Source organism: Cheilinus undulatus, linkage group 20, assembly GCF_018320785.1.
Source record: "Cheilinus undulatus linkage group 20, ASM1832078v1, whole genome shotgun sequence".
Classification (NCBI taxonomy): domain Eukaryota; kingdom Metazoa; phylum Chordata; class Actinopteri; order Labriformes; family Labridae; genus Cheilinus; species Cheilinus undulatus.
This window is the reverse complement of record NC_054884.1, coordinates 33,740,616-33,807,138: the sequence shown is the minus strand read 5'-3', so window position 1 is coordinate 33,807,138 and position 66,523 is coordinate 33,740,616. Positions and strand designations below refer to the sequence as shown.

At 39.5% G+C, this 66,523-nt stretch overlaps 1 protein-coding gene and 2 long non-coding RNA genes across 4 annotated transcripts; all 3 read left to right on the top strand.

The window, feature by feature from the left end:
• The first annotated feature begins 31,873 nt into the window (after positions 1-31,873).
• Positions 31,874-45,607, top strand: dhx8 (DEAH (Asp-Glu-Ala-His) box polypeptide 8). The gene is made up of 23 exons (XM_041815112.1): positions 31,874-32,050; positions 32,345-32,430; positions 32,530-32,602; positions 33,055-33,146; positions 33,248-33,354; positions 33,557-33,937; positions 34,040-34,184; positions 34,378-34,584; positions 34,676-34,763; positions 34,869-34,966; positions 37,244-37,391; positions 37,933-38,114; positions 38,520-38,714; positions 39,004-39,189; positions 39,275-39,485; positions 39,577-39,758; positions 41,066-41,206; positions 41,306-41,461; positions 41,632-41,769; positions 41,931-42,059; positions 44,263-44,459; positions 44,549-44,728; positions 44,819-45,607. The coding sequence occupies exons 1-23, from the start codon at positions 31,942-31,944 to the stop codon at positions 45,036-45,038; spliced, it is 3,651 nt and encodes a 1,216-aa protein (XP_041671046.1). The 5' UTR covers positions 31,874-31,941; the 3' UTR covers positions 45,039-45,607.
• Positions 45,608-46,718: 1,111 nt separating this feature from the next.
• Positions 46,719-57,115, top strand: LOC121528016. Of its 2 annotated transcripts, none has more exons than XR_005993467.1 (13): positions 46,719-46,822; positions 46,978-47,063; positions 47,153-47,211; positions 47,311-47,402; positions 47,609-47,692; positions 50,336-50,646; positions 50,965-51,045; positions 51,241-51,390; positions 52,040-52,221; positions 54,797-54,991; positions 55,951-56,088; positions 56,594-56,719; positions 56,928-57,115. It is a non-coding gene; the product is annotated as an uncharacterized LOC121528016 (long non-coding RNA). The 2 variants fall into 2 exon arrangements; XR_005993466.1 differs by having other exon boundaries at positions 47,590-47,692.
• Positions 57,116-57,356: 241 nt separating this feature from the next.
• Positions 57,357-64,949, top strand: LOC121528017. The gene is made up of 5 exons (XR_005993468.1): positions 57,357-57,505; positions 61,463-61,580; positions 61,669-61,745; positions 61,825-61,934; positions 64,906-64,949. It is a non-coding gene; the product is annotated as an uncharacterized LOC121528017 (long non-coding RNA).
• The last annotated feature ends 1,574 nt before the right edge of the window (positions 64,950-66,523 follow it).

The following is a 66,523-nucleotide window of genomic DNA, read 5'->3' as shown; positions in this document are numbered from 1 at the left end:
TAAACTGCTCGGAAAGTGGCATGTGTGTACATGTGTTTGCGTTTTCTGGATGTCTGTGTGATGCGATATCCTCATCGTTTGGTGGGTTGATCGTCAAAGCCTTTTGAATTCCAATTCTGACCCCTTTGCAATACGTGTGTGAAGCTTTAATATTTTCTATTCTGCGACCAAGTAAATGTAAAGTCCACGAGGATTCTGGTTGGTTGATTCCCATCAGTGGGATGTACGTAGCAATAGCAGGTCTTTACCTCTCCTTTCAATGCATAGGGAGGTTGAAATATCCACATCCCCTTCTGATAAACCATCTACAACCTGCGGACTATCATAGTACTTAAGCACTTAACTAAAAAGCACTTTGAATGGCCCAAACAAACCGACGATTAGTTGGAGAATCTTGGTGAAAATAATTCTGACAAAACAAGAATTTAAATTGCACCCAAGCCAATTGCCTTTTCCACTATTTAGTGTTTTTCAAATGAGTTTAACCCGAAAAAAGGCGCTGCAGCCTTTAGGCAAAAGCACTTAATAACTAATTATAAAGTTTACAATTATTTTTAATGAAGTGCAATAAGTGAGCGAATGAACCCTTCTGGATATTTCTCGTCTCATCAGACTTTATTTATACATTTGTTGGGGAATAATAATAACAATCTCATGAATGCTTATCAAAACGCACCCACCCGTGAGAGCATCAGCCAGACCGGCTCCAGACACACAACACACGTACTCACACAAACACAGACCACTTTTTGTGACTGGGTAAAGGAAGCTATTGAAGGATTCTCTCAGGTAAAAGAACATTTTCTAATAAATGATGATGAACCTTAGATGAAAACCCATTGTTAGCTCATCTTTTTTTGTCCTCTCAATTTTACACCGTACCTTCTTTTGTTCTGTTTGTTGAAAATGTGTAGACATCCAGGGTTCAAAGGATTTGGATCCTGAGTCTACTTCACCCACAAAGAATCACACCCTCATTACATGTTAAAACCCTGAAACAACAACGTATTTCTGCATGTGTGGAGGTGGGAGAGTGTTGTGTCAGTCTGTCTGGGATTGTCTGTGTGTTATGTCTGTTTGGGATTTGTGCTGCACTGTGTGGAAGCTCACTGCCACCAGGAAAAGAAGTCAAAGCAAGCATGTCTCAATTTGTCCAGTATCAAATTTACCACAATCTGTACATACATTTCACTTTCTTCTAAGATCTTTCAATTTTGACTCAACATCTGTTTGAATTCTAGATAGATCTTAAACATTTGCAGAGAAAATTGATCACAAAGGCTGTCCAGCAACTTCCAGGTCCTGCCGCCCAGATTGTGATTTAGAAATACAACACAAAGCTCAAGCACATTTACTCCAAAAGCAATTAAGCTCTGCAGAAAGACAGATTTTAAGCCTCACCAAAATAACAGCAACATACAGTCATAAACGAATCATCTACAAAAAGTTAAAGCCATTGAAAAGAGTTTTTAGTTGGTTGTGAAGCCTGAAATTGATATTAATGTCTCATTTTGGGATATAGTGCAAACAAGCTGATCAGTTAAAAGAAAAAAAATACATTTTCATGCCTAAAATACCTCCTCCTGGATAGGTATCCAACAAAAGGATGCTGTAAAGCACCTTTTCGTACATTTTCTAATGCAGTGGTACCCAAAGTGGTGGTCAGGACCAAGCGGCAACCTCCGCTCCTCAAAACATGAAGCCAATGTAGAAGTGTAAAGAATTGCAATACCACAAGTGTCCATTTGAGGCTGGCTGCAGGAACACCGGAACTTTGGTAAACAACATGTTAAAAAGCCGTTTTTACACTAGAAATAACTGGTTTACAGCCTGGTTAAAAAAAAAAAAAACTTGTTTCATTAGCTAATGTCTTCATGTGCTCTCATTGTATGGTGGGTGAACTTTTTGTATCACAATCGTTTTGATTATATTTAGAAAAAACCTCACAGTGCACCCATTGGCGTGTCTCATTTGATTGACAGATAGCTCGACAGGCAGATACTACTTTTCTGTCAACCAGAATGCTAGGTAGCTAGCTGACAGGAAGTCGAGTTAGTGGGTGGGCCATTAGGTTGATCCAAAGTTCGGTTTAGACAGCACGGATTGGCTTCAGAAGCTGTTCAAGTCTGCCGATTGTAAGCAGACCGCTGACGTCACACAGGCTTTGTCCAGTTCTTTTTAATGTCAGGACCCAACAGGGGGTTGCAAGAAAAAACAGAAAAAATATTATTTTTTTAAATAGTCAATTTTAACAATTCTTGTACAAGTATGAACATAAAATGAATTCAATTTGAATTTATTAGGCTGGCATTCCTTTAAGCTGTTTTTACAAGTGTTGGAAAGGCCTAGTGTATGCGGCACAACATTTTTATACCTAAACCAGCTACAGAGACGTCGGAGGGTACTTAGCTTCTTGCGCTGATATTCTGGGGGTCGTGGGCTGAAAAGTTTGGGAACCTCTGATCAATGGCAAAAATACTCCATGAGTCCACTCCATTATCACACATGCACAGAGCGAAATCAACACAGAATAAAGAGCTTAATACTTTGCCCACCAGGGATAGCCAAAGTCAACACAAAGGATTCCTACAGGTGCTTTAAGAGAAAAAGTAATAACAAGGGCTGACCACTTAAATGCATAAATGGTGATGCATTCAAGGTAATTACATCAGTTAGGTGCTAATTTGTCATTTAGGTGCACTTTAGGTGCAGGGGAATAGTAAGGTACTACTCACCTTAGCAACCTATAATAATTGTAAATACCAGCTAAAGCAAAAGGGACAAGTCAAGTATTCATCTATTTTTATATCCGTAATAGTTCTCCTTTCCATGGTTTCCATTGTTACAATCTACCTAAGGTTCCTTATTTTCTTCTGATATAAAAGCAGGTTTTTATATACAAAGGAACTGAAGTACTCTTGGATTACAACCCCAAGAATTACAAAATAAAAACATAACAAAATACTTTGTCTTCAGAAAATCCCCTAGCTTAATTTTTAACCCTAACTTGGATACTTACAGAGAGGAAGCAACTCAAATGCTGTCATATAAACTGGGCTTTAGCGGGTCATTTTGTCCATGCACTCGTGTAAATTAGGAAAAGTTTCTGATTTTGATTCAAAATTAAAGCAGGTTTTATCCAAAAAGAAAGTACTCTTAGCTCAAGATGGAACAAATTCAAAAGCTAAAAGTTTCTAAAGTTTCTAGTAAATGCCTTGCTCAATTTTTATACTTAATAGGGTTACTAACACAGAGAGCAACTAGACATGAACTCCAAAAAACATGTAAATGCTGACACGTTAACCGGACGTCAGTGAGTCATTTTGTACATGCACTCCTAATGTATATTTCTTTCAATTTACCAAAAGTTTTGTATTTAATTCAAAATCAAAGCAGGTTTTTATGTGGACAGGAAGTACCCTGAGCTTAAGACGGAACAAATTACAAAGCTAACAGTTCTTAAGAAAATCTCGTACCTTGGTTTTTAATCTTAACTGGGTTACTAACACAGAGAAAACAACTCTGGACAAATGTTATGCTCTCATATTAAGTTTAATTCAGTGAGTCATTTTATACTTACACTCCTGCATATATCTTTATGTATGACAGTGTTAGACATTGTATTTGACAGAAAATGCACTCTGAATCTTATCATATAAATTGATTATTTGGCAGCCCTTGGTACAATTTAAGGATTTAAAGTCGTGACCAGGGCCTGGATTAAAGCAAGACCCTATAGTTAACTAGATTGATACCACTTTGGAGGATGAATTTGAAAATAGACATGTCAACAACTCCACCCTCAATCAACAACTCATTTAGTACAGGCTCAGTAAACTGTAGGTGTAAAGCTTCATTTAGTTGTTAAAAATCTTGGATGTTAGCCTCTCTAACTGCTTCATCCTGTCATTTTGTCCACACAGATCACAACACCGGTTAAGATACTGTTGTTGTGGGCTTGGGTTCCTCGATTATCCCTCCACGATTCAGATTAGCCGCTATGTGAGAAGCTCTGGTACCCCCCGCAGACACTAAACAAATGCTGGTGATGCTAATCTAACACTGCAGGAAATGGAGTCTTCTATTATTAGCATGCTGGAGGAGCCACGCAGTGCAGCAGGACTACCAGCATTGGCTAGAAAGGGTTAAAATTTCTGCTCAGTGAGAAGGTTCATGCGGACGATGCTTCTCAGAGAGATTCCCACGGTATCAAACGAGGGTAATGATCATCTGCAGCCATGCTATGCTGAAATGTGAGATAAAGCTAGAGAGGAGTTGGGAGACATTTCCCCAGTCTGCAAATGCAACCATCAACATGATTGGCTAAGCTACGAGGCTAAGAGAAGCACGAAGCTGAGGTGCCCACTTATGCTAAGTTCATTTAGGAAGTCTAATATAATTAGTGCAGAGAGTAAAGGAGTGGATAAGAAGAGGGGAGAGATTAGGATGGAAAATCAAAGAGGGAAGCACTGCAGACAGACGGTTGTTAATCACATGGAAAACAGCGTGCATCAAAGGAAACAGCATCACCTGTCTGCATTCAAAGAATTTTAAATATAGGATTATATAAAGATAATGAATTAAGACCTTTCCCATTTAATGTAAAATTAGGTTTGTAAAGAAGCCCAAGAGGATGTGCATCCATTCGCTTCATTTTACTCTGTTGTCTCATGATAGCAGGTTAAATTGTTTTCTTACAATCTATAGAAATTCATTGGTTATCACAGGAAACCGATGTTGACGTCCCAAGATCATGGGAAATGAAATAAAATAAAAATAATTAAGGCATTGGTTACGACCGTTTTATTCTAATGAAATACTGATAAATTGCTGTGAAAAAGCATCAGTTTTATTGTTTGATTGGCAAAACATCAAGGAAATAAGTCTACCTATTTTTAAAACCAGCGTAACTATGTATAAACTATTGAAAAACTGGTCTTATTTAATGATTTTTGTTCGCTCTTACTAATCTTATTTGACAACCTCATTGGAAACAAAGCCTTGCATTCTCCCTGAGATCTTTGGCATTTATTTGGGCTGAGGTTCTCAAGCTTTTCAGCCCATGACCCCCAAAATACCCCCCATCCTTAGAGGTTAAAGCATACAATTTTGCACAAAGCAACATGTAAAGATTAAAATCAAAGGACTTTTTGTACACATTACCTATATTTAGGCACAAATCACTGTGATTTTATTCTAGATTTAACTCATTTTAAGGATATTTTTGTACAATAATGGATAAAATATATCACTTTAAATCATTTTGAATTTCTACTTTTTTGGCAAGCATCCCCCAAAACTTCCTCTTAGTGTCTCACGACCCCTTCAAGAGTCCTGACCCCAACTTTGGGAACCACTGCCTTAGGGAGCACAGAGAAACCAATGGCTTAGGGCTTTAGTAATTTTTTCCTCAGCTTCTTGTACACAAAATTATTTTTAGGCCAAATTTGGGGGTTAATCTATTCAAAGTGCGCCACTGATTGCTATCAATTATTCGCCCTAAGCATTTGGTATCAGTGCAATTGTTTCATTACCCTGATCAAGTCTGTTATTTGTACTTTCTTGCCCATCAGCTTTTCTCCTGTCTCATTTCTTGATACCGGGAAACCAAAATGCTTTCACTTGTCAGATTTAAAAGTTGCTGGAGCCTCAGTATTCTCCAAACTTTATCACTCAGTTCTCCCTCTCCACTTGTAGCATGCACCATTTTTGTGTGGTTGGATCAAGCCAGCGAGTGGAGGGCAAAAAATGATGGGTATGCAAGGGCTGATGGGAACTGTTGTTCCCACTTCCCTTTGCTGTGCTCCCCTAAAAACCTTCACTTTTTGCCCTGAAGACCTTTTGTTTAAAGCTGTCACATATTCACAGCAGTGTTGGACGCTTCTGTCTCCACAATACCGCAATGTTAACGATTCGGTTCAAATGCAGCGGCACTACTGTAAACTTAAAGGCCTTCTGTAAACCTTTCAAGTACTGCTTAATATGAAATTATTGCAGCCTTTTCTGCAGGTATGGAATTGTACAGCCTGGCATTGCAATTGCAATTAGATTAACTGGCAGGACTAGTCAAGATTCAAAAACCACTTATAGTGTTGCCAGTCATAGTTGCTCACAAATTAAGTAAAGGACAATCATGAAACGGCAGATTTCTTTGATCGTAGTTTTTAATTGACGGTCATAGGACAACAATACGATATTTCATGTTTTACTGTTGAAAAGAACAACTTTTGTAACTCATATATGAGAGTAATAACCAGTTGAAACCATGAGCATTTTTGCTGATTTCATCCCCAACATTTGTGTCTTCTCCTGGTGGTATGGGCATCCATTGTATAGAATAAAAAACACACTTTATTTGTGACTTTTTACTTAGGCCAGCATGTTTTAATTTCAGAAAGTCCAGTTTGATCCTAAATAAATCACACTTTGACTTTAGAGCTGTGCCAAAGTGCACAAAAGCAAATTCAGCCCTTTCTCCTTGCAAAAGTCTCGTCTTTGCACTTTCTCCCTTTACGGTCAAAGTGCCAGCAGCAATATCCAGTTCTCCCTCTCCCAGTTGGCTAATAGTGTGCATATATACAGCAGCAGTACATGGCTCACATCCAAGCTGGGCTCCATCCACCCTTTTGGGGGGGGGCAGAGAAACTGGCTTTGTTCCTCCGTCCGCAGGCCTGTTCTATTTCAGTGCACTTACTGTTTAACTCTGTGATGTACTGAAAGGCTGGCATGGCTAAAAAAAACGAGGCTGTGCATGTATATAGTGGCGTGCATGTGAATGTCAGTGTCCACGTCCATGTGAGAGACCTGTTTGGTGTAAATGTGTGAGTCTGTCTGTGGTGCTGATATCTGACTGACCTGCTTCGCTATCCCTCCTGAATCCCTTCATAAAGCACCTTTTTAGGCCGAGGTGTGTGACAGAAGTCTGTCAAACAGAGTCCTGTCATAGACTTGTGTTTTTCTCTTTGAAGAATGTAACTAATATTGTGTTCAGCAGGCTAAGGCGGTGAGGAAGTAGAAAATGAAATTGCAAGAGTGGGTAATATTTCAAAAAGTGAAGCTGAAAGGATTCCCACAAACAAAAGCCAGACTGTTGCTCGCTGATTACTGCCGCCGCTGCAGTCCAAGGCTGTGCAATTGTGTTTCTCTTTCCAAATGATGGCCTTATTGATTGCTTTTGTATCCCTGCTCCTCTGTGGTATTGTTCCACAGCGTGTTTCATAGGGCACTAGAGGATTTATTATGAGGTTTGCACTCAGAGAATGCATGCTGTGGAGTTGAATCTCTGGTAAAGGGTGACATAGTGTGCTGGATGGTAGTAGTTTAGGACTCCCAAGGGCGATTTTTAAGTTATCCCAACACACATTTCAAATCTAAACCAGACCCCCTTTTATAGCCACATTAACACAATAAAAAATCAGCTGAGAAAATCAAAGCCCATGAGCATGACATTAAAATTAAAGTGCCATATCTGCTCATTGGGCACATCATCGACCTGCTTCTGCAAAAAAAATAAAAAATAAATAAGATGACGACTGTTTAATATTAAATTGTGACTGTTCACATGTGTGCCACCCATGAAAGACAAGGACTGTCTTCCACTTGACAAATTTACTCTTCAGGGGCTGAATTTGTATTATCTATGATTTTTTTCTCAAATAGCATCCAGTTCTAACAAAAATGGCAGACATAAATTCACTTGTACCACGAGCATGACTGTGTCCAAAACTATATCACTACTACCTGATACCTAAACACTATACGCTGCAAACTGAGCTTATTCAAAACAATAAACATATCTTCATCATTAATTATGAGCCAGTTTATTAATACTTCACCTGGTCTAAATCCTGGCAGTTGTGTTTCTCTAAGAGGTGTAATATTGCCATCCATCCTTGAGTCAGAGTGAAAATTTGTGCAAAGTTTGAAGAAAATCCTTCAAAGCATTTGCAAGATATTACGTTTACAAGCAAGGGATGAACATGAGGCCCATTGACCTTTATATTTACTCAAAATGTAATCCAATCATATTTAGATGTAGTGGACCCAAGTTATTTAAGTTAGAGAAATGAGCTCAAAGTGTTTTTCGTATATGGTGTTCACAAGAAAGGGATGAACATGAGGCCCAGTGGTCTTCACCATTTATCTCCAAAATCTGAACGGTTCATCCTTTTGCCAGAGTGAACATTTGTGCAAAGTTTTAAGAGAATCAGTCAAAGTGTCCCTGAGATATTGCACTCACAAGCAAAGGTTAAGCATTAAGCCCAATGACCTTGACTTTTAATCTCCAAATCGGGTCGGTCATCAATAAGTCAAAGTGTATAATTGTGTAAAGTTTGAAGAGATTCAGTTAAAGTGTTAGTGATATGTTACATTTACAAGCAAGGTATAATGACCATGACCTTTGACATTTAAAATGTAATCTGTTCATACTTAGGTCAGAGTGGAAATGTGTGCAAAGTTTGAAGAAAATCAGTCAAATGGATTTTGAGATATATATTGCTGCCATTCTTGGCCAGGTCTCCCTTGAAAAAGAGATGTTTGATCTCAGTGGGACTAACCTGGTTAAATAAAGGTTTAATAAAAAAAATAAATAAATGTAGAGTTCACAAGCAAGTGATGAACATGAGATCCACTGGTCTTGACCTCCAATCACCCAAAATCTACAGTTTATCATTTAGTCAGAGTGGACTTTTTTGCAAGTTAGAAGAAAATCAGCCAATCAAATTTTGCTATTTGAACATGAGTCCCAGTGACCCTCAATTCTCGTAAAATCTCATCTCGCGTAAATCCGCTGCAAGGAAGCTTGACGCTCAGAACCTGTTGCGTGTTGGTACAGTTTTGCTTACATCTACGGCGGTTTTCTTGATGATTTTGAACAAAAGACGAAGGCAATGGATGATAGTTCAGGGGCAAAGTCTGTATGTATACGTATAAGGGTATAAGTATGATGATAAGAAAAGTCTCGACTCCTCTTCTGTTCACACATACCGCGCCATGTTATCTCGAAGTGACTGGTCATGTGACACCGTACGTCACGTCCTGTGACTTGTAAATGCAGAAAAGTGTTTCCATTACACTTTTGTGATTTATTTCTTTATCAAAACGTCTGAAAAACGTCCTCATGAGAGCAGAAAAACAGTTTTGCGATATTTGAGAGGTTTTTCGAAATTCAGGTGTTTCCATAACCAGTTTATTTATTGTGCTTTTTAGATTTTGCGCATTTCTAAGGGTAATGGAAATGCAGCTAGTGAAATTTGTGCATATTTTGACGACAGGCTCTCAAAGCTTTGTTGAGATGTCATACTCAAATCTAAGGATGAACATAAGGCCTCATGATTTTCAGTTTCCACCTCCGAAATCTTGTCAGCTAATTCTTCTGTCAGAGTGGATATCTGTGTTAAGTTTAATAAAAATCCTCAAAAGTTTTGTTGAGTTATCAGCTTCACCATCACAGGAGGAGCATTTAGCCCATTGACATTGATTATTGGACCTCCAAAATCTAGGGTTCTAGGAGCAAGGAATAAAAACAAGGCTAAACGACCTTTTGACCAAGTAAGTCAAAGCGTTCTTGAGGTATCATCCCCACCAAAGTGGCACCGATTCAACACACAGATGGACATTTGGACATATGCTGTTGCAGGTTTTTTGTTGAATCTAGTGCACATCCTGGGATCTTGGATGCACAGTTTACCATATGAATTTGGAACGCACTTCATACTCAGTGTGTCATAACATTTAGTATGATTAGTGTGCAAGTATGAGGTTTTGGACACAGCCCATGACTGAGTACGTCACCTCCCCATGCAGGCTGATGACAACTTATGATAAACCAATAAAAAAGTCATACTTTTAAAAAACTCGAAACAATAGAAGGACAATGACAAAATGTCTGAATTTACAACTGAGGAATATCAGCATGATTTGATATGTTTCCCTAGACTAAAATAGTCCTCAGTCATACATACTGTGACAGAGACATTTCTATAAATAGATAGACGTATTGATAATGAGTCAACACTAAACCCATTCCCTTAATCCCTAGTGTGATGGCACATGGGTGCCCATTCACTGCTCTGCACTACCAACTGGCCACTAGATGTTCTGAATAGCTTTGAGTGGACACTGTCTGTTGTGAGTCCATTGCCTAGTACACCAAATCCCAAGCCAAAACTAAGAGCACTTAAAGGCAGTATTTGTGGTGTGAACTTGTAAGGTTTTGTGCTGCTCGGACTATCTACAAGGAGATTTATAGTCATGGGGATATTTTTGTAACCGGGTGGGATATCGCATGCCTAGACAGCGAAGAATGTACGCAAAAGAATTCATCTATTAAAGTCTATCAATCAGAGATATACATCAGAGATTACGTAAATTATGTGAATCGTATTGCAGTTTGAGGAGATGTGTGCTTTTGAGAAAAATATGCAATGTTTGTCAGGTTGAAAATAAAGGTTTTGAATTGGGTTCGGAGCTGCTCAGGTTTGATAATAATAAAAAAACGGCCTCAAAGGGTGCTTTCTTCACATCCTCACTTGTCCCCTGTGCTCTTGATCCACACGTTCTCCCTTGTCCTCCGTCCTGTCCGACACCCTCAGAGAACATACACTTACAGTATATACACAATCCCACTGTTGTATGCAAAACCAGAGGAAAAGCTCACTTCTCAGCTAACCTTAAAGAAAGGGATCAATTTATTGCTCTGTAGCAGGTCCAAGACTCTTTACAACACCAGCAAAAATCACCAACAACCACCTTTAAGGCCACATGTCCAATGGGAACATCTTCTTTACTGTACCACCTTTTTTCTACACAGTGGGAAGTGTCGCATGTACAGAAAAGCTTAGCATGTTTATAGGATGTTTTTAAAAAAGATGTTAGCAAAAACACTCTATGCTTCAAAGTGGTATCTTTAACAGCAGTATCGATGTCTCGCTATAAAAAAGTCGATACCTGGTGGACAACAAGTTCTTCAATACGTCTTGTACGCAGCAGTTGGTGGTGGTTGATGTTTCCATGTAAGACTTTATTTGAAGATGGGGTTTTATGTTGTACAAATGTCTATGAACTGTCTGTGTCTGTATTCTACAATCCACTGTCCTGTTAGAGAAAATATGACTCTTACGGCGCCTGTTTTGGAGAAAAACCGGCGCATCATCAACATATGCGAAATCAAGAAAAGTAAACCATGAATGTCAAGAAATCTTTCCATCAATCTGAATGAATGGACCTGTGCATTGACAGCGTGCAGGAGTTTACTTTGTCTTGATTTAACATAAAGATGCCAGTTTCCTGTCTGGACGGTGCATTCAAAAAAAACACCTCTTTGCGAACCTTTTTGTGCGTTTTTGTTTTCAGCAAATTCCACCCACGCTGACTTCAGAATCAGCAGAGGTGGATTTGTTTTGATTTCTTTTTGTTTTTCTTGGATTTCTCAAGGAACCTGTTCAGCCTGCTCAGTATATTTCTAACTATGGAAACACTATATATAACGTTATGACTTCTAACCAGCAGATGTTTTACAAATCAGCAGAAATAAAGTTACCATGCAAATGAGCTATAAAAACACCTTCCCAACAACAGCTAATACAACTACTTTTCTTACTTTTGTACCGCTCCTTATGAAGTTCCTTGCTTCACTGTGACTGCAGAGGCTGCTGGGAAATCTATGACGTGTTCTGCAGACACTCAGGGGTCACTACCTGTCCGGTCAGGATCAGGGTTAGATGGAAGGTGCCAAAGACGGTATGTGAGGTGTTTTCTTAGTTATGTTAAAAGCGTGTCAGCCTGTTATCACAGCTCTCCATGAAAACTATCGCCCAGGCAAGTCTTATCGTTATCACTACAGAAAGCAGGGAACAACACAGCAGAAGAGATTGAAGCAAGATTGTAAAGTCCTGATCCAGGACTGTCTCTGTATGTATCATCTCCCAAAACCTGGACATCTCAGGAGTCAGCGGCTAGCAAAGGAAGGAGTGAAATGCTTACTTATGTAATCAAAGACAGTGGTCTGAAACCCACTGGAGTTTTCATGTTCTTCCTGTGTATGTTCTTCCTGACCAGTACTTAAAGTAAGGCTTATTGATCATGTGGTGTATTGGGGCTGCAAGGTGGTCCAGTGGGTAGTGTTGTCCCCTCACTGCAAGAAGGCTCCTGGTTTGAATCCCTATTAGAGTTTGCATGTTCTGCCCATGCATGCTTTGACACCCTCTTTCAGCCTCATCCCGCAGTACAAAACCATGCTTTTTAGGTTCATTGGTGATTCTAAATTGCCCTTAGGAATGAGTGTGACTGCTTGTTTGGCTCTATATGTCAGCCCTATGAATGACTGGGTATCTTGGTAAGTGTATAACATGCCTCTTGCCCTTTGACATCTGGGTTAAGCTGCAGCCCCAAACGGGACACGTGGTATAGACAATTGGATCAAAGCAATATTTTGACCCTGGATGCATTTGGCAACATCTGAGGCTATTTGATGATTGCAAAAGTCATAGTCACAATTATTGCTTGGTATCAACATTGCAGATATTGCATAGGTTGTTTGCATGTTTGCAGATGACGTCAAGTCACATTTAGAACTCCAGATGGGGAGCAAGAGGTTATTTATGCATAGAGACTAAAAAAGTGCCAATCTTGAGCTACTTTCAAGTCCCAAAAGTAGTGACACAGGAAACATTTTGAAAAGCTTACAAATACAGTGGCACACATAGATTTAAAGCCTCCATCTAAATCTCAAATGGTCTGGCTTGGTTCACTCCAGTTTGTCTTGGACTGGCATGATAAACCCAGATCTCGCCTGTTTCCTTGGGCTCACCAAAACCAATGGTTCTTTGTGACTCGGGTCATTTCAACTTTTTGCTAACAACTGCCTTTCTGCCATCTTCTTCAACTAACCAGAGTATGTGCTGTAACTCCCTCTGCTCTTCACTTAAATTAAAAAGAGAGCTGTTTGGTGGGAGGGGCAGAGTACACACTGTTCTATTAAAGAAGGGAAAGTGTGTGCTCTGTTTACCACATATGACAAAACCTATGGACAAAGGAGTGCAACTTGTCAGGTCGCACAGTAATCATCAATTTGGTCTGTCTTGTTTATGGGAGGCCAAATTTGTTAATAAAATCAAAATCTGATGAATTGGCCAAGACTACCAGCTTCCACAGATGCCAACATGGACTGTAAAAAGAGCTCCGAATCATGGTTCTGGAATTAAATTTCCCATTCATTTTCTCCATAGCAGATTTTATTATTGGCCATAATGTCAGAAATCCAAGTTAGACTTATTAAGAGCTACCTAAGTGTAAGCTTTTGTTCTGTAGAGGGCAAAAGTTAGTAAGATATCAACTTTGTTTTTAAAAATAATTTTATCCCAATCTCAAACAAAAAAGTAGAACACTACCCACAATCCTAAAGTGTCACAGTGGTACCTCTAATTGGTGGAAGCCATAGAAATGTCTGATTACTACTGTTGTAGCCCTAGTATGAGGCAATATATACCCAAACCACAATATATGACATTATCATTTAAATGTAGAAACTAAAAAAAAGATAAATGTAGAAAGAGGGTACATACATGGTTTTATAGTTTGAAAACTATTATTAATATTGGATAAAATGAATTGCAATGGATTATGGGATTTGTTGTTCCCTCAACCTCTTAAAAATATATATGCATGCTCTTAAAATCTGTTTGGCACCAAATTAGATGTTTTTTAGTCACAAGTCTTCAGACCTGGTTGGCTTGGTTCCTGGATTAATAAAGGGATATAAGGATTCTGAGAAATGCTAATGGAGAATTTAAAAGGTCAAATTTACTTCCAGGACCAGAGCTGTAAAAAAAAAAAGTTGGCTTGTATTGTTAAACCTTTTAATATTGCGACTGACTGGGAGGTCACCACTGTCTTTAAACAGACCTTGCTATTGTCTGTTTTTGTCTGAAAGTGACAATAATCCCAAAAGTTAACATATTGAATAGTTGAAGAAGACATGCTGTTTGCAGTTGAAACCTTAAACTTGTTGGAAATATGTTTATTTAAGTAGTAATTTGATTTTGAAGAAGGATTATTTTGCCATTGACCTCTATGGAGTACCAAATGAAATGCCATTTTCCTCAATTTAAGATAAAAAATAAAGCAAAATCAAGGCGTTTTCTGTATAGCTGCAATGTTGAACCCTTGTCTTGTGAATTAAGTGACTAAAAGATGCTGTTAAAATGTCCAAGTGGCTAATAGCAATTCAAAAAGTCCCCAAAAAACATTATATGTAAGACTTTCCAAAAGTCAAATGAGCCTAATATGTTGAGGCCCCTGCGAGTATCCACAGTCCAGAAACATCTGTACATAGTTTCTCTTGGTAGGATGTACTTTGCATGGTCCAACACTGTTTTCTCACCCCTATATAAGCCCCTTACATTTCAGCATACAACCCAAGAAGTTAGCACGTCTAGCATTCTTCCTCTGCTGTATTTTATGAGCTGCTGAATAACTGGAATGTCCAGGTTTTTCTACTGTTTCTTGGTCTTCGATCAGGATGCACTAGAGGGAGATTTCTCGAAAGCATAACAACCCAAAGGGAACACACATCCAAATGGTGAAGTGCAGTAACATAAATCAGTGCGCTTGCAGTGTGTGACAGAGTTTGCATGTACCTCCTTGGCCAGTCTACTGCCACAGTGAACAGAGGACGCAGTACGCAGGGAAACATATGGCCATTCACTGTACAAAGAATAGAGCTCTCTCCTTCTGTCTCTATCCAGATGTGCCACATATTCATATATTTTCAGGGTAGAACAAATACTAGTTTAAAGTATTTAAATGTTTATTGACTCTACGTGTCACAGCGTAGAGGATGCTATATAATACTACAACCCCCAGCCTCCTGGTATGTGGTGCAGGTTGAACCAGACAACAATAAGTATCTGAAAATATTATTTTTATTATATTATAATTATTATTATTTAACTCTCAGATGACTTTTACAGGTATACAAAGTAAAGGAACAATATTGAGGATTCATCTCCACGAAGCACAGGGGCAAACAAACATGCAAGGACAAACAGTGAAGCTTTAGGCGATGCTCTGGGCTAAATAAATAAACACTCTCTGACTTGTCTCTCAATAAACACACATGCAGGAAACCTCCGAATATCTACTGTGATCTCCTCTCACACCACCCACACCTTCATCACACTGAGCCCCCTCACACCTGGGCCTGTCCTCCCCTTTATTCCCTATAATCCCCTCCTCCTTCAACCTCCCCTTTCCCTCCTACTCCTTCTCCTTCGCTTCCTCCCAGAGTCTGGTGGGTGGTGTGATGTCAGGTTTTTGTGGTGGGCTGCTTATGACAGGTCCAGACAATCAGCGTGTTTGTAAATGTCAATGTGTGATTTTCAAATTCTTTGTTTTACGGTCAGGGTTTTAAAGGAAGATATTTTTATGGTAATTGTCGCTGGTCTATTTTACTATATATTTATGTAATAAATATGTGACTAAATTGACATCTCACTGGCTCTTTTGGCTCTCAGTTGTCCGGCCAGCTCCATCATGTGCTGGAGGGTTTTCATTAATGGACTAATAAATAAAACCCACAAAAACTGTTTCCTGTTATCCCCTCATTGTCTCTTTATTTGAAGTTGTATTGAAAGTTGTTGTTGACTGACTCTTAACATGCAAATGCTGCAGCTCGTGTGTGTTCCTAAGCTCCAAAATATGAAGATTTAGTGAAAAAGCTTCATTTTGGAACCAGAAAACAAAAATTCCCAATACCTGCCATCTAAAACAAAGCTTTGCTACTGTAAAGATTAATCACATTAATTGCATTAATTGATTGCCACAGTGATGTAAAATCACCTAAAAAAAAAAAAACACAGACAGCTCAGTGGACAAGTTAAATTCATATGCACTTTGTAAAATCAAAAATTTACCCTTTTTACTGTTTACTTATTTCCTTTTCAATCCATAACAAGTTCCTTTTTCCCTGGTAAAATTCACAATGTTATCTTCATTCTACATATTAAAGCCGGTCTGTATCCAAGCAGGGAGTCAACTTCCCTTACTGTAGTTTAAGACAGTAGAAAAATCCAAAATAGTGGAATTTTTAAATGCAATAAAATGATGCAATTAAATGCAATTAACCACATAAATTCTGAGATGAATTGTGACTCCAATTCTAACTTGTATGACAGCCCTATTGATAAATAATCAGCATTCTGTCATATGTTAACCTTGCAAAGCAAATGGATTCGCCCATTTCCGTGTTTCTCACTGGCGAGTCCATCTTGCAAAGCTCCCATCTGAACAGTTTGGGCCCGGTTAGAAAGTGACAGGACCATCAGCATCAAGGGGCAGTACTTTGGGGCGTGGCGGAGTCGTGACTTAAGCAAGCAGCAACAAGAGGCCAGTGCAATAATGGCGGAAGAGATAAGCGTGGATGCTGCTAAACCGCCCGTTTTATCAGAACTTCAAATTTCTTCGTTAAAAGAAGAACAAAAAAGACCATTGGGTTGTTTTCTTTCAAAAACGACAAAAGTTTTGTCCATGGTTCGCGCTATGCAGTTCTGAATGGAGTTTATTCCTCGGTTGCAGTGCACGTGCACCTCGGGAACGGCTACATCACATGTTTTGTTACGCTGATTGGCCGGTAAAGATGTGACAGACAGAACATTCATCCAATCACCCTGCAAGGGTTTTTTCAAAGGCTCTGCCCTTTCCCAAATGTCGATCTGGTGATAGATGTGCGTCTCACACATTCATCTGGCGTGTCAGGTTAGATATGGAGTGGGTCTCAAGAAAATCTTAAACCCCGTCCAAACGGAGATGAAAACAACATATTGCCGTTTCGTTTTAAAAAAGTTTTTTGTAAAGACGGTGTCATGTCAGGAAGCACTAAAACAACTGAAAATGCTGTAGTGCATATGTCAAGCCTCTATATGGCACTGTAACACTGCCACAGAAATGCACCAAAGGAGAAGAAGAAGATCACAGAAAACTGACACAAACTTTCTTCTAGTTGTCTTTCTGGTTGTTCTCCGCGTTGGATTTAAGAACATATGGTTTATACATTTTGTGGCGGTGGTAAAGGAGCATCAGATTTTGCTGTAAAAGTCATAACAATCTCAGTAGCTTCTGCAGCACAAACACAACCCTGTAGTCTGCCTTTGGTGTTTTGGTCCGACCCACGCAGGGAGATACGCTATGTGTGACGTAATCGTTTCAAGAGAGATGTGGATAGCCGTCCACATGGAGACGAAACGGTAGTCATTTACAGATTTATGCACTCTGGGACCCGTTTTCAAAAAGTGTCGTTTACAGTCACCCGAAACGCCATTTCCGTGTGGATGAAACACCAATCCAACATAAAACTTTTACGTATACACCTGGATTCGTTTCCGTGTGGATGGGGCCTTAGTTCAAAGGGCCTTGTAGCTCTAGCATCCTACCCCTCCATTCCAACAGGATTTGGGACACCCCAGCGCTACTCAAAATCACCCAAAATGTAGGGGTGGGGCTAAATGGTAGGGGCAAGGGTTGTATTCATGGCTTTACACATAAAATACTACTATTTCATGATTTCTTTGTTAAAAGGTGCACAGAAGAAGAGACAAAGCACGCTACTAAGGTGCTGAATTGGCCAGATTCCATTTCTGCCATCATGCAGATTTATCTCATAAAGCTTCACACTGAAGTACTAATTCCTAGTCAGAGAATGACTGGACCAAAAAAGCATTTGAGGAGAAAAAGGCAGTAGCTACAGGGGTGGTTTAGCTGAGTTGAAGTGACTGCAAGCCTGTAAACAAAGGCGACCAGTAAAGCGAGAAGCACGGATGAAGCTATAGCTGCAGTATTTTATCAGAACTGGGTAACATTTCTTTACTAAAAGAAGAGAAAAGAACCACACTGGAAGCTTTTCTAGGTGGAAAAGATGTGTTCGTTCTTCTCCCGAGTGGCTACAGCAAGAGTTTGATTCACCAACTGGTTCCTCTGATAGTGAACAATGATAATGGCTGCCTGTCTGACTTTGTTATATAGTTTAGTCCTACTAACCCATATGTGACCAACATGACTTTCATCCAACCACACTCTGGTTTTAATTTATTTATTTATTTATCTAGGTGGTCTGCCCTTCCTAATCGCCATCTATGACAGGGGTTTCCACTAAAGCCTGATTTATGCTTCTGCATCGCGTCTACGGCGTAGCTAGCGTAGCCCTCTGTGTCGATGCGGACCTCTATGCTGTAGCCTGACATGCATCTCCAAAAAAATCCTAAGTACGCATCGCGGCAACGCGGACCACAAGGGCTGTGATTGGTCAGCTCAAAACGTCATTTCTGGCAGTTGACTCATTTAGTGATCCGCCTCTGCAAACGTCTTCCCTGTCGGATGTGACCCCTCTGAAATCACAAACACACACAGCCACACCCCCCAGCGACATGGTGGTGAATTGCAGAGCGACGCGTTCCCTCGACGCAGAACTTCTAATGGTCAACGACGGCGTTGTGTTGACGGCGTGACACAGAAGCATAAATCAGACTTAAGGGCCTCACATATAAAAAAAAAAAGGGAAGACTTTGCCACTTTGATTTATCGTCAGTATTTAAAGCACAATGGTTAAAACTTGATCAAATTTGGTAAAAAAATTTAATTCTTATGACGTCGATTCATCGGGGTGTTATGAATCGAGATATCATTATTTTGGTTGTCAACATTCAGTCCTGAAAGACGCGACAAATTATTTTTATCAAAATGTTTGTTTACAGAATACACATTGTAGCACCACCTAGTGTCTAAACTCAGAAATACAAATACAGTCAGGCAGAAGATTTCTGTGCTAATCTGGGTTATATTTCAGGCCATTCATAAGTACACTACACAGGCCTCAGTTGGCCTGCCAGCCATAGTTTTGACACCCCTAGCGATAGCCAGTGTATTTGCTTTACATTTAAAGTGCATCATCTCTGCCTGACTTGTCTCAAACATGCTCCATGGTGCTGATGCAGGTTTCAGTAATAATAGATGAAAATGTAAATGTCCCGGTGTACCATAATCCAGCATGAGCGCTTAATCCTACTTAAATTGAGGACAGCTATGTTCTCCAGTATGTACTGGAGCACCTCCCTTTGGCAAAGAAATATTTGCATAATTGCAAAACAATGTTGCATGCGGCAGAAGGATGTAAAGTCGGTGGGCTGAAATAATGGCTAAATGAGGAGTAAACAAGGTTTGTCTGCTTAAATCAGTGTCGGGGGGGAGAGACAGGCACTGGCAGCACTGCTCAGTTCATCAGCACATGTGACAGCACATCCTGTCTGACTTATTGACAGATCAAATCAGATGTCTCTCAGAGCGCTGCAAGGTTTCCCAGAGAGAGACAGCTGGTCACAAGGCTATGACTGCTAATTCTTCCACCCAGAGCGATTCGGCGTCACAGATGGGAAGGCTGCTGGTTCGCACGCCTAATCCTAAAAAAATGCTGTATTTTGTGCATCTCATCTCATGGTGTGTTATCAACCCTCCATGAGCTCCAGTCTTCTCTGTTTTACTAAAAAAAAAAATGCTGCATATACCTTATAAATCCTCATGTCATGGGTTTATGATACATGCTTTGGCTGCAAGTTGGGGCAATTTGGATTAGGGGTTAGCAGCCCAGCAGCTCAGCAATATGTGGAAAGCCTGTCATCAGCTCCCTTTTGACACCTTAAACTCATACAGCACAAATATAGAGTAATATGTTGCTTCTAAAAAAAGTCTTGAGAGGCAAAAAAAAAAAAAAAAGTGCACCATATCGAATTGGATTTATGGTCCAGGAGGTTTCAGTGACTGGATTTTCGTAAAAGCAAGGATTTAGGGTGGGGTCTGGCCACTAACATGAGAGAAAAGACTGTAAATGATGATGTGGGGTAAAGGTCTCCAGTGCAGGGCCAGGTTAGAGGAGGTCACCTGAGGGTGATACAACCAGTCTGACGGTGTATCACCATCTGGTGGTCAAAAGATAAAGAGCACATTCAAGGCATCGTGGGAAAATCTTCAACATGGCAGCTGTTGTTAACTTTAAAGAAGTATATATGTCTTCAGACAGCGTGCAAGGGAGGACACGGTTAAACACCTGCAGGATAAGATAAATATACTGTGTATGAATATTAACACAAGGCAAACAAGAGATGTATTCTCTCTGTAACTATTCATGAGCTACAGTAGCTGGAACTAAAGGTGTGCTGTAACTCCTACATTAGATTCAGGCCTGAAATTCTAGATCATATAGATTTTCTTTCAATTATTAGGCTTTTTTGAATATTTGATAAATTTTCACCCAGGCACCAACTTCCAAACAGCTACTTTTGGTAATTACAGCACAACAAAACAACACGACCCAAGTTTAAAGCTGCAATATGTTGAAGTTTTGCACTGAAATGCCTTTATGTATTAAAATAACTACTCCTATGTTATATATATTGTTTTGGTTGAGATTTTTCAGTACCCCAAATATTTCCAACAGTTACAATCAGGACCATTTTGTCAAGAAACACAGATTTGTGGCTTTAAACATTTCTTTATTAGCGGTTATCAATTCGCACTTATTGCTGTTATTCATACATATATTTATATTACACGTTTCTACTCTATATGCAGATGAGGCAGGCATAATGCAGGGAGAAAAGCAGCAAAAAAACCCAGAGCAGAGCAGGCATCAATGACAATAGAATGTCATTGATAAAGTCAATAGTGGGATGAAGGAGGAGCTGGGGTGGAGGACGGTTGCAAGAGCAGCTTGCAGAGAGAGCAGCAGAGCATAGCCAGGCAAGAGCAGTATAAATATGGCAGAATGAAAGCGATTAGCCAATTGGATGCTTGCCGTCAGCTAATAAGGGCTTGTGTGAGATCAGCTGATCTCAACTGAACTAACTTTTTATGCTCAATTTGTGGAGATTAGTTTATAGTGATTAAAGGTCACATATTTAACCCCATAGAGACAAGTTTATATTGGTCTCAGAGGTCCCCAAAACATGCCTGTGATGCTTAGTGCTGAAAAATCATCCAGTATTGGATTTTTGCATGTCTAAAAAACACTCTGTTTCAGCCCTGCTCAGAACGATTCTCTGAGAGGAGAGCTGAACTTTCTTCCAAGCGGGGAGGGCCAAGCAAACCTGGGGGTGGGGCTAACTCCCAACATGACATCATGAGGGGAAAATCAGTATTTATTTTAGTCTATTTGATACAAATTTCAGACTGATGACTGATTCATTTTGTCACTTTTGATTCAATAATGACAATAATTACTGAGAAAAAATAGATACAAAAACACTTTTCATTGCAGACTCCTCAGGGGCCCCTCCCTGCTGTGGGCCCATGTAATCAGTACCCTTTTTTCCCCCGTGCTACACCCCTGGTCCTGATCCCCACTTTGGGAACCATGTATTAAGGGATAATTGAAAAAAAATCGAGCTGAAAGAGCTGTTTAGATTTTTGTCTTAACAGTGAAAGACAGAGAGGTACAAAGTGCACTTCCAAAGAGTTCAGGACATTCTCCTTTTAATATTTAAGATGATCCCCAGAAGCAGGACATCACTAAGTGAGTCAGTAACTTCACTCATGGTGCAAGAGTCTAATACCCACTGAAAGCACAGGATGATTGTCAGTTAATGTAAATACAGTTTTTAAAACTACTTAGAATGATTTAGTACTGTTTACTTAAAACTAACAATGAGTTCTATTCAGAAAAGAGTTCAGAAAAAAGACCTGTAACAGTTGTTTTGGATTTTTAAGTTGACACAACCCAACATTATTTATCAGCCTTTAACTTTTCCATCTTACAGTGAGAGACTGAAGGGTAACTTTGATCCAAAAAAGTGAACTACCATAGAGTCCAGTGTATCATCCTTGCTGTGTTGAAGTTGGTCATCACAGGCATGACTTCACTAACTGAGTGGGTAACTTCACTCATGGTGTTAAAGTGTGGAATTCTTGAAAAACTATGCAGATCAAGGGATGGTTGTCAAAAAATTACTTGGAATGATTGATGACTGTTTACTTAAAACTAAAATATGCTCCATTTACTCAGAAAAATCAAACTGAAATAGCTGTTTTGGATTTTTGAGTTAACCCAACTCAGTTTTTCTTAACAACCCTCAGCTGTTTAGATATGTTTTAAACATTATAACCTCTACAAACTGCTCCAGGATGGTGCCAAAATGATAAAGCTGAAGACAATTGAATGTAGGACTCTGTTAGGACATAATTTCCCATTTAAGTAGTCTTTTAGAATTAAATACTTTGAAATATTGATAAGTGCTGCTTACATATACCAGTAATTATTGACCTACACTTGAGTTATGGAGTTCTGATGTATTTTTGTGATAGAAAACTGTAAAAAGTTTCCACCTGTTTGATTCCACTCCAGCCCTGTAAGGCTTTTCTATTCACCTGCAAATCAGTGAAATTGTTCATTATCCTCTTTTCAGCTGTCTTCACAAAGAAGCTGTGATTCATGCTACACTTCATTGGAGCACATAAGGAAACGCTGCTGCTGTCCACATGACTCATCTGCAGAAGTGTGTAATTGAGTCCCTTGTTGTGCAGCAGGTGATGCGCATGACTTGGAGGTTGGACTTCCTGGGGAAACGCGGGGTTCTTTTGATGAATTTGGCGTAGGAAGGGTGGATCTCTTCACATGAAGTCCGCCATGTGGGTGGAAGCTGTTGTGGGGGCTGTGATCTCACAAAGGCAGCTTTTCCGCCAACCAATCCCTCGCTCGCTGTTTGGACTGTAGCCCGGCCCCCTTTGGATCACCCTCCTTCTCTCTCTCTCTCTCTCTCTCTCTCTCCCTCTCATGTGTGTGTCATGCACAGCCTCTCGCCCTCCCTCTCATACACACACTTCATGCTCCGTCATAGTAGGAATTTTCCACTCAGCAGCAGGAGAACATTGCGGCCAGCTGTGCTGTCAATTGAAGTACATGGTCCAATCTCAAAGACTGTCTGCAGAAAATCTCTCTCTTCGAGGCTCTTTTTTAAAAATTCATGTGCATATCCACACACGTGAGTGATGAAAGGAACATCATGTGATGTGGCAAGAGCAGGAAAACTCTTCATTTCCATCTCTGACTGTGCTCTATTCCTTGCAAACATGACTCTATGTGTTTACAAGGAGTGTGGGACCCAAAGGAGACAAGATGGCCTACTAATGCCCCTCCCTCCTCTCCCTCTTTCCCTCCCTATACGCCCTCTCTCCTCCTAAACAATCTTACATGGATCAGCTCCAACCGTCTGTCTAATCCACACAGTCTCTCCCTCTTTTGTGCCATGAGTGCTCGCCATAGAAATCACGTCTAAACTCTCGAGAACATCAAGGACTGGCGTGTACATGTACCATGTGTTCTGTATACATTAAAGGCCTCTTATGTAAGTGTGAGCCCACCCCTCCTCCCCTTCCTGTTGCCCATACATTTCCCTGCATGCACTCAAATCAGGTCAGGTGAGGACGGCGGATGGAGAGATATGCATTGGAAACATATACGTAATCCTGTAAGCCTACACCACACACAGGAGGTTAAGGAAAGGAACATTCATTATAAACATTGGATAGATCCGTGGCAGTGTGCAGAGTGGACAGAGGGAAGGAAAATAAATAGATTCTATACGATTACGGGGGGAGAGTTTTGCTTTCAAACCTGTTTGGTTCCATGATTAAGACACATAAGTAACTTCATAGCTTTTTAAACATCATGTTTACGCTGATGTTAATACCAAATGTTATTCCAAAAGGACATTTGGGTGCTTCCAAACACGCCATAAAGCCTGAAGTATGTGGAGCTGATCCTGGCCTCTGCTGGGCCATGGTTGTTTTTCATGTGTTGGGCCTGGCCCCTTCACTTCAACCCCTCCAGGGCCTCACATGTAAACTCACAAGTCACCCCTGTTAAACTTGGCAAAAATGTAAAGAGCCAAGACAAGGAAATAATAGACAACTCCTATAAAAAGTTAGGACACTAGATGTGTAGAAAAACAGAATGCAATGGTTGTCAAATCTCATAAATCCACATTTTATTTATGATAGAACAAAAACAACATATCAGATGTTGAATCTGAGACATATTACCATTTCAGGAAAACAAATAGCTCATGTTGAATTTGCCAGCAGCACATCTAGGGACAAGGCCATGTTCACCAGACCTGTTGACTTGTTGTTGGAGTTTTTGGAGAGGAATGTTGTCCCATTCTTGCCTGATGTAAGATTCTAGCTGCTTCATTGCTGGATTTTTTGTTTTATGATGCTCCAGAAGTTTTCTATTGGTGCAATGTCTGGACTGCAGCCAAGCCAGTTCAGCACCTTTACTCTTCTATTGTGAAGCCATGCTGTTGTGATGGATGCTGTATGTCAGTGGTCTTCAACAGGAGGCCCATGGGACATATCAGGCCCCTCAAAGCTCCCCATCCGGCTCCAAAATGATAATATAATTCTAAAAATATGAGGAGGAAAAAGTTGTGGTTTTTAGAGTATGTTCCATCTTAAATTCCAACTCTAAAAACAAAATCAACCCGAAAATCAACAATTTGTTTGAGAAATCCACTTGTATAATACTTATCAGTCCAGTCCTGATTAAATCTGCACTTTTCTGTGTCAAATTTACGCTTCAGGCTCTTGGAGAGTTCACTTTCCCTGCTGGAGAATCAAAACAATACATCTGCTCCCATATTTTTCACCAATCGGGATGCAGCAAATAAGCCTAAGCCCACTGATGGACAACATGGCAGCCCCAAAAATATCCGGCTAATATTTTCTAAATTCCCCCTTTTGCTGGCTGCAATATAGGCAATAGAGACCGATCTGAAAGAAAATACAACTTTTAATACAATATTGTGTTAATAAGATTAGTATATGACTTTTACTTTTGTTTAGTGGGAAGTCCGGCCCCCAGAAAGTCTGCTGAGAAAAAAATTGGCACGTGTATGAATGTAGTTGATGACCTCTTCCCTATGTGGTTTAGCATAGTCTTACTGAAATATACAAGGCCTTCCATGAAAGCCGCATTGTCTGGACGGGAGCATATGTTGCTCTAAAACCTCTCATCTACTTATCAGCATTGATAGTGCCTTTCCAGATGTGTAAGCTGTCCACTCCATAGACATTAATGCAGCCCCATACCATCAGAGATGCAGGCTTTTGAACTGATAACAAGCTAGATGGTTCCTCTCCTCTTCAGTCTTCAGGACACAGTGTCCATAGTTTTCAAAAAGAATTTCAAATTTTCACTCATGTGACCACAGAACAGTTTTCCATTTTGCCTCAGTCCATTTAAAATGAGCTTTGGCCCAAAGAAAACAGCTGCATTTCAGGATCATTTTCACATATGGCTTCTTCTTTGCATGATACAGCTTTAACTTGCATTTGTCCATGAGACAAGTGAACAGTGTTGACGGACGATGTCCGCAAGTATTCCTGAGCCCATGCAGCGATTTCCAGTGCAGTATCATGCCTGTTTTTTAATGCAAATTGAGCTTTTGCATACTTAGGTTTATGAAAGACTGAGCTAGAACAGTAGGGTTTATCTCACTTGAACAAAAAAATAAAATATAGTGTGTATGAAAAGTTTGGAGCTATAATAAATTTGCCTTTCAAGATACAGCTGGTTAGCTTCTTGCTATCTTGTCAGCAAGGTCAACCAGGAGAGCTGCAACGGTAATAATTTAGAGGAGGCTTTTCCCATTATACTGTGTATTTATTTAGTTTTTAGTGGACGTTCTTTCCATGTGGTCTCAAATATCTCAGAAATTGTTGCTCTTTATAAACTTCTTTTTATCTGCTTATTCCTGAATGAAACACAGAAAGTTGTCTTTAACTTGCTTGTGGAAATATATGCTGTTTAAAACACACTAACACATTTTTATGGACTGAAACACTCTAAAACACCTTAAGAAAAACAAACCAGACTCAATAAATCTACATTAATGAAGAAAACAAGGTTATTTTTTATGACTCCTAGAAAGGTGCTAAAGAAACTGTGCAGTATGAACCAACAGGCTGACTTTAAAGATATTTTATGGCAAGTTAGTCAATGATTTTACTATAAAGCATTTTAAAACACACAGGCACAGTCAGTGGGTAATAGAAGAGTGCCTAAGTTAACCTGGAAACAAACGGGGAATTAACAGCTAACCATTAATTAACATATAGAAGGTGATTAAGAGCTGAGTAATTACCCAGTGTGACGCTCTGCTTTACTATAGGGGGACAGGAAATGAGTAACTAACGACAGGCGACTGTAATGATTCAGAGTTGACTAACTACCTACTATAATGATGAACTTCAGTCGTTACACATTTAATAACCATTTAGTGCCCATACATGTACTTTAATACTGAGCTGGTCACCCTTCTGCAGCTGTAACAGCCTCCACTTTTCTTGGAAGGCTTTCCTTAAGATTTCAGAGTGTTTCTTAGAGCATTTATGAGGTCAGGCTCTGATGCTGGATGAGAAGGCCTGGCTCACAACCTCTGTTCCAGTTCACCCCAAAGTCTTGACGAGGTTGAGGTCAGGATTCTGTGCAGGCCAGTTCTTCCACATTGAACTCATCAAACCATGTATTTATAGTCCTTGCTTTGTGCACTGGGGCACAGTCATGCTGAAATTGACAAGAGCCTTCCTTCCCCAAACTGTTGCCACACAGTGGGAAGCATAGCATTGTCTAAAATGTCTTGGGATGCTGAAGCATTAAGATTGGCCTTCACTGGAGATAAGGGGCCTAACCCTAACCCTGATAAACAGCCCCATACCATTATGCCTCTACCAAACTTCACAGTTTGCACAATGTAGTCAGGCAGGTAATGTTCTCTTGGCATCCACCAAAATCCAGACTCAACCATGTGACTGCCAAACAGTGTGTGTTACACCACTCCATCCAACGCTTGGCATTGGACTTGGTGACATGAGGCTTGCATGCAGCTACTCAGCCATGGAAACCCCTTCAATGAAGCTCCTGCCGCACCGTTTTTGTGCTTACATTAATGCCAAATGGAAGTTCAGAACTCCTCAGCTCTGCAATCAGCAGAGCACTGGCCACTTTCATGCACCATGTGCCTTAGCCGTGCTGTGATTTCACATGGCCTTCTGCCTTGTGGCTGGATTGCTGTTGCTCCTAAACGCTTCTGCATTTTAATTATATAACTTACAGTTGACTGTGGAGCATCCAGCAGAGATGAGCTCTTCAGAACGACCCATTTTGTATTACAAATGTTTGCATATGGCCAGATAATTTTGTTCATATGTATGTTTTAAGGTTGCAGCCTGCACACATGGGTGCCAAATCTACCAAACCAGTTTGGTTTCTTGAAAATTTAAAGTGGACTGCCCCTGAAATCTTACTGATTTGGTTGCTCTCATGTGCACCTCACAGCAGGAGACAATTAAAGGTGTTGTGTGTGTGTGTGTACTTCTAAATGAGGCAAGACATGACTGACAAAAAAAAAAATGTGGAATTGGTGGATGACGCAACAGAACCCGACGTATGGTCTGAGGGCATTAATGTTTGCCTTTATATCAATGCTTTCTTTAGTTACACCCATTCATTATATCAACAAAACTGCAAAGAACATTCTGGTGACCAGGAAACATAATGAATCGCTTTCCTTCTGTCCTTGGAGATTGCACTGATAGCATGCATACAACCTGTGGCTGTGTGCCAGTTGCAGGATATGAACATCAACACCCCTCCCACTTGTTTACAGTGAATTTTCTTGAATATTTCCTGCTGCTTTCACACATGCATCTCACCCTGGTAGTTTTCATTAGTTTTGTGCATGCACAAAAACACCAGGGTTGTTACTGCTAGAGCATAAGTGTAAGACACTTGTCCTTCATTAAACAATCAACAATCCAGTATTGCACTGATTTTTATATGTTTGTTTACTTTATCTTAGCAGGAGAGAGGCTGACGTAAGAGCTACTTTATGAGATACTGTAAAAAATGTAAAAACCTTAATAAATTCCAGATTATATTTTTAACAGTACATGGGGGGAAATGCTTGAAATATCAAAAATGCATTGACTTGGAAGAGATCTCTGAGGAAAGAGGCCCCATCTTTCCATTAAAGCCTCGGCATGAGAATCCATTACTTCCAAAGATGCAAAATGTATGCCTTTTAAAGAAGCTGGATGTGGAGTGTGAGAAAGAAGAAATGAAGTGAAAATAATGGCCAAAGATTAAGGGGGTTCATCCAGTGGAGTAAAGTGTACCGAGACGCATGCAGACATAATCTCTCAGGTTTACTCCCTTTCAGAATGGAGAAACTTCAGAGGCTGTTTTGACATCAGAATCATACAGAAACTTATCAACAGAGCGCTGCTTAATTCCTGATCAGGAAACCTTTAGAAAGTGTGTTTATAGACGGGTAATGAGGATTAAATTTAATAAGGAGATTAGAGGTAGGGGGCCTGAGAGGAAAGAGCGAAGCTAGACAGCGATGGAGGGGAATATGTAGAGTAAACAGACAGAGGACGGAGTGTGCGTGTGGGTGGGAGGGTCCATAGGCTGGGTCACTGAGTTGAGATGTACTGGAAGGTATATGCAGGGTTATCCCAGGGCAAGGGGAGGCAGGCTGTCTACCATGTCCTACATACCAGCCTGTACTCCCAGATTAACACTCAACACCTTATATAATACATTCTGATGACCCTGACAGCAAAGTGATACAGTGTGCAAGCCTGATTTACTGGTCTGCACTACTTCCCATGGTTGAAAAACTTGTTAGCGAGTGCAAAACTATGAATCATGGCTGTATGGACTGACATTTTGTGTACAGGCCGAGATAAAAGCAGAGATAACGTCCTGCGGGAAGCCTGAGTTAAGTGCTTCAGATTGCATGGGTTGATTTATTGCTTTATTCTGCGTACTTCGAAGCCAGAGTTCATGTGTCTGGTTAATTTTTCAAGGAATATTTCTGTCTTTGCTCAACACTTTGTTTTTTTGACTACAAGTCATAATTTGACACACAATACATGGCCAAAAATGTACAGCACTGGAGATTTTTGAGCATGATTGTGGAGATTTGCTCCCATGAAAGCAGAAATAATTCATATTTAAAGTGGAGCATGATTCATCTCAAAAATTTTGGAGGGGTTAAGGTTCTGTGGAGGCCATTTGAAGAGGGGAAAATCACTTCATAGTGGATCAGGAATATCTTCTCCAAAATGTATCCACAAAGTTGGAAAAAACATAATGTCATTGTATGTTATAGCGTCTTTATTCTCTGAAAGACAGATCATCAAGGTTTTGTATTTTTCATTAGTTTTATTTAGCCATTAAAGTAGAAATAATTCAAATTAGGGCTTTCAAGATTGATTGCACTAATAGTGATTAATTAAGGTCCAAAATTAGTGCGTTCATTCGTTTTTAAAATTGTGATTAATCACATGATTGATTGTCCGAATCAGCACACTTGCTCTGAAGCAGCAGTGTTCATTTTAGCTGCAGTTTTAAATGATAGTTGTACTCTGTGTCTTTAAACTAAGATGACTTTTAGTTTTAGTCACGTTTTACTCATTTCTAACCTTTATAGTCTAGTTTTAGTTGACAAAAACTCAACATTTTAGTCCAGTTTTAATCATAAAGAGTCCTTAAATTTAGTCTTTACCTTTAGTCAAGGCTTATATTTTCTTTTATCAATTCATATAACATGCATTATAGTTCACTCTTACTACTTTGGAGTTATCTAAAATAGACTTATGCACTGTGAACCTCGACAAGTTAAATGTTAAAGACCCTGTAAAGTGAAATACAAAATGTGTGTCATAACACACTCGATATGTTGGAATATGGTTGCTGTTAACATGTGAAACAATGAGATCTACATTTGACTGAATTTTGGATTTAGACCATTTTTCACCTCTTTCCTGGCTGGGTTTAATGTGGGCGGGGCAAATATGTGGACTGGTGATGCCACTAGCCCACAGTGAGGAATGACTCCGCCCCTCTAACACTACAATATAAAATCACAGAGCAGTTCATCTCAGTACAGCTTGTTGTTAGCTGATGTCACTGGCTTTATTGAAAGTTAACAGTTAGTTTAATGCTGTTTTGTTGTTCATTGTGAGGTAAAATTTCCCCAAATCTATCAGCTACAGTAGCCTATGGATCATTTAAAGCTTCATAACAGAGATTCAAGCCAGAAAACAAACTTTATCTCTGCTCTGGCACAGAGCCAGGCAGCTGCGCTCTGATCATAAGGTCAACATAAGGTCAAGGGGCAGACTGATAGCGTGAGAGCTTTCCTCCATTCAGATTGTAGCATTTTTCAAATTTGGGAAGATCGTATTTCTCCTGAGTGGGCGTGGCTTCATCTCATTCAACAGACACGCCCACACCACCCTAGAGCAGATTTTACAGCCTCATTTTTCATGATTTTAAAGCTTCATTTCATTAACTTAGAGATGTTTTATTTGTCTGAAATTTAACCTGGGGGTTCATAACACAGTGACCTGTCATACAATAAACCTAAATGCAGATTTATTTTCACTGCACAGAGTCTTTAAACATTAGAGGGAAGCGATTACCTAAAGATAATAAGCAATAGCCATCTCAAAAAATAGTTTATGTTAAGTAGCAGGTACTTAGAAATTTCACAGTTTTACTTGTACATTCATGTTGGGTTAATGTCACTGTCACTATTGCTGTCTGACTGAGAGGGTAACTTCACTCATGGTGCAACACTGTCTAAGGCCCAAAGACCTCCTGGGAAAACTCTGCAGATTGAGGGATGATTGTCAAATAATTTCAGTACAATGACAAAATTGAAAAATGATTTAATACTGTTCACTTAAAACTAGAAACATTTTCTGGTGACTCAGAAAAATTGAACTCCTAACTGTTAATTTTAAAGTTAATAAAACAATTCTTTTTTGTTTGGTGTCACAGTGTGTAAATACTGGTGCACCTTAAGTGTACAGTAAAGAAATAGCCCAACAGTCCAACACGCACATTTCAGTCTTTGATTCTCTGTAATGAAAACTAAACTCACTTTTCATTGGGGATTTTATCACCAAAGATCTATTTTAGCAAGTCTTAGTCTCGTCTCCCCCTTGAAAAAAATGGTAGTCAACTAACATTCTAAGTCATTGTTTTAGAAAAAAAAAAGAGCAATGAACACTGTGGCATTTTTGTTAAATTTTCTAAAAGTAGGTTAAACCATGTTAACTCCGTCAAAGGTTCAGTTCACTGGGGTCACATCTGAGCAAAGTAAAAGAAGAAAAATGCTTCCATGTCTAAAATATCTCAAGCACATAAGACCTGATAAATTTTTCATGCAATGTAACAAATTATTTAGGCAACATGGCTATGCTAGACTTAATGTACCTCTGCTATGCATCCCAGGGGCCACAGCTGAATCTGTAGGGCCACAGAATATAAAACACTAACAATTATGCATGGTTTTGGAAAGATTGTTTTGGAACACAACAATAGAAAATGCCAAACACAATCATATCAGCGCTGAAATCAACTAAGATGTGCATTGAATAAACATGTAACATACACAATTCATTAAACACAGAATAGAAGCCAAAAGGGGAAACATATGCAGTTGGCCAATCTATATTTCACAACGTAAAACTAACATACACAGACGCGGTTTGTTTTATGTACATTTTAATAAGAGACAGATTTTTGTGCTCTGGTGCCAAACCTCAAATGATAAATTGATATTTCACAGTAGAAACTGAACTCAAAGGCCATTGGACGGATATAATAAACCATTGTGAGGGCTTTCAGCGCCATCCTGAGGCACAGAGAGCGAAAACTGACAGGCAAAACCCCAGCCGTTTAACAGTGATGACGTAAGGATTGGCTGAACCAATAGCGTAGCACGTTCGACAACGCAGCACGTAAGAAATAGAAGGCGGATGTTGCCCCAATCCAATATGTCCGCCGTCGTTTGCGTTGCTTGAACAAAACAAAGCTCGTGGAGGATGGCAGACGGCGGGGTTGAGGAGCTTTCAAAGCTTGAATATTTGTCTTTGGTGTCCAAAGTCTGCACGGAGCTCGACAACCATCTGGGAATAAGTGACAAAGATTTAGGTGTGTATTTTTAGGCGGAAACAGCCGCCGTAAACTACTCTCTGAGCTAACTGGCTAGCTAATGCTAAGTTAGCCACAGTGCTGTCTCTTCAAACGGTTAACAGCGTGTTTTTCTGTTGGTTGATTTTCACTCTTCTTGCTGATTTAAACATTCTATCAACCCATTAACTGTTAATAATTGTAAAGGAAAATACATCGCTTCGACTAAGTTGACTTCAGATATTATGACTTGGCTAGCTTAACTTACCGAGCATTGAATTTCCTCTTAATAAATGTTGTTTTAATGTTTCACAGCTGAATTTGTCATCGACCTCGCCGAAAAACAACCGACTTTTGACGGATTTAAGGGGCTTTTGATCAAAAATGGAGCTGAATTCACCGTAAGTTGAAGTTTAAGGCCTGCAGATTGAGGGACAGCTTGCCTCTAAAGTTAATTGTGCTTGAAACTTTAATTTTCTTGTCTGTTTTGTCATGTTTAGGATTCTCTCATCAGTAATTTGCTCAGGCTCATCCAGACGATGCGACCTCCATCCAAGGCATCGACTAGTAAAGGTAAGAAAACGTAAACACTGGACTAACCAAGTCACAGATCTAGTCATCACTTCCGAGGCGATATCAAGGGGGAATCCACTAGCAATGTTTTACTAAAATAAAATTCTAGGCAACATTCCCCGTTGACGCTCACAGTAAAATGATCACTTTGACTCCCAACTCGCAAAGTGAAAGACCAATACGATGCTGTAAAATAATACTCATTACAGTATCTTCAGTGTTGTATGAACACTCAGGCTTACTGACACCTGACACTGGTACATCAGTATTGGTCTGCAATACTGTGGAATAGTTTCTTGAATATTATTTATGTGTGGCCTGTAACTTAACTGCTACATACCTGCAGTATCTCTGTGCATTGCCAAACATTATTTCCTCTCACATTCTTTTCTTGTTGATAATAAACAATTGAAATAATCAGTTTTTTTTTTGTTTGTTTTTTTTCATTTCAGCCTCTGATGCTTTGGTCAAGCCGAAGTCAGAGAAGGATAGGTTAAAGGAAATGTTTCCAGCACTGTGCAGAGCAAATGATCCAGCACCAAAAGTAAGTTGCGTAAAATAAACACCAGAAGCAATTTCACTACTTAGAAAACTAAAATTGTAAAAGAAAAAAAAAACATTATTTTGTTTGTCTGATCTTTTCAGAAGCTTCTAGATGAAGATGATGTGAAAGTTGCAGCCGATGCCATGAAAGAGCTGGAGATGTTTATGCCCAGTGTCAGTGGTACGGACTCCAAAGTTAGCAAGAGCAGGTAGGTTCACTTCAGATACCTTTCATGTTTTTACTTGCCCTCCTGAAATAAGATTTTTTTTGCAGGCATTCTTTGTTTGCTTTCATTTTTCTTCTGAAAATACAAATATTAGCTTAGAGACACTTAATATATTAACATTATTGAGTGAATTGAATTAGTTTTATTGAATTAAAGACGGGTTTAAAATATTTTTCTCTTGCAGGTCAGAAAAGAGCAGACATCGAAGTCGCAGCAGAAGCAGAGAAAGGGACAGACACAGAGACCGAGACAGAGATCGGGACAGGGACAGAAAGAAACGGCATCGTACCCGTTCCCGCTCAAGGTCCAGGTCTCGTTCCAGAGATCGTGATCGTCACAGAGAGAGAGATAGAGACAGAGATCGTGGCAAGAGAAGAGACAAATCTTCACGCTGGTCAGAGCGCTCACCAAGCCCCAGAAAAGACCAAGACAGAGATTCTGATCGCTGGAAGGACAAACATGTGGACCGTCCTCCACCAGAGGAGCCTTCTGTTGGTGACATTTACAACGGCAAAGTCACCAGTATTATGCAGTTTGGATGTTTTGTTCAGCTGGAGGGGTTAAGGTGAGTAGAAAGTCACCAAAATGATTTTAGCAGCACACTTGGAATTTTAAAGTAGCCAACTGCTTACTAATCAAATGTCCTGTTCATTCCTAAAATCTGCAGGAAACGATGGGAGGGTTTGGTTCACATTTCTGAGCTGCGTAGAGAAGGTCGAGTAGCCAATGTGGCAGATGTCGTCAACAAAGGCCAAAGAGTCAAGATCAAGGTGCTCTCGTTCACTGGCTCCAAGACCAGCCTCAGTATGAAGGTAAGTACAGCAGGCAGTAAAGCTTTGAACTAAGCTGCAGTTTATCTTGGTAAACAAAAGCAGTTGTGCTGTGTGAGCTTTTTTAAAGTTATGTAATAAAGATCTAATTTTACAAGCCTGTAGTCTTCTCTCCGTTTGGACTGTAACCTCTTGCAATGTTATCATATAATCTTTCTGTTGACGTTTTTCCCAGGATGTGGACCAGGAGACAGGAGAAGACTTGAACCCCAACAGAAGGAGGAATGTTGGCCCAGATGGAGGAGAGGAGATCAATATGAGGAACCCTGACCGACCAAGCAACCTGAACCAGGGCCACGCACCTGAACTGGAGCAGGATGACACCCTGGAGCGCAAAAGGCTTACCAAAATATCTGACCCGGAGAAGTGGGAGATCAAACAGGTGGGATAATGAAGCATTACACAAATTAAAAGTGGCATTTGTTGACTCTCCAGTTTTTCCATGTGTACCCATGCTCTTTTTCTCCCCCCAGATGATTGCTGCCAACGTTTTGTCAAAAGAGGAGTTCCCTGATTTTGATGATGAGACGGGGATCCTTCCCAAAGTTGATGATGAGGAAGGTAAGAGATTTGAAATGCAGCTTTTCATTGTAGTCTTGTGTCATGTGTTCTTACAAGATATAATTGTGAGTGGACTTCTTGCTAAGAGATCATGCTTGTTTTCAGATGAGGATTTGGAAATTGAGCTGGTTGAAGAGGAGCCTCCATTTCTGAGGGGACACACCAAACAGAGCATGGACATGAGCCCTGTTAAGATTGTCAAGGTGAGGTTTATGCATGGAGTATTTATGCACACATGCAAATATTTCATATAAACATCACATGAGAGCTCAATCAGATATTGAGGAAAAAGCGAGCATCTTATAGTAAGTTATTGAAAATCAAATTTCTGGTCTATTTATGCCAAATTTTTAATTCATTGCACACTGTAATAGAACAGCTGCATTAAATTGTTTATCATCTTTCGAAAGAGGATCCAGGCACTTCAATCAAGGAAAATATTAAAACGAGGAAGGGAATACTTTAAAAGCCTTTATTATAACAGCCAACTCTTTTAAAAAGCCAACATGTTATAACTCCTAGGTCTTCATCAGGGCAAAGAGACTGTGATGTGGTTTCCTCTTTTTATATTGGACATTACTTCTCCCTGTTGTCCAAGAGCACCCAACTTTGTTCCTCCTCTTCCGCTTCAGCCACATTGAGCTGCCAGTCGCCCCCCTTTGTTAATCATGTTTATTTGGAATATTATTTACACTGCAAAACTTCAAATCTAAGCAAGCGGATTTGTCTAATGTCTTGTCAGATATATTTCATCAAACTTATTTCAAGGTTCTTGAATTGTCCCCCTGGGGACTGATAAAGTCTTTTGATTTTGCAATAAGCAACATTCACTGTTACTGGGCTGGTTTGGATTCAATTCTATTCAATTCAAAACCCTTTATTTGTCCCTGGGAGGACGATTAATAGCCAGAGAACTTGCTCTAGAATAGAGACTCTGGTTCCACTATGGCACCACCTCCAGGGTCCAGGGAAAAGAACCTGTTGCGTCCCTGCGATGGGGGACTGTGTGCTTATTAGAGCTGAACGATTTGCAAAAATAATCTAATTGTGATTTTTTTCCCCCCAATTTTGCGGTTGTAATTTAATATGCAATTATCATTAGGTTCCTCATCTTATGTATTTTTCACAACAAAATTAAGCAATAAATCATTCTATATATAACGTACTTTCAGTCCAAACATGCTCATCCTACATTTAACCATTTTATTGCAAAATGAATACTTTACTTGGCAGGAAAGGCTCTGTTCCAAAGATGTTCCCTTGGTTAGTTAAGCAGCATGCTTTGACTCCCAGGGAACATCTCGCGTGAAACCCCCATATAGATAGATACATTTATGACAGTGTGTATTGAAAACAATGAAATTATTTCAGAAGAAATGAAGACATAGTATCATGAATCTGATTATGAGGGTGCAACAAGCTGTAAGCTATAAAGGAAGAGGCTGGCGTGGAGAAGGAGAATTATTGCCAGCCAGCAGCAGCAGCAGCAGTGTGGTGAATCAGCAATGATGAAGGCAAGGATTAGTAAAAAGCAGTCATATTTAAATGGACCACTATGTGACACTTGAATGTTTGCAAAATGTGCATCAAATCTCTGCTGCAAATAAAAATGAATACATCACACTGGTATTTTGACACATTTAAAGTTAAAAAAAAATATTGAAACTCAGCGATTTGTAAATTGCAGCAGGCCATATTGGGATTTAATCTAATTGCAATTAATTGCCCAGCCCTAGTGCCTATGCCTTTGACTGGGGGTGAAGTTTGGAGTGTACACGACTCAAAAAAGTGCCTTTTTTGAACAACAAAGTATAAAATGAGACTGAAAGACAACATTGCAAGTCAAACATAGATCTAAAAGCAAAACAGCAGGGATCTGAGGAGAAGCTGAGCTGTCTCCTGGCTGTACAGGCCTCCGATAAAGGAAGTTGGAGTGAGCTATGAGCAGCATTCACAACTGTAAACAAACCAGAATGACAAAGTGAAAGAAGAGTGATGAGGTTGGTGCTGTGAGATGAGACTGTGAGACAAAGGAAAAGTTGGTTGAGCTCTTGCACTAACACCCTCTCCTTTGTGATGTGCTGTACTGCAGTGATCATCAACTGGTCAGAGGGCCACATCAGGCCCCCAAAGCTTCCTGTCTGTCCCACTGAAGATTATTAAAATCTGAAAATGTGAGGAGGAAAATTATTAGAAACATGCAAACTCCATTAAGAAATATTGTGTCTGTTAAGAGGTTAAGAGGATTTAAACCAGGGCTTCTTGCTGTGAGGAGATAGTGCCCACTACTACACCACTGTGCAGCCTGCTTATAATAACTGAGATTTCTGATGAAAAATTGCACTAGCACACTTTTATTCTTATTTGTTTTTTGCAGTGTAATGACTGACTCGGGAGTTCTTCAGCAAACTTTTTCAATTAAATTAGGTACACACTGCTCATTTATCCCACTATTGACCTCTGTTTTCCTCTTCACACAGAATCCAGATGGCTCCCTGTCTCAGGCGGCCATGATGCAGAGCGCTCTAGCTAAGGAGAGACGAGAGCTGAAGCAGGCGGCTCGAGAGGCAGAGATGGACTCCATCCCCATGGGGCTCAATAAACACTGGGTCGACCCGCTGCCAGATGGTTAGAAATCCATTAGATGTGCACATTAAGTAATTTCTAAGACACAAATGTTGATGCTGTGTAACTGTTTATCAGATCAGTTTGCAGAAACATCTCTACCAGCTTGAGTTCTGCTTATCAATCACATTCATTTCATGGCTTTTAAGTATATATGTCACTTGTTCCTGTGCTCTTTGCAGCCAGATTGCATCCCAGAATGCATTATGATAATTAAAGCTGTGTGTTTGGCTTTTGTTATAAAAAACACAGCATGGTCTGAGTCAGTCATGTTCTATGATGGCAGGCTGCATCCCTCAGGCGAGTCAGAATTGTAGATGCTTATCTGGCTTCCTGGAGCCTGTTTCTGTCCGGATGGAAAAGTCCTGCAATGTTTCTTTGCTCTTATATGCCCTCCATGGCCCCAGGTGGTGGAGAATGTTTCCAAAAGTGTCACTTATCCTGCTGTAACAGTGCTGATCTGGCAGTGACATAGCTCTTAATGTGATGAGATTTTAGCTGTTAAAACAACGTTTTTCAAGAACGCTTCTTCTGTCTCTTACAGCCGATGGGAGGCAGATAGCAGCCAATATGAGAGGCATTGGCATGATGCCCAACGACATCCCAGAGTGGAAGAAACATGCTTTTGGGGGCAACAAGGCCTCGTATGGAAAGAAGACCCAGCTCTCCATCCTGGAGCAGAGGGAGAGTCTGCCCATCTACAAACTGAAGGAGCAGCTCATTCAGGTTTGTAACGCTTTTAATAACAAAGCCCAGAGGGAGTCTTTTCAGATGCTTCACACGAGAGGTTGTAATTGATTCTGATTAGATTCAACTGAAAATGTGATTACCCTTTAACAAGCAGCTGTGCACGCTTTGAGATACACTAAAAGGAACATCTGCCAAATGCAAATTACCAGATTCCCCCAGTTTTGGTAATTTGTGCTTGTATGCAACTGACAAAGTGATATTAAATAACTGTAACACAAATCTGGCTGAAGCTCAAATAGGGTATTAAATCCATGATGCAGCAGATTAAACCATTACTCTGTCAGCTATTTTTGACATGTTTGTTGATATCAAAGAGCAATGAAATGCAGAAGCAGAAAAGACTACTTTTTAATATTTGCTCAACATCTTTTTCTGTTACAGGCCGTCCATGACAACCAGATCCTGATTGTGATTGGTGAGACGGGGTCTGGTAAAACCACACAGATCACTCAGTACCTGGCAGAGGCTGGTTACACCACTAGGGGAAAGATCGGCTGTACACAGCCTCGTCGTGTGGCCGCCATGTCAGTCGCCAAGAGAGTCTCTGAGGAGTACGGTTGCTGTCTAGGACAAGAGGTAGGTCTTTCATCTTCACTTTAAGAGGTTATCCTACAGTTTGCCTGTCAATCAGTGTAGCGATGAGGCATGTGGAATTATAAGGTGACTATTAGGGTAAAGTCAGGGTGAAAATCACTGCTGGTTGTGTTCACACATGCAGCTTGCCCAGGTAAATTCAAGTCATTTTGTTTTGTGCAAGTATGAATTGGGCCCATTTGATGATAACAATGGCTAAATCTCAACATTGATCATTTGCATTGGTTTAGTTCAATTGCACAATGGTTTACCTGTACATCTTTTGGTCTAGGTGGGTTACACAATCCGTTTTGAGGACTGCACCAGCCCCGAGACCGTGATCAAGTACATGACAGACGGTATGCTCCTGAGAGAGTGTCTGATCGACTCTGAACTGGGCCAGTATGCAATCATCATGTTGGATGAAGCTCACGAAAGGACAATCCACACTGATGTCCTGTTCGGTTTGCTCAAAAAGGTAAGGAAGATAAGAGCTGGAATTATTCGGCTAGAGAGGAAACTTTTGTAAACACTTACACTGCTCTTGTTTTTATTTCTCTCAGACTGTACAGAAGCGCACAGACATGAAGTTAATCGTCACATCAGCTACTCTGGATGCTGTGAAGTTCTCTCAGTATTTCTATGAAGCTCCCATCTTCACCATCCCTGGAAGAACATATCCAGTGGAGGTTCTTTACACCAAAGAGCCTGAGACAGATTACCTGGATGCTAGTCTCATCACAGTCATGCAAATACATCTAACAGAGCCTCCAGGTAGGATTTTAAATCTTTGACTCACTTTCTTCCCACTGGAAGGGCTTGAAATCATTTCAACTCTGAATTAATTTGTCTTGTCTCCATTCAGGTGACATCCTGGTGTTTCTGACTGGTCAGGAGGAGATTGACACAGCTTGTGAGATCCTGTATGAGAGGATGAAGTCTCTGGGTCCAGATGTTCCTGAGCTGATCATCCTACCTGTTTATTCTGCTCTGCCCAGTGAGATGCAGACCAGGATTTTTGACCCTGCGCCTCCAGGCAGCAGAAAGGTGCAGACACTCAACAGTAATCTGTTGCATTGCAAAGTTGTTCAGTTTAAAAATGGTAGCTGTGGCTGTTAAACAGCAGTGATATAGCTCTGTAAATTAATAACGTTAAGATCCAGAGTAGAAGCTGCACCAATATACAAGATGCAGTTTATTTTTGGGCCTCTCTCAGCATGAAAAAGTTTTAAACTGTCTTCCTGACCTATGATTTCATCACTATCTAATGTGCACTTTCTGTGCAGCTCTTAAAGTGCTATCTGCTTTTATCATTCAGAGGTAAAATTCCTGCTGCCTAGTGATACGGTTGTTGAGCACTCAGCTTACATTGATATTTGTGAAATATATCCCCACAGCTGACGAGTTGTGCTGCCCACCTTCGCTGGTCTTTTGTCTTTAATGGAGGAGTCTTTTCAATCAAAGCAGCACGTCAAAAAGTTTACAGACTTGACCGTTAACCACTGTTTTCTTTGAATTAAGGATTATGACCTTAATAAAGGGGAAAAGATATAATGGTGGCAGCTCAGTTGTGCTATGAATGCTGGATCTCAGTGATATATACAGGGATATCAGTTGCACGTACAGCACTGTGCAGAACTTTAAGCCATGTTTGGGCAAAAAAGTGTGGCTGACGTAAGGCGTGTAATGGCAAGTTAGCCCACCTGAGGGCAGAAAGGAGGAGTTGCTCTAGATGTCCTTGTATATTACCAGGAGCATGGGGAAAATCTGTTGAAAAAATGACAAAGTCTGCACCTCTAGGGTGGAGTAAAGGGTGGGTGTGGCAAGTAAGCACAGCCTAAGGTACCATGCTAGCGAGTAGTGGGGTTTCCATGAGCCCCTGGTTGTGCTATTGATGTCCCAATGACCCGAAAAGACCACTGGCGGTCTCCAGGGTTGAAAAGGCATGGACAAAAGAAATGCCATCAAGCTTGACCTTAGCTGACATTGGGCCCCATGATGCCTAAAACGAATGCACAGGACTGAACATGTTGGACCTTCTGCTGTTGAGTCTTAATGACCTGCAGTGCCAGTTTTAAGGCTGATATTACAAATTAAAAATGGGAATTTCTTTTGCTTCTGCTCGTCCAAAGGTGGATGATTCAACGGACTCTTTATCACGATCAAATCTAAGTAAAAAAACTCCAGCACACAAGTCATTTTTAGCATTTTAATAACATTGAAACATTATGTTTTTTGCACCTTGTTATATTGCAAAAAGTGACTTCTGTGCCCCACTTTCCTCCTCGGATGACGTGATGTATTCCTATTGAACATTTTTAGAGAAAGTGTTAAATCATATTTCTCCCTCATAGGTTGTCATCGCCACAAACATTGCAGAGACCTCTCTGACCATCGATGGAATCTACTATGTGGTGGATCCTGGCTTTGTCAAACAAAAAGTTTACAACTCTAAGACCGGAATCGACCAACTGGTGGTAACGCCAATCTCACAGGTATGATAGGATTTTAAAGAACCCAAGCTTTTACTTGATTTATCAGTGTCCTCAATGCTAAATGGTACTGAATTTTATGAAAATGATTATGAATTTTAGGCCCAAGCCAAACAGAGGGCAGGCAGAGCTGGGCGAACAGGTCCAGGAAAGTGTTACAGGCTCTACACCGAGAGAGCCTACAGAGACGAGATGTTAACAACAAACGTGCCTGAGATCCAGAGGACTAACTTGGCCAGCACTGTGCTGTCTCTCAAGGTAAACAACAGGTGGAAGCAGACATACTTGTCTCACTTAAATCCTCTTCACTCACAATGTACTTTTAGAGATTTGCGTTTTTAGTTTTTCGGCATTAAGTTCAGGTTTTGATTGAAACATTTAAGATATACACTGTTTTTTTGTTCTTACATTAATGTTTCCTTGACCAGGCGATGGGCATCAATGACCTCCTGTCCTTTGACTTTATGGACGCTCCTCCTATGGAGACTCTGATCACAGCCATGGAGCAGCTCTACACTCTTGGAGCTCTGGATGATGAAGGCTTGCTCACACGGCTTGGAAGAAGGGTAAAGGACTATAAACTTAACTTTTTTCCCTTAGGTGTTAAGTGCCAGATTTTCTTTGCCAGTGTATCTGTTGTGTTTCCTTAGTTTTTTAAATATTTGTTAAATCATATCTTGTCTCCTGCTTGCTTCAACATGATTTTCTCTCTGTGTCTGTCCTCTAGATGGCTGAGTTCCCTCTGGAGCCCATGCTCTGTAAGATGCTGATCATGTCCGTCCATCTGGGCTGCAGTGAAGAGATGCTCACCATTGTGTCAATGCTGTCTGTGCAGAACGTCTTCTACAGACCTAAGGTATGCCTGACACTAAACCCCGAATCTAACGTGTCTTAATACCCTTTTTGAAAATCAACAATTCATCCTGATTATTTCAAGTGTTCCTTCAGTATTTAGGTAAGTCTGCAACATTGCTTTGCTTTTCAAAGTCCACTGAAACTAATGACAGGTGGCAGTTGTAGCTCATTGGTTATGTCTGTGCACCCCATGTACAGAGGTTGTTGTCCTCAAAAGGACAGCCAGGGTTCAGACCCAGCCTGTGGCTCCTTTTCTCTGTCATTTTCCCCTCTCTTTCCCCAGTTTCCTATTTTTTGATTCAGAGAAAAAAGATAAAAGCCCAAAAGTAAATCTTAAAAAGAGGGAAAAGAGAAACCAAAGACTAACCTTGCAAAGCCAATGGATTGGTCGGATTCCATGTTTGTCGTCGGGTAGATCCATCTGGCGAGGCTTCAATCTGAAATGTCGTTCCCACTTGGAATGATCGAACCGTCTGCTTCATTTAAGGGGAAGGAGCCTTTAGTAAAGGTTGTGGTTTAGTTGAAGTGACTGCAAGCCTGCAGGGGTGGGTGGTATGAAAAACATATCACTGTATCACAATTTTTCTATGGCTAGATCGCAATCTTGGATTTTATTGTGATGTTTATTCCATTTTTAAACAAAGTTTGTAAATTAATGACCAAAATCAACCAACATATTCCCCATATATTTTTTAAATGCACACATTCTGTGTTTACAAGTCGAGTTTTTTTTTCTTTTTCATCTGCAAAATCCTGCTGGTCAATGCATAAAATATTTTTGAAATTTGCTATTTCCTGGTTTGCACCATCAGGTAACAGGGTCTGTTTATTTTCCTGCATTCTCTTCTGTTTTATTGAACTTCAGTTTTTTGCACCACTTTAAAAAGATCATTTGTGCATTTTTTTGTGTTTTTAAATCTATTTAAGTGTTTTAAGGCACACTTTCACAGGGGTTTTTTATTTTAAAGCACATGGATCATAACAGAATTCCTTTAGCTTTAGCTTTGCACAAGTAGTCTGTTCATATGCAATATGTAGTTTTATATCACAAGGTTACTTCAGCCTTTTTTATAGGATAGCATAATGAGCAAATATGAACACAACCCAGAATGATCGATTTCTGAGACACGTGGTTATGCTGTAAAGAAGTGAGTGCATTTTACTTGAACATAATCTTTATTTTTATTTATAAAGCGTTGGGGAAAACATTTATTCACAGAGTGGCGACATATTTGTGTTACACTCGTACCCGTTTGCTGATCACAATTAAAGAGAAGAGGAGGGAGATGCGGACTGGGATCTTGCAGCAGCATGCATGTAGGCTAAAGAAACAAAATCAATGATTAAGAATAACAATCAATATCTGGACCTTGAGGACATCGCTGTCTCCCTCTGCAAAAAGGTGCCGATATCATTAAGCGTTACTCTTCATTCCGTTATGCTGACAGGTAAATCTCTAGTAGAGAGGTGAAAAGGCTTGCAAATACAATTTTATAATTCAACAGCTTGAGCAGATCCTCGATGCATTCGATTTCTTCATGATCTGAGATTGTCCTAACGGGCACCCATACAAGCCTGTTAACAGTGGTGACCGGTAATGACATTAGCATGAATATAGGATATAGTAACAGTTTTACCAGAGCTGGACAACATTTCTTTATTAAAAAAGAGCACAAAATCACACTGAAAGCTTCTATGGGTGGAAAAGATTTTTTGCACTTCGTCAGACACACTTCCGCAAGATTTCAAGACCAACTAGTTCCATTGATAGGGATGTGACAGACAGGTTAGTCCAATCAACCGCTGAGTTGTTGATTTTCCCTTTGAAAAATCTGCCCCACCCTAAAATTGTCTGAGGTGTTGCCTAGAAGGATGTGAAATATATGCCATGTAATGCATTTGTTAAAATGTCAGGTTAAACAACAACAGGATGTGAAAAGAGTTTATAAGTCAAACTATCTTGAACATAAGATAGTATGTAAAATAGTAAATGTTTTTTTCAACTTTTCTTTCTAGACTACTGTGTCCAAAGTTTCTTTTTATTTTCTCCATGTTGAAAAGTGGATTGCTGTTTTGCAATTTTGCAGATAGATGCAAAAAAATTTAAACCAAAGTAATTTTTGTCTCCTTTTTATGCTTCTTAAAAGTATTTGCTCTGAGTTTTCACCATGGATACCATCCGTATGTTTCATCTTGTGTTACAGGACAAGCAGGCTCTCGCTGACCAGAAAAAGGCAAAGTTTCACCAACCTGAAGGTGATCACCTCACGCTGCTGGCTGTCTACAACTCCTGGAAGAACAACAAGTTCTCCAACCCCTGGTGTTATGAGAACTTCATCCAGGCTCGCTCGCTGCGGAGAGCTCAGGACATCCGCAAACAGATGCTGGGAATCATGGACAGGTTGTTAGGATTACAATGCAAACAAAGTAACTTTTGATAACTTAAAGTGAAATAAGACTTATATGTCCAACATGCTTTCTCCTCTTTAGACATAAGCTAGATGTAGTGTCTTGTGGTAAGGCAACAGTGCGAGTCCAGAAAGCCATCTGCAGTGGTTTCTTCAGGAATGCAGCCAAGAAGGATCCTCAGGAGGGTTACAGAACGCTCATAGACCAACAAGTGGTTTACATCCACCCCTCCAGTGCTCTGTTCAACCGGCAGCCTGAGTGGTACGACCACAACCCTCTTTAAACTCTCTTTAAACTTTTGAAAAATACTTTATTAATGTGCAAATGTGACATTCTGCTTCTGCCCCTCAGGGTTGTGTATCACGAGTTGGTGCTGACCACTAAGGAGTACATGCGAGAGGTGACCACCATCGACCCGCGCTGGCTGGTGGAGTTCGCTCCCGCCTTTTTCAAAGTGTCCGACCCCACGCGCCTCAGCAAGCAGAAGAAACAACAGCGCCTGGAGCCTCTGTACAACCGCTATGAGGAGCCCAACGCCTGGAGAATCTCTCGTGCTTTCAGACGCCGTTAAGTCTGTTGTTATTAATGTGAAACTTAAATGTTTTGACAGTGATGACATAAACAGATACAGCACGGGACATGCGATCAGAGCCGGCTGGTTTATATCTGTTTCATCACAAATGGGCTGTTTTCACTCGTCTGTTTTAAGTTGTACACATTGTACAGTTTCCCACCAGTGAACCTAAACTGTCCTGGCTGATTTGGGGGCAATTTTAGTGTCATTATTTTAGAAAAAAATGGAGCACTAATGCATAAAGAAGAGGAAAACTTCCACATTTGCCTTTGAGACAGTTGTTTTAAAGATAATCTTTTATGAGGAGATTCTACAAAAAAAGTGGACTATTTATTTTGGTATTGTGTAAATTGTAACCGCGCAATGTTTAGCTTGAATATGACCTGATAGAAATGTAAACGGACCTTTTTATTTTACAGTCAGACCTTTAAGAATGGACAACTGGTTTGTGTTTGAAAGATTTTGTACAATGACTGAGACCAGTTTCACATGCTAGTATATCTTAAGTTGCTCTGTGAGACTGGTCAGTGTAAAATATGTCATCATTAAATGGTAAATTTTCTTAAGTCTGGTTTATGTTCTTTAATTTTGTTCTGTAATTTTGTAGCCATTTGTTACTCATGCAACCCAACGAGATAAAATGATCAAGCAAAAAAAAGACATAAAAGAACAACATACAATGGCAGCACACTTTAAGCTGAGTAGAAAGGATTTAAGCTTTAAAAAATTATGTTTTCATCTAATACAGTTAAGGTCGCTTAGCTGACCGCATTAGTTTTAGTGATATTCATGAATGGCTTTACAAACAAACGTGGACACTTTTCCAGTCAATGCAAAAACAAACTCCAAACAATTTAAATGAAAATTGCCCTTGAGTTTCTCAACTCAGTGAAATATAATCCAAAATTGCAACATTAAATCACTAAATTCCTCCAAATTAGGCAAATACGAACTTTTCAATTTTACTCTGTTAAAGTCTGCAGAGGACAAAATTAGATCCCCCTATTTAAATGTAAGATATTTGTTTCAACATGTACCAAGCATTGCCTCAATGGCAGAATAACTGTTAGAGGCTTGTTTATGTCTCCAAGTGAGGTATAAACTCACTTTTTAACAGACTATGGGAAGGAGTGCTGCTTGGACTCAATAAAATGTTAGTTTGAGGTGCTCTTTGGAAAAGGGATACATGGAGTCACTGAAGAAAAAACTCTCTACAAGCATTAAAATACCTGTATTTTCTCGGCATGGTTATTTGTAGAACTAAAAACATACTTTAATGCATATCTGCATCAAGCATTCACCAGGAAGTCAAAACTAGAGTATATTTGAATTAAAGAAATTGTTTTAAACAAAAACTTAATACATGTTCACAGTTCAGCCTCACTGGGGTCCCACGGTGTCAATTTAGAGTTATTGAATAAATAAAATGAATTGCCGACAAAAAACAGGATAGGACAATAAAACACTCTGAATAAAGTTGAATCAAAAGTGTTAAAAAAAAAAAGTACAATGGAAGCACTTGGTGAAATCTAAATACCTCAAAACGGCTGCTTCAAACACCAAGGTTTTATCATGGAGACTTTATTGTTGTCATCTGCCTGGTGACCAGGAGGGGGCAGCAGCGCTGTATCATGTTCGTGGTAAGCCGAAGGAGAAGAAGCAACACTTCCAGTTCAAGTCTAAATAAGCATGGCTGCTGTAGACGAAATTAAACGACTTGAATGTTTATAAGGTGTGCACGGAGCTGGAGAATCATCTGGGTATCATCGAAAAAGATTCGGGTAATGTTAATATTCACGGCAGCTTTATTTCTTCTCTGTCAGAATAACAGTTTGGTAACTTAAATACCATGACATAAAAGGAAAATGACATAATTTCACAAAATATAATTTCTAAAATATAATTATTACTGAATTAACGCGTGTCTTTATTTTAGCTGAATTTATCATCAGTCTTGTTGAAAAATATCCAACATTTGAGGAGTTTAAAAAAGTCTGGTCTGAAAATGGAGCAGAGTTTACAGTAAGTTCCGAGTTAAACACCTTAATTTTATTTATTTATCGTGTTTTTCGTCATATTTTTCGCACTAAATCGGTGTTTCTATTTTTCAGGACGCACTTACTTACTGGAGTTATTCACACCATCTGACCCAAACCATCCATAAGTGAAGGTGAACTCCTTATTAACCTTATTTACGTCCTCTTATGTAATAATATTTGGTGTTTCATGGCTGAATCTTAAATAATCATTTCATTGTTTTGTGTTGCAGCTCAACAGAAAGAAGTCAAATCCCCGAGTGAAAAAGACAAGATAAAGGATGAATATCCTGCTTTATGTAAAGCAGATGATCCTGTGTGGACGGTAAGGACCAAACAATAGTTTAATAATTCTCTCAATTTGATTAACATCTCTGGATAAGTTAAATGTAGCTCTTTGTCATTAGGAAATATGTCAAAAATGAATGCTGTGTTTAAGAAACAGTTTAATTTTTTTAGAAAAAACTAAAGTTATTGGGTTTTTGTCAGTAAATATATCCTCTATTGATCAGATCCCATTGTATCAACCAGATAAAATGATGAGCAGGTCGCAGCAGCCATGAAGGAGCTGGTGATGCTTCTGCCAAACTTCAGTGGGACAAACTCTGAAAAAAGGTAATTAAACAAAAGAAATGTCCCAAAAGTAGATACCTGCCATCTGGAATAAATTTTCTGTCATTAATAAATGTCAGAACTCCTGTTTGATATGTGTTGTATGTAAAGGTACAGTGTGTAGAAGTTGGCAGCATTTCGCTGAACAGAAACGGTGTAAATGGGATATAATGTTTATATATTTATGTGAAATATGTCAAAATAAGTGTACAATCACCTCCTTAAAACTTTTATCTTTTTACAAAATTAGAAAAAAGCGTTTTAAATTTACATTACCCCGGGTTGTGCTCACGGAGGCTGACATAACGAACCGCCATGTTGTCTACGGCAACGTTTTGGGGAAAGAAAGAGCGAAACGCGATATTTAAATACGAACCTGCCGGCCAGTCCTGAAATCTACCTGGAAGGCAGGCGGAGAAGAAGACTGACCTATAATCAATAAAAATAACGGTTACAAAAATTAATGAATAAACCCTCACCTCGTCACTGCTGTAAATGATGTCCGGCTCACGATCCTTTTTGGTCTTCACAGGCTCCTGTCGCTTAGTGGTGTGATGTTTTGGTAACAGATCGGCTCATTCTAAAATCTGAACGCTAGATGTCGCTAAAATTCCAATTTCTACACACTGCACCTTTAATCAGAGATGTCTTTTTTGTTTGAACATTAAAGGAACAAACCAGAAACTTTTACTTAGCCGTATTGGTGTTTGGTTTGGTGCTCTTTGGCACCCTTTGAAGGTTTCTGAGAGCAACTGCGCTGTTGTCAAACACATAGTGCTGTCCTGCAGGGCCATAGCCAAGACTCAAAAATGGTCCAGGGGCATGCTTCATCAGAAGTCTTTGGCTTATTTTGCAGTTAAATGGATTGTTTTCAATCAGTTTTAAATAAACATTTTGGATTTGCATGCCAACAAATCTACCAGCATAATTAGGGCAAAATCACACAGCTCCATTTTGAGAAAAAAACACACACATTTTGGAGCCAAAATTACTTAAAAAATCAAATTCCTCTTAAATTGTCCTCATCATTTTAAAATCACAATACTGTAAGACAAGATGAGATAGTTTATTTTCATTGTCTTTGTCCAATATAATAATATGTCATTGGTGGTGAACAGCTCAGCGGCAACAGACATGGTAAAGGAGATAGAAATAAAAGTTTAAAAGTACTGAAATGAGAGCAAATGAGAGCACAATATAAACAAAAAAGATGAATGATATTTATAGCCCGAGGTGGCCATATTGCAGCAGTTAAAATGCACTAGTGCTATGTTATTAAATATAGCCCTATCAGTTGTGGAAGGTGTGTACATTTATTTATCATAACAGCAGCAACATACTTTTTACCAACCTGAAAGATTCAGTGCTTTTCAGTAAACATTCAGAGCTTAAGCCCTGTAAGCCACTTCCTTGCTCCACCTATGCTGTTATGCCTCCCCAGGTGAGCCGACTGGCTCACAACGAAACATGAGAATCCAAAGAACCATGTTGACTCTCAAGATACAGGGACATTGCTGGAATTTGCACAGAAATGACTGTCATAGCATCTGCAGCCTATTGTTTTTGCATGTGTAGTACATGCGTATTACTCATCTGTCCAACACTAAGATACCCAGCCTTGTTTTGGGCTTAGAGTCTCACTGCTTTGAAAAACTCTCACCAACTTGTAAAAGCCTGTGCAGTTATTACTCTAATCTGGCTTTTTCCATCACTGTTCTCTTCCATCTCTTAGCCTTAGCCATTTTTGTCACACTCTTTTCATGGGCTAACTGTCTTCTTTTTAGGTGAAGACTAGTGTGTGAACTAGTTCTGCAAATTGTAAGCATTTCTCATAAAAGAATCATGGCCTGCTGCCAAAGTTACACTGAGCTGAAAGCAGGCGACCAGGCTGCTCTGAGGTGATGGCGTAGACATCCTGTTGAGAGTTTTTGTATTATTAGAACAACTTTGAAATTTCCATTTTAGTTAGAAAAATTAAACATTGTCGCTCCCTTGGACTCTATTAAAAAAACAAACCTATACCTAGAGTCCTCCCAGTACCAGTTTATAATTTGATAAAGAGTTGAGTATGGGTTGAGTGCTGGCCTCTTTAGAAATGTCTGTCCAAATTAGTCCATTATGGCCTTTTTGCAAAGCCTGTGCCATCTCCATTCCAGTATAATTTTAGATGGGATCTCATGTTTTATAGAGCATTGAAGCTTTGTCTTCAAGGAGGAAAAGGGGATGAGTTCTCGTCAAATCTAGACAAAATTCCGATTCCGATTTTGGCCGATACCAATTTTTTTTTTATAACTGACAGCATACACCTTCAATGTTCCTATCTTATTTTATTGAAAAATATTGAACAATACCTGTGAAACAATACAAACTTGTTGTTTTAACTGTACATGAGGTAGTTCTCTCAAATATAAATAATAAGTTTAGAGCATTGCTGTCCAAACTACTGAATTATATCAGTTCCTTTAGTCTTTCATTTTTCACATTTTAGTAGGTAGAGGTAGATAAGATTGATGGATAAGATCGGTTTCATACGTCAGTATCGGCCGATTGCCAATCCCCCAAAATTAAGGAAATCGGTGCAGATCAATCAGTGCACCCTTAGTTTGGAGGCAAAATGGTGTTTCTCTCTGCTTTTCTCTCCTCAAGTCAGCCCAGCCTTCACAAAGTGACAGAGTTATAGAAAGTCAAAGTGGATGCAAGCAAATCCCTTCCAGATCCAGAGATGGTGACAGAGAAGCAAACCCCAAGTGTAGAAGGAAGCAGGCGTCAAGCTGGAGTGACCATCCACCAAGCCGCAACAGAGCCGTCAACAGCAACAACAATAAGGACGACGGAGACTCAGATCAACGGCAGGAGGATTGACCACCCCCAGAAGAGCCCGTTGTGGGCGACATCTACAACGGCAGAAGCAGCAGCCTTATGCAGTTTGGCTGTTTTGTTCAGCTAGAGGGTCTTAGGTAAGTGCACTAAGCGGTGTAATCACAGCTACTGATACCAATAAAGTGAGAGACGAGCATTTATTAACAATTGCTGTCATAGTTTGTTATTTTTCAGGATTTCAACATGTTGCTTACGTGTCTTGTAACCTAGCTCTATCATTTTATGTGTATACATTTTACACTACTCTTCTGTAGCTATTGTTTTTGTTCCTGGTTTGCTACATTAAATGTGCTCATGTGCAAAAGCATCCTCTGGATTGCATTTTTCCCTGTGTACCAGTTGTTTTCTTTAATGTTTTCACCTAACCAGAAATGTGTATCTGCCTCTGTCTGCAGAAAACACTGGGAAGGCCTCGTACACATCTCAGAGCTGCGTAGAGAGGGATGTATTTATTGTCTGCCCTAATTGGTGGAACTGTGAGCACTTTTTACAGTCATTGTTTTTGTTTTTATCATTTGTGTAATTTTTAAAAGGATTATCATATTTAAGTAGATTTTCTTTCTGTGGTGTTACTTCTGTTTTGTAAATTCTGTGTCACTATGGGTGTTAATATCTCACTGGTATGAAACAAATCCATCTATGCCAACAACTGTTTTTATATTGTCCACTAGAATCCAGAAGGCCCCCTCTCTCCCAGGCAGCCATGAGGCAGAGCGCTCTCTCTAAGGAGAGGAGGGAGCTGAAGCAGGCGGCTCGTGCTGCAAAGTTGGACTCCATCCCAACCGGGCTCAACAAGCACTGGATAGACCCCATACCTGACTGTAAGGACTACGCTGCTACTACTGTTTATTGGATCAGTTTAGAGTAATTTCTCAGTGTTTTTAGTTCTTAACTAGGGTTGATTTTATGGGAGGCTGTTTTGTAGATATATTTACATGTCTGATCTTTTATTTACACTACTGTGGACTGATAGAACAGCAGTTTATTCCTTTTAACACATGTAGAAACATGAAGAAAATGACTAACTGAATGTTTATTACTGGGATTTTCAGGCATCATTGAAAAAAAACCATCCACATATATGGCTCCCAAACGGAAATAAGCTAAAAATGATGCTCTGTCATAGAGATTTGAAGTTGAGGAAATAACATTGAACCATCCACCCTACACCAGGCCTGCTACACAGTAACAATGTTCCCATGGCATGGCTGGAGATTGTTATCTAGCTTCCCTATGAGTTTACACTGGCAAACTCACATAATGTCATAATCCACTGTGACTCACTTTCCACAGCCTGAGGGATATCGGAGGCTGAACAAGTTCCTTCCTCCCTGGTTCCTACCTCGGACTCAGTTTAATACAAAAAGAGCTTGTTGGGGAAATTAAATATCAGTGTGGTTTATCTTACTTCAATTAAATAGTAGATTGTAGGAGGTTGACACTGGGACTTCTTGTTCCTCTCCTGTACAGATGAAGGAAGGCAGATCGCTGCCAACATGAGAGGCAGTGGAGCGACGCCCCTCGATCTTCCAGAGTGGAAAAGATCCACCTTTGGAGGGAGCCAGGTGTCATATGGGAGGAAGACAGAAATGTCCATACTGCAGCAGAGAGAGAGCCTGCCTATATTTAAGCTTAAGGAACAGCTTGTTCAGGTACAAACAGAAGTACAAAATATACATTATATATATAATTTCTTTTTCTACATTCAAATTTAAAAAGAGAAACTAACATGAATAAACTAAGACAAAACTAATAATAAGAAGGTGTAGTGGGGGGCTTAAGTTGAAAATAGTTCTTATATCATGGCTCAGAAGTCCATAAATGTCCAAATAGACTGAAGAAGATGGCGTCCTTCTCCTTTGCAATAAAACTGGTCCATAATTGGGAAGCTTGGTGGGCTGTGCAGTCAGATCTGCAAAAAATTCTACATACAGGTGTATCTCAAAAAATTAGAGCATCAGGTAAAGTTTAAATTTCCATAGATTCTAGGTTCATCTCATACAAAGTAAAATATTCCAAGACTTTTTTGGTTTTAATTTTGATGATTATGGCTTACAGCTCACAAAAATCAAAAAATCCCCAATCTCAAAATATTATAATATTGTGTAAAAGTCCAGTTTACAAAGGTTTCCCAAGCCTTCATTCTTTCATGCTGGTTCAATTCACACAACCACAATCATGAAGACTGCTGGCTTGACTTTTGTCAGAGGATAATCATTGACATCCTCCACAAGGAGGGTAAGCCCCAGATGGTCACTGCTGAAAGAGCAGGCTGTTCTCAGAGGCTGTGTCAAAGCAGATTCATGAAGAGTTGACTGAAGAGAAAAGTGAAGTTAAAAAAAAGAGGAATGAGCTTAGCCTTCAGAGGATTTTTAAAACAAAGCAGATTCAAGAACTTAAGGGAGCTTCACAAGGAGTTGACTGAGGCTGGAGTTGGTGGATTAAGAGACACCACACACAAACTGGTCCAGGAAACTACAAATGTGCTGTTCCTAGTCAAAGTCAAAGTCCCAGAGTCTGGAGGAAAATCAGAGAGGCACAGAATCCAAGGTTCTAAAGTGCTTGTAGTCCAGTGTTTCCTCAGTCAGTGATGGTTTAAGGTGCCATGTCATCTGCTGCTCTTGGACCACTGGTCTTTATCTACCTGGAGATTTTAGAGCACTTCATGCTTTCATTTGCTGAGAGGGTTTATGGAGATTCTGATTTCCTTTTCCAGCAGGACTTGGCACCTGCCCAGGGTGACTCCAAAACTAACAAAAACTGGTTTGCTGACCGTGGTATTACTGTGTTTAATTGTCCAGCCGACTGGTCTAACCTGAACCCCATAGACCAGTGATACTCAATGTGTTGTGGCTTTTTTGTGATGATTTGTGGCTCCTTTATGTCATAATTTGAAATAGTATTCCCCAAGAAGGCCTTAAAAAGGGAAATTTTGACCTCAGAAATCGTCTATTACATGTCACTTTAATCATCTTGTTCCTCACACTTGTATAGCGGGCTTTAATTGTCAATCTTTATTTTTTGTTTGTACATTTCCATTGCCCTTTCTGCAATTTTTGCCATTTATTCTCTTTTTGATCACTTTTAATCCATTCTCACTGAATTAAGCCCATTTTTGCCACTGCTTTTTTCCACTTTTATCCCATTTACGCTGCATTTGACCATTAATTGCCAATTTTTCCCAATTTTTGCTGCTTTTTGGTTGTTAATGCCATCTTTAACTCATTTGTTTTGTAATTTCTCAACCATTTCTGCCACTTTCTGCCCTTTATTGCCACTTTTTCTCCCCATTTTTATAACTTTTTACCCAGGTTTTGCCATGTTATACCTATTTTGCCCCTTTAACCTAGTTTTTGCCACTTTTCCCGACTTTGATTGTGGCTTTTACAAAGGTATTTTTTCAACAATTTGGCTCTTTGGTTGAGCAGGGTTGATTAATACGGCTGGAGAGAATCTCTGGAGAAATGTCAAGAGGAAGATGAGAGACACCAGACTCAACAATACAGACGAGCTGAAAGCTGCTATCAGAGCAACCTGGGCTTCATAACCTCCAGCAGTGTCACGGACTGATCCATGACATGTCGCATTGATGAAGTAGTTTGTGTAACTGGAGCTTCAACCAATTACTGAGAACATAAATGAGCATGATTTTCCAGAAGGTCAGACCAGTTTAAAGTGTTTATATTCACTGGATATCCAGATTATTGGGAAAAATCCAATCTTTCATAATCTGATAACAGCCTTTATATTGGATTATGCTGTTTACGTGACCACTGGAGTAATCCGGTAACGCCAGAAGTCAGATAACTGGTTTATAAGTATTTGCACTCACTGACAGGAATTAAATTGAATTTTGTGCTGCTTCTGTTTCTCTTTCTCTAGACTCTGTGACCTTGATTTCCAAATGAAATGGGAATTTTATTCCTGAAAAGTGGATTTTGGAATACTAAAGACTGATTTTGGATACTGGATGTTTGATTTTCAAAATCTATAAGCCATAATAATCAAAATTAAAACTAAAAAGGCAGGGAAAATTTCACTTAATGAATCTAGAGTATACGAAAGTAAAAAAAAAAAAGAGCTTTTATACTCTATTCTAACTTTATGGGTTGAATCTCAACTTGCCAATCTTCCTTAAATGAACCCTTTTTTACAATTTCCTAAGTCTTTATTATCACCCAGTTATTATGACTGTAATACTTAGTCAGTTCCTTCTTGTCTTGACAGGCTGTTCATGACAACCAGATCCTAATTGTGGTTGGAGAAACCGGCTCTGGTAAGACCACACAGATCACTCAATACATGGCAGAGGCTGGCTACACTGCCGGGGGAAGGTCGGCTATACGCAGCCTTGACGTGTAGCAGCTATGTCAAATCGCCAAGAGAGTCTCTGAGCAGTACGGCTGCTGCCTGGGTCAAGAGGTCAGTGATCTTCTTAATCTGGCCTACAAACTCTTCGTGCACTCGATGATTTTATCCCATTAATCTTACTGTGTGAACAGCTGGTCCCAGGCTGGAGCGACCACTCTAAAACCACTATACACTATATACTAATCACTGAAAACTCTGGATAAAAAAAACAAGAATTACCACTACTGTAATATCATTAAGCAATATAACTTAATGACCTTTGGCAGTTTTCTTTGTTTACAGGTATGTTTCTGATGTACAGATGAGTTAATAATCAGGCACTTCAACAATGTGTGTCACTCTGCAGGAACAATGTTAGGGAGATGAGGGCATCACCAAGAGGAGACTATTCATTTTAGGAAAACTGTCTGCATTTTCAGTCAGAGAAGCAGAAAAGTGGGACTCTATTTAGTCCATATCAGAGACTGTGTTTTTAAAAAGTAAACTGAAATCATGGCTAAAGGAAATCCAATCATGTGGTCACTAAATATGCACCACTCTTAGAGAGGATGCAATTTAATTTTAAACATGTTGTTTTTAATGATGTACAGCTGGTGAGTTTGTGCTGTTTTTAACTGTTTGCATGTTTTATTATAATTGTAATTATTGTTTATTTTTATATCTTCCTGCCCAGGAACCACAGATGTAACTTAACTTTATCACTAACTCTGGCTTAACAGTTGTGTTGTGCACGGCCCCTGCCAATTAAACTAAACTGAACTTATATATTATATATATATATATATATTTTACATAATTGATTGATTCAGTTTTATCATTGTGTCATACAAGATGAATATGCCCAGCCCAAAGATGCTTTCTAGACACCCTTACTAATAAAAAAAGACCATAAATTAAAAGTAGATGCTTGTTAGAGTGATACTAATGACATAAACAATCCTGGCGCCTTCAGTAATTATCAGAATGACAGTTTTCCCTTCTCACCCTCTTGCTCTCTGTCTTTCCACCAGGCGATGGGCATCAACGACCTTCTTGCATTCGACTTCATGGACGCTCCTCCCAGTGAGACTCTGATAACAGCCATGGAGCAGCTCAACTCACTGGGAGCTCTGGATGATGAAGGCTTACTCACACGGCTTGGGAGAACGGTGAGGATGATAAGAAAATCAGTGTTCTCAGACAAGTTGTTGCACCAAAACCTCTCAGCTGCATCTGTTATAGGCATGGTAAAGCTGGGGCTACGTGCAGGGCAGTGGTTTGCACTGTAGCCTCACAGCAAGGAGATTGCTGGTGTAAATCCTGGATGGACAGGATTGTGTTTTCTCTTTGCTGTTCTCTCAGTGCTCTGGCTTCCTCCCACAGTCCAAAGATGCAAGCTACACAAATCTCAAGCCAACTTCAGGCCACACTGTCCCCTTAGGGGTTGACAAGGAGCTTCCCTGACCTTGAATTATAAATGTAGACATGTTTCATTTGTTTGAGTCTATGTCAGACCCACAACAGCCAATGAGAGCGAGCTGGGCAACATCACCAACCAGATGTCATCTACTTTTGTAATGATGGATGTGCGATAAAGCTTAAAAGCAGTTTATCCTCCAAACTTTCAGTTAATAAAGGAAGTCTGTATTTTGTTTCTGAATGACTTTTCTGTAGATAGCTGAGTTTCCTCTGGAGCCGATGTGTAAAATGCTGATCATGTCCGTCCATCTGGGCTGCAGTGAAGAGATGCTCACCATCCTGTCAATGCTGTCTGTGCAGAACGTCTTCTACAGACCAAAGGTAAATAGGTTATGGCCACAACACTACATTAAAACTAATTTTATAGACGCACAAAGTAAGTGGTTTAATAATCAGGAAATGTTCTCTCCTTAGATATTTGGGTAGTAAAACAATAAAGCATTTTTTATTGCAAAAGCCTAGTGAAACTGAATCAGATGCAGCACTTTGTCAAAAAGACAAACATAGAAATTAAATTCTCCTGTTCCAGGACAAACAGGCCCTCGCTGACCAAAAAAGACCAAGTTCTTCCAGCCTGAAGGAGACCACCTCACACTGCTGGCTGTCTACAACTCCTGGAAGAACAACAAGTTTTCCAACCCCTGGTGTTTTGAGAACTTTATTCAAGCGTGATCGCTGCAGAGGGCTCAGGACATCCGAAAACAGATGCTGAGCATCATGGACAGGCAAGGATATCTTTTGAGTATTTGTTTTAAAATGGAAAATGGAAGTGGAAGTAAATATCTCATGATATTGTGCATCCTAAAATGTGTATCTCAGACTGGGAGGAAATGCCACACAGCGTTTAACCTCGATCAAACCTCAACTTAGCATTATGTCGACACAAAAATACATTTAGAACAGAGCTGATTCAAAATACAGCATACAAACTTTAACCCTTTATATTCCCCAGGCACAAGCTGGACGTGGTTAGCTGTGGGAAAGCCACAGTGAGGGTCCAGAAAGCCATCTGCAGTGGTTTCTTCATGATGAATACCCTACCCTGATTGACCAGCAGGTGGTGTACCTCCACCCCTCCAGCACGCTCTGCAACCAGCAGCCGGAGTGGTGAGTCCTGAATTTATTCTGATAGGACTGGGGAGCAGTGTGATTAAAGAAGGCTTTGATCCGTATATTCATTTAAGTATGGCTGAAATAATTAGTTATAAGGTGACTGAAAAACTCAAATTATTTGTTGCTTCTTCCTGTTTTACTGTCTGACTGTAAATTGAATAGTTACATCTAAGTGTTAGGCTGTGATGAGAACATTTCTCCTTTCTGCTCTGCTAATTTCAAAGACAAATCTAGGGGAATCGCAGTTATCTGATTTGACTTTTAAAAATTGTAGGGAAAACATCCTATGGTATCCCATTGTGTCTTCACATGTGTATAAAGTGTCAACCATTTATGTCTTCTTTTATATATAGGCTATGCTCACACCAAGGTACCTTTTATTTTAAATATCAGTTAAGTTTAAGTCGTTTTTTACTGCTGTTTTTATATTGCAAAAATGCTTTGTTTTTAGTTTTTATTAGTTTTTAGTGTTAGATTTAGTTTTTTTTCGGCAATGTGGGACACCTGCCGGAGCGAGACCCAAAAGGGCTCTTCACTTTTCCCTTTAATTATTAAATTTTGATGTTTGTATACAATATTATACCTAACATTACCATTATGTGAAGTTGTCTTTAATCAAATCAGGCAAATTTACAGGCTTGGGTGTTCAAGTCAGTGAGTATGCTAGTGCCCAAGAGTTTATGTCCCTAATTCTGTTTCATTGTAGTTGGTTTTGTAAGCAGGCAATACTGTTTTTGTTAGTTTTCATTTTATTTGTAAAGCTTATTTTTTATTTACGTTAAGTTGGCTGACTTTAACCTTTTTAATCAAAAAACAATTTTTAGATTTTAGTTTTAATTACTTGGTTCAGTTTAGTTAACTATAATAAACTTGGTTCACACTGCAGCTAAAAGATCCAAATCTGATTTTTTTGTTCTTAGATGTGGCTCATATCTAATTTTTTTCTGACAGTGTAAACAGCACAAGCCACATTAGTCTAATCATATGCGGTTCTAAATAGGGCTGGGCAATTAATCACAAAAGTTTAAACTTCAAAATTGCCTGCTGCAATAGTCAAATTGCAAAAGGTGCAATATTCCTTTAACCTGAAATGTGTCAAACTACAAGTTTGATATAGTGTTTTTTGCGGCAGAGGTTTTATGCTCAACACATTTTGCAGTTGCAGGTTTATTTTTTGGATTTTCCTTTCTTCTTTCTTTTTTTTTAAATAATAATCCTACTTTTCTTCTTCATGTATATGTTTTTCTTCTACTAAACAAGAATAACAATCATAAATGTGTGTCATTCATGGAAAAGACAGAAAATATTAGGAACAAGTCCGATTGACAAAAAGCACAGGTTACACCTTTCAGTGGATGTAGAAAATAACGTCAAGCCTGCTCTTTCTGACTGAACAGCAATATCTTAAAACTGCCAGAATATCTCCCTGGGAAAGTGCTGAATTCTGAACGCTTTCTTTATTCTTATTTTATTTTATTTTATTTTTAAGAATTTTTTAAAAATTTTTTCTTCCCATTTTGGTTTCATACATCCCTGTTCTAAAAAAGAAAAAAAGATGAAAAAGAGGAGTATTTAGGTTTTGACTGAAGCTTGTAGGCATTACCTGCACTGATTTATTTTTAGGGGCCAAGCACCGAGTGGTGTGAGGACCTAATTGTATTTGCTAGGATTATTTTACTTATGCATTTGCCATCATTGCATGGACTTTTGAGACCCTTAACATATCTGAATTTGCGGGAAACTTTGCATGTACATCCGGTCTCGTGAAAATTTTGACATTTTTTAGGTCTCCAACATGAAAATTCCAAATTGCAAAAATAGCGCCCCCTAACAGTTTTCAAAGTTAAAGCCCCCTCCTTTGACTTTGTCGTAGATTCATGAAATTTTGTGTGCAGGTGTGGCTTGGGGAGATCTACAAAAAAGCCTCTTGGGCCTACACTCTATCTCCAAAAGGAAATCCGCCATTTTGAATAAATATGCATAAAAGGGGCTGTTTTTGGCCTTTTCCAGGGGTCATATCTGGATTAACACCTCTGAGGGATTTCATCCGATTGACTTGTATTTCAGCACAGAGCTTCATGACACATGGATGATGTTATCTGGGGTATTCTCATTAGTTGAAAGGTGTGGCCATGGCGAGCCCTCAAATTTGCATATTTCTTTGGTAAACAGGAAGTAGTTTATAACTCAGCTGTGCATCGTTGGATTGGACTCATATTGCTCAGGTATATTAACGGTCATGGCCTGCACACATTCATATGGTCAGTTTTTTACAGGTCAAAGCGCCACCTAGTGGTGACAGGAAATGTCAAGGTTTATGGTGCAAGCTACAGTTAAAAAACTATCCAATATATCCACTTCAAATTTGTGTCAGGATGTCCTAAAGAAGTGGATTTAGCTTTGTGAAAAATAAAAATGACTTTTCGTCAGAGGGCGTGGACTTGGCGAGGCGACAAAGTCAAAAGTCGCCATTTTGTCTTGCCAAAAGTTTTTAAACAGTCATAACTCTAGTATACATGGTCATATCTGAGACAGATTTCATGTGCTTCATAGCAGTCCAGGCTAGAACACATCCATACTTGAAATTTTAAAAAATTATGTAGCACCACCCTCTGGCAACAGAAAGTCACTACCCCTGAATTTCACATCGCATTACCTACATGGTTGGACAGATCATTCTGAAATTCACTCTGGCTGTTCCCAAGGAGTTGGCCTTACACATATACAATGGTCAAATGAATATGTTGAAAAAGCGTGGCCATGGCGATTTTTTGTTCGCCATGAAACAGGAAATAGATTTTTCAGATGGTAAGACATCTAGAGCAATGAAACTTGTCAAAAAAAATCCTCATTGGCATTCTGAGATGATTGATATTCATTTTGTAGATGGGCGTGGCCAAACAGGAAGTCAGCCATATTTCAGGGGTTGTATTTGAACCAACTCGTCTGAGGGCATTCATCCAAACTATGTGATCTTTGGTGTAGAGCAAAAAAAGATGTCTTAGGTCCAAAGTTATTTGGGATTTTCTCATTCCTCAAAAGACATGGGCATGGCAGCCCCTTAAATTGAAATGCTTCATCAAGTGATAAAAGTGACTGATGCTCACTAAAAATATTTCCATTTATTACAAGATTGGCCAAATCCTGCTGAAATTAGCCAAGGCACATTCCTCAAGGTTGATATTACTCAAATTTGAAGGTCAAGAGTCCTTACCTAAAATGGTGTGGCGGTGACAATTTTTCATTCGCCATGTAACAGGAAGTAGAATTATCTAGTGCTTACAAAATTTGTAAAGCCATGAAACTTGGCAAAAAAACACCCAGTAGCAAAATGAGATGATTGATAGGATGATTGTCGATGGGCATGGCTTTTTGGCTCAGTAACGCCCCCTACAGTAATTTAAAAATTCAGCCCCTGCAACAGGATTATCCGAGGATTTTGAAAATTCTTGAGCTTATACATCATTTGAAGTTCTACAAAAAAGCCTTTCGGATCCATGCTGTAAAACAAACAGGAAGTCTGCCATTTTTATCTTTGTGGTCAAAAAGCAGCACATTTAGCATGATTATCACTACAGCCATTTTTACACAAAAACTATCCTCTGAGAACAGAATCCCTTTTCTTTTTTTTTTTTTTTTTTAAGATTTGGTGTTTAAATGTCAATCACATCCACTAATGTGCCTGAAACTGCTGTAGTATGCATGCCAGGCCAGTAGTTGGCAGTGTGACTGACAATGAAACACATGCTTGCACACCTTTCCTTCCTCCTGGTGGTGTCAACAGACAAACATGGCTGACACACAAATGTTTGTGTGGACAGATGAAGTCGGGTTGCTTCCTAGTGACAGTCAACCCCAAAATAAATAGATACTTAAAAAATGGGAACATATAAACCTTGGCAGGAAGTGAGCAGCACAAACAAACAGCACATTTTTGTGTGGTGTGTGCAGCACCAGGCCAAGATCAAGTCTCTGAAGGACTACATGCAGAACATGGAGCAGAAGAAGAGACAGCTGGAGGAGAGCCAGGACGCTCTGACCTAGGAGCACGCGAAGCTGCAGGCTCACGGTTTGCACATTTATATTAACCATTAAAACATCTTAGCTCAGTAAAAACAGGTTAACTTGATGGAATTTTCCTCTTTGTTTTTCATCAGAGAAAAGACACGAGATGTCAGGAGAGGAGAAGGAGAATGAGGACATCGGCAGACATGATGGGGACGGGGACATAAAGGTGATGAGGAAACACGTCACTGAGAATTTCTGTTACAGAAATGTGAATAGCTGAATGTTTTTGTGTCTGTGTGGCACAGAAAACTCTGGAGGAGCAGCTGGAGAACCACAGAGAGGCTCAGCACAAACAGCTGAGCCAACTGAGAGACGAGATCGAAGACGAGCAGAGGATGCTGGACGAGCTCACAGAGTAAGTCTGACTGTTTTAAATCCAACTACATTTTTAAAGATGTAAGAAACCACAGACATAAGAAGAAACACACGGCATGAGATATTTAAATCAAAGTCTGCAGTAAATAAATACACTAATTATTTAGACCAGTGTAACTGAAAACTGCTCAACCAAAGAGCCAAATTGTTGAAAAATACCTTTGCAATAGCCACATTTAAAGTGGTGAAAAGTGGCAAAAATGGATTAAAAGAGACATAAATGGTCAAAAAGCAGAAAAAAATGGTATAAAGGTTCAAAATTGGGATGAAATGGCAAAAACTGGGTGAAAACAGTTACAGATAACAGCAAAAAATATGCTAAAAATAGTGAAAAGTGACTAAAATGGCCAAAAAGCAGAAACAGAATTGGTGAAAAGGCAAAAAATAGGCATTATATGGCAACAACTAGGTGACAAGTAGAAAAAATGGGGGAAAAGTGATATAAAAGAAGGCGTTATGGATGATAAAAATAATCAGAAGCTGCAAAAATGTGGTTAAAAACTAGTAACAAGTGACTTAAATGGTAAAAAAGCGGCAAAAAGGTGGTAAAAATTAATGAAAAGTGACTAAAATAGTCTAAAAGCTGTAAACATGTGGTATAAAATAGTGAAAAGTGACTAAAATGGCAAAAAGCTGAAAAAAATGTGGTTAAAAAATAGTGGATGGTGACTTAAATGGGCAAAACGATGCAGAAATATGGTAAAGATGAATAAATAGTGATTAAAACGACCAAAAGCAGCAAAAAATGGTGAAAAGGTGCAAAATGGGAATAACATGGCAAAAAAACGGGTGTAAAGTGACAAGAATGGGTGAAAAGTGACATTATATAAGGAGTTACAGATGATAAAAATGGTCAGAAAGTGGCTAAATGGGCTAAAAATGAATGAAAAGTGACTAAAATGGTCAAAAAGCAGGACAAATTTGGTAAAAAAAATAGTGAGAAGTGACTGAAAAGGTAAAAAAGCAGCAATAAAATTGGTGAGAAGGTGCAAAATTGGAATGAAACGGCAAAAATTGGGTGAGAAGTGACATGAAAAAGGAGTTACAGATGACATAAATGGTCAGAAAGCAGCAAAAATGTGGTAAAAAAGATAAAAGTAAGTTAATTGGTCAAAAAGCTGCAAAAATGTGGTAAAAATAGTGAAAAGTGACTAAAATGGCCAAAAGGATGCAAAAATGGATGGAAAGTGACTAAAAGCAAAAAATTGGTGAATAGGTGAAAAAATAGGCATTAAATGGCAAAAACTATGAACAGTAGCAACAATGGGTGAGAAGCGACATACCAAGGAGTTACAGATGATAAAAATGGTCAGAAAGTGGCAAATGTGGTAAAATAATGGTTTAAAGTGACTGAAAGTGGCAAAATGGGCTAAAAAATGATGTGTAGAATTACTTAAATTGTAAAAAGCGACAAAAATGTGGTAAAAAAAATTTGTGAAAATTGAGTTAAATAGTCAAAAAGTGGCAAAAATATGGTAAATTATTGGTGAAAAGTGACTAAAGGGGCAAAATGCTGCAAAGAGTGACAAAAACATAAAAAGTGTCATTTAACGTCAAAAAGCAGCTTAAATTGGGTGAAAAGTGGCCAAAAATTGCTAAAAGGGAAAGAATTGCAAATCGCAAAAAGCAGGATGAAAGTGGCAAAAACTACAAAACCGGCAAGAAGAAGTGGCACGAATGGGCTAAAAGAGGCAAAAATGGATTAAAAGTGTCAAAAAAGTAAAAAAGGGAGAAGAATTAGAAATAAGGGTGATGAAAAAAACTAAGAGAAAAAATAAAGGTTGACAGTTAAAGCCTCCTGTATAAGAGTGGAAACACACTGATTAATGTGACTTGATATGGATCATTCCTGAGGTGAAAGTTTTTTTAAGGTTTTCTGGGGAAAAATATTTGAAATGAAGACATAAAAGAGCCAAAAACCATCCCAATGAAGCCACACGTTGAGTTTTACTCATTTAGACTAATAACTGTTTGTGACAAGACTTGAACTGGATCAGGAATTTTGTCTAAAACTGTCTAAACTGGGCCTAAAATTTATACTTCAAGTCCACAGAGACGAATGAAGCAGTAGAAAAATCAACAAACCTGTTCATGTTTGATGTTTTTTTAGATCTATATTTCCACAGATTTGATTGGTTCCTATTGAACCACTTTATGCTGGTTTAAATGATCCTAAAGTTTGTTTTTTATTGTTTTTTCAAACCAACATTACGACTGTCTACTGTGTGTGATCCTCATGAGGAAGGATGTAAAATCCTCGTACCACTCCTCTTTACTGAGTCAGGAACTTTTAGCTGCATACGACTGTAGTCTGGCTTTACACTGGCTCTAAAAGTCTACACACACCTGTTACATTGTTGTCATGTGAAGGTTCCCTACCTGGGGTCTGGGCACCCCTGGGGGGGGGGCGCCTATAATGGACTTTTATTTATAGAGTCATAATTGAAAATGTAATGTAAGAGGAAGTATTAGAGCCCTCTGAAAGGTCGAACAAAATTTTTGAGATGATAAAGTCGTATTTTTTCAAGAGCCTGAACTCAGAATGTTGTAGTTCAAAAGTCCTAAATTATTACATCATGCACTTTAAAATTTCAAGTTTGTAATGTCAGAATTGAACATTGTAAACTAGTGAATTTACAAGGATCCAACTAAAAATAGTGAACAGAAATATCTCTTCAGAGTCTGGGGAATAATGATAATGTGATCATTCTTGGATCATTTCCTCACTGATCAATCCTACTAAGAAAAATCTCCTGATTAGGCGATCAACTGTAGGACTTACGGAAGGAAAACAGCTTCTTCTCTTTTCATTTTCTTTTTCCACGTCTCTTTTGGATTTTATAATGACCAAAAATTCTACCTTTTAGTTGACATAAGTTTCCAGTTTTCTTTTTCTGGTAAATGTATGACTTGTTAATCTCAATCAGAGCTTAGCGAGCGTCTCCTCTCAGTCTGAACCAGGGTCTTCTGCTGGAGCAGGAGAGGCTGATGTCAGACTACGACAAACTGAAGACTGAAGAGCAGGAGAAGGATGCCAAGCTGCAGAAACTCATGTGAGTAAAGGACTCATCTGTATGTTTATTTATGTGGAATGTGAGTTCATGTGGTTTTTGTTTGCAGGCTGCTGAATGAGCAGAGGGAGCAGGCCAGAGAGGACCTGAAGGGCCTGGAGGGTCAGGGTACCAAAGTATCATTTACTTTGAAAGGGAATTTGAACGTATGGAAATCAAGAAAACGGACAACTTCACTCGTTTTTCGATTTGTGTCCAGAATCGAAAAAAATGAGTGAAGTTGTCGGTTTTCTTGATTTCCGTACGTTCAAATGCCCTTTCAAAGTAAATGATACTTTGGTACCCTGACCCTGGAGGAGAGCGTGGTAAGTATTTCCTGTTTCTACAGCGGAGGAGATGAAGTCCCCATGAGGGGCTCAGTGATCATCCATGCATGCAAATAAAGACTCCACCCTGTAAAACTCCAGCTGTGTCTGCGTTTTTGTTGCATAACCCCCTACTTATGTCTCTGACGGTTCCCCAGGGGGGCGCCGCGCCGCGTCCCCCCTTCTCCATCAGGCATGCCTTGATCCAGGTACCGGCCACAGTGGGGTTTGAACCCCAGCATCCCCTGCAGAACTGGTCTAGTCCAGTCCTCTGTGCCACCGCCGCCATACCTTTCACACTACCATCTCTTCTCCTGGCGCATTTATCCTCTTTGTTCAGGATGTGGCTTTAAAATTCACTGAGACCAAGATGGGAATCGAACCTGGAACCTCCAGACTCTCAGTCAGTCCACTATCTCATTAGGCTACAGAGCCAGACATGCAACAGAACCTCAGAGGGGCTTTTCCTTCTTTATTTGGACTCAAATCTTGAAAACTTAAAGACATTGGTTAGATTTGAAAGGCCAACTACTGTCCAGGTCTCCTGAAGTCTGTATGTGGACTCAGACTTTTAAAATAGATGACCCCATGGTAAGATTTGAACCTGTGAACTCCTGATTCACAGTCAGTCCGCTTTTCCACTAACCCACTGAGACACACACCTGTTCCTCTTTCTCAGAGGATCTGATCTCTGCTTTTGGGGACTGGACTTAAAACCCACAACCTTCCAACTCTATGGCAGTCCTTTTTACTCCTGAGTCAGTGATTTACACCAGCAGCTTCAAAAATCCACAGATTTGAACCGACAACCTCATGACTCCAGGGCACTTACCTGTCCAACTGAGCTAACACACAGGCTAAAGCTAACTGCAGTTTCTCTGAGACTTCACATCTGGAGTAGAACATCTCAAAGACCCCCAATCTTTGCTGCTGAAGACCATTTTCATACTTGAGTTCCACATCTCCATGAGTGATGATCTTTGCTGCTGAAAACCATATTCATACTAGAGTAGAACATCTCTACAATCGACAATTTTTGCTGTTGGAGCCCACTTTCATACTTGAGTAGAACATCTCTACAATCGACAATCTTTGCTGTTGGAACCCATTTTCATACTTGAGTAGAACATCTCTACAATCGACAATCTTTGCTGCTGAGGACCAATTTACATCTTGAGTTGTACATCTCAATC

What these genes read in the sequence shown, in the direction of transcription:
- dhx8 (XM_041815112.1), top strand. Translation starts at nt 31,942, where the DNA reads ATGGCAGACGGCGGGGTTGAGGAGCTTTCAAAGCTTGAATATTTGTCT. An exon ending in AATAAGTGACAAAGATTTAG is followed by an intron (nt 32,051 to 32,344) that starts GTGTGTATTTTT and finishes AATGTTTCACAG; the next exon opens with CTGAATTTGTCATCGACCTC. An exon ending in AGACCAGCCTCAGTATGAAG is followed by an intron (nt 34,185 to 34,377) that starts GTAAGTACAGCA and finishes CGTTTTTCCCAG; the next exon opens with GATGTGGACCAGGAGACAGG.